The sequence below is a fragment of the Mustela putorius genome, unplaced genomic scaffold, assembly GCF_011764305.1.
Source record: "Mustela putorius furo isolate JIRA1106 unplaced genomic scaffold, ASM1176430v1.1 tig00003845_pilon_pilon_pilon, whole genome shotgun sequence".
In the NCBI taxonomy this organism is placed as follows: domain Eukaryota; kingdom Metazoa; phylum Chordata; class Mammalia; order Carnivora; family Mustelidae; genus Mustela; species Mustela putorius.
In genome coordinates this window covers 64,864,865-64,936,953 of record NW_025421998.1, presented here as the reverse complement: position 1 = coordinate 64,936,953, position 72,089 = coordinate 64,864,865, and the positions used below count along the sequence as shown (strand labels likewise).

The 72,089-nt window shown below is 44.1% G+C and overlaps 1 long non-coding RNA gene across 1 annotated transcript; it reads left to right on the top strand.

Moving 5' to 3' along the window:
• Positions 1-19,960: 19,960 nt before the first annotated feature.
• LOC123394821 lies at positions 19,961-57,850 on the top strand. The gene is made up of 4 exons (XR_006609548.1): positions 19,961-20,199; positions 23,206-23,423; positions 51,513-51,768; positions 57,668-57,850. It is a non-coding gene; the product is annotated as an uncharacterized LOC123394821 (long non-coding RNA).
• Positions 57,851-72,089: the final 14,239 nt, after the last annotated feature.

Genomic DNA, 72,089 nt, shown 5'->3' with positions numbered 1-72,089 from the left:
GGATTCCTACCAGACCTGAAACCCCACTCTTGGACCATTTTTTCACTACCTGAATGACTTGGAATCACAAAAACTGCTCCCATAGGGAAACCAAGAAAGCAAGTCCTGGTGGGAAAAGAGCATATTGTCCAATGGGCATTTGGAGCATTTGACCTTCTGACTTCTAATTATTTTTCCTGTTATTTATACAGCTGAGTCAGAGGTTCCAGGAGAGTGAGGCAATTCCAGGGGGATTTGGGGGAAGAGGGGGCGGTAGGGCGTGAGAGGAGGAGAGAAAGATCGGACAGAATGTTTTCTCTGGGAGTAATCAATTGATTCAGCCGTTTTGGCACAGAAATGTCAATTTACTGGACATCTTGTACAGACTTTCCAGTACCTTTATAAAAGAATGTCTTGTCCATAGCATTTTGGCATTTTTAAATTCTGGGGTTTAGCCAAAATTTGAAAGTTTAAAGGTAGAGGAAAATAGGGAGATCACAAAAGTTTGAGTCTATGATGGCAACCTCTGGAATTCAGTCCGCTCCCACTTTTTATTTATGTCATTGTCAGAAGTCAGATATGCTAGTGGAGGCAAAGTTTGTTCATATGGACTGAGAGCAGGACTGAAAGGTTGCATACTGGCCCCTTCTCCTTGAAAGTGTGTGGCGGACCTCCTTATGTTAAAGGAACTTCACTCACTTTCTTTATTTCACCCTAAGGTCACCCTATGGCTCTGAGGATTGATAGAGATACTTTGCACGGCAATTTCTGATCTCATTCCGTAAGTCAGTACGATACTAGTGGACATTGCTCATCTGTGTTTCAAAGTAGCAAAGTTTGTGTTTCAAGTGGTTGTTTCTGTCACCAGTTATGCACAAGAGCTCTTTACGTCCCCTTTGCCGGAGAAGTGATATTTATTAAACATCTGCTATGTTTCTGACCTGCATTTTGGCAATTTGTGTGAGTCATGTTATTGAAAAGGACACTGGACGGCAAATTCGGTCCCCCTCATTTTCCTCTCAAGGAAACAGAGGCTCAGAGGGACCAGGTAAGTTGCTCAAGGCCACATAGCAAATAGAAGAGGCAGGATTCCAATGGAGACTAGCTGCAGCCCTGCTCACAACTCATTCTGCTCATTCCTGATGCCCAGCTGTCCTCTACCTGCCCTTTCCAATACAGTCCCTGCCACTCGTTAATTTGGAGTGCTCTCCATCCTTTCCTGCCACCAGCCTGGTCCGGGGCTTTACCACCTTCAGCCAGGGCCTGGCAGGAAGCCCCTCCCTCATCTCCCAGCTTTTTCCTTTGCCCTCCCTCCATATAGTCCCCACTCAGCGGCCCGAGTGAGCATCTTTTAAATATTTTATTATGAAAAACACCACATGTACACAGAATGAATTTTACAGTGAACATCTGTATGCCCGTCCCTAGTTTCAGCCAGGGGCATGTTCCTACGTTGACTTGATCACAGATCTGTTCATCTACCTGTCCCTTTAGGCTTCCCTCAGTCCATCTTACCTTGGTATGCATTTCACAGGAAGTTGAGTAAGTAGTAGCATCAGTGCTCTTCCTTCTAAACATGTTACATGTGTATAGAATAGATTTTTTTTTTTTAAACAAGAAGCAGGTCCTCTCATTGTCCTGCTCACAACCCTCAGGGCTTTTATAACCTTTGCAATAAAAGCCCAAACTCTTGCCATAGTGTATAAACTCCCAAGGACCCAATTCCGCATTCCTTCTGGCTCACTTGGCTCTGGCAATAGTGACCACCTTTCTGCTTGTCAGTCATGGCAGGAAGTCCCCTGACTCAGAGCCTTTGCTCTTGTTGCCCTGCTATGCCTTCTCCTGACCCCGTCAACGGAAGGAATCTCCCCTGTGCCCCTCTCCATCCATTTGACCTTGCTTTATTTTACTGGACATCGTTCATCACTTCCCAACATGAATTCAGACATGGAGTTATTTCTGCTGTCTCCCTGACTAGATTGCAGGCTTGGTGAGGACGTAGATTTTGTCTTATTCACACTTGTATTGGCCAGGGCCTACAGCATTTCTGGGGCATAGTAGGTGCATAATAAAGGCTTGAGTAAGTTGCATGGATGATGGAAGGAAGAATAGAGGAAGGAACAAAAAGAAAGCAGGAGGAGGCAGAGAGGGATGGGATGAGGGAAAGGAAGAGAAGAGGAAAGGGGAAGGTGTAGCATGGAAGGAAGGGTTGGTTTCCTGCTGCAGATTTTCTTTTCAGGTGTTGCCCAGTTTCACATCACTGAAGGGATCAGGGTCTTCATCCTTGGGGCTCCTTGCTGAGGGTTGTCCCCAGAATCCAGACCTTAATGGACTGTGAAAAGCAGTGTTGAGGGGGTTGGGAGCAAGGCAGGTTGGCCTCGACCCATAGACCCATTTCCTGCTGCCCTGTGCCATATGCCTGTTACCTCAGAGCCTCATCTTTTGACTTTGCTTTTGAGGGATTTCTGGGGGCATCTGGGGAGGTCACAGGAGAGAGGATTCCAGCTCAGAATCTTGAATTTCTCCACTTTTGATTCACAAGGTGGGAAAATACTGCCTCTGGAAAACTCTGGACTGTCACAGATAATATTTCGATACTGTTTAATCCAGGGTTTCCCCAGACCCTTCTCCTCTGTGGGTTTTTTTTTTTTAATAGATTTTCTATAATTTTAATAAGCCTAAATCTCCTCTGCCCTTTGTTCTTGATATGGATAGGTCTTCCATACCTGCTTAACGTCTTGTCCAGTTTATTCTCTGAATCTATCAAGCATGTTCTTGGAGTGGCCAGTTGTTACTGCTCTTGGATTTTTATGGGGTAGGGGTGGGAGGGTAGGGAGAGATTTTAATATTGTATTAAAAGCCTCCAGTGGGAAAAAAACTAAATCAAAGCCTCCAGTGGGTCATCAGTGGAAGAACGAGCATCCCTGGACAGGTGGATCCGATTGTTTCCTGTTGCCTTTGGCTTAATTTACACAGGTGAGAATGGCACAACAGTGTTAGAGCAGAGGCCTCCAAAGATCTTAATCTGGCTTTGACCTTGGGAGTGCCTGAGGAGAGTTTGTCTCCTGTTCTGTTTCGTGTGCCCTCATGATGTCAGCTGCCCACGAGGCCACGGAGAGTGGGGTCATGTCTCAGCCACTGTGGCAGGGGCTCTTATAAGGACACAGATGTTCGTGCATAGCCCCTGTTTCCCTGGACTCCAAGAGCTGCTCCCTCAAGGTGCCCTATCTGAGCCATGTGCCCTGGAGTCCTTCCTGTGTTCTGTACTGGTAGGAAAGGATCGCCCTGCTCCCCTACTTGGAGCTACACTTAGTTACTCACCAAAGCTGCTTGTGGCCCCTTATCTCAATTGGGACCCTACCTAAAGAACCCATATCCACAGGGCTTACACACAGTTCTGTGGGTCCTCACTGTTACCTGCCCCAAGCCCTGTCATCATGGGCTGCCCCAACTTCGACCTGGGCCACTCCTACCTTTGTGTAGATAAATTCACATTAAGAAAGGCCATGGGTTGACTTGCAGCCTTGAAGTTGCTAGTGTGTCTGAACTTGGTTGTTGTGGTGCTGAGGCTCCTGATTCCTCATATTCTTGATTGCATCATTGGTGGGCTTGTTTTTTGTATTCAGGGAGAAATTCCTCAAGGCCTGGTCTCCAGACCGCCTGCTGCTTTTGTCTTCGTATAATTCCCTGTTTTCAGTCTTTCCGGCTAGAGTGGCTTCTGCTTCCTCAGAGACCTAACTGATATGGTGTGTCTGTGCCAGTTCGTTCCTGCAGTATCTTTGAGGTAGCCATTTGTATCTTGCCTCCAGATGAATCCCAGATAGGATATGGACATGGGCCATACGCGACAGAAGATGGCTTTGAATTCAGTTTCCAGAGGCTTAGTTTTTAACACTGCATTGCTTTACCGCACCTCAACAGAGAGGATGGGGAGGAAGAAACCAATGCCGGGTCAGGAAGAGAAAGAAGATTGTCCCTTCCCTCTCTTCTAGCACCAGGCTGCCCACCTCCCCAGACTCCGACATGACCAGACTTTCCAAAATGACTGTACATCCCAGCTGTCAAAGCTGTTCCCTTCTGGTACTGAGGGCAAACGGAGATCCTGACGTCCCACAAGGCACTAGAAAGTTGAGAGGCTTGAGGAAATTCTGCTTTACCTTCCATGGCTTCATTCACAAGTAACCTTTGCTTATCCTCTAGGCTTGGATAATTGGCTCATCCTCTGCAATCCCATAGTTCTCTAGGTGGCTTGTTCATGTTTTCAGTGAACTGTGTCCTGCGGTGTGGTTACTGCTGTGCATCTCATGCCTCCACTACCGGGCCATGGCTGCATCTTACCCTGTATCCCCCATTCACTTACCAGTGCACAGACCCTGTGGCCCTGACAATCCAAAGACAAACAGGATGCAGCTTTCAGAGTCAAGGAGCTGCTGGTCTGACGGGGACAGGTAGATACTGTGTAATACAACCTAAGTATAAAAATAGAAAGATCCAGAATGATTTGAGGCTGGGGTAAGGCACAGAGGAGGGCTTGTGGCTCAGAAATGGCTCTCCAGAGTAGGTCATTTCAAGCTGAGGTTTTGAAGTCTGGGTAGGAGTTTTTTAGACAAGGTAGGAGAGGGTGTTTCAGGTATAAGGGAAAGCATGGGCCTAGTGGAATTTGGGGTGGCCAGAACTCAGGATGGGTAGGAGAAGCAGGAGAGAGGAGGTAGGGGATAAGTTAAGATGGGATGGGCCAAGAAATGCTCAGGAGAGGCTTGGCACAGATTAGGTGCTACATAAATGATTTCTGCATGAGATTGCTCGTGTTTTGCAAGGTAGTTGGACGTTTTGTCCTGTAGACTGCCTGAGCTCTGCTTTCATGCGTAGCTCTCTTTCCCAGCCTATTTGAATCATCCATCATGGTGAGAGCATGTCCCTGAATGTCAGGGGAGGGCGTCATGGGGGAGAGCCGGGCGGGGGTGGCTGGCCGCCCACGAAGCCTCCAGCAGACAGCCAAGCTCCTCTTTAATTAGGGCTCCTCCATCACTCTTGCCCTGGTTCTTGCCCTGCATTCAATCCATGGGTCTTGTTTTCTTTCCTAACTTCAAAGCCCATGTTTTTATTAAAAAGTCTCTGAAATCATTTTCACCCTCAAATTCTGGTCTCTTCCCATTGTCCTTTGTCATCCTGGTGAGGAGGCTAAGCTATGCACCCCACTATGGGCTCAGAAGCGTGAGCGATGGGTCTCTCCCCCCATAACCCCATGGATAGGCAGCAGGGCCCCCTGGTTTTGGCCTTGGTGCTCACCACTGACTTACCATCAGCCCCTGTGGGGAGCCAGGATGGCTTTTATATTCTGCAAGGGCACAGTTTTTATTTTCTTCTGTGAGATATAGAAACCGCCCTTGCCCTTAGTCTCAGTGCCTTTGCATGCCAGAGGTGAGGTGGAAAGAGCAATGAGTTCGCATCTTACCACAAGTGCACACTGTGTGCGTGAACTTCAGCAAGTTATGGATCCTATTTAGTTATTTTGCCAAGTCTCAGTGTTCCTGTCTGGAGTGGGACTTACCTTGCAGGGTCATCGGGCAGATTTGATGTCGAATTCCATGTAATGGGAAGCATTTGATACACAGCAGCGTGCTGCCTCCCGCTGGCTGCGTGGTCTCGTGCAAGGTACTTGACCTCTTGTGTCTCAGTTCCCTTATCTAGAACATGGAAATAATAATCATTCATCTGCTTCATAGGGTTGTTGTGATTACATGAAGTAAAATATGTGAAGTGCTTGGAGCAGTGCCTGGCACATTGTAAGTACTGCGCGAGGCTTAGCACAGTTAATTCCTTTGCCGTTACAACAGCCCCACACTGAGTCCTGTTACTCTATACATTCTTCAGAGGTGGAAACGAAGCACAAAGAGGTTAAGTAACTAGTTAAAGATTCTTAACTTTCCATCAGTGTTGTCCAGTAGAATATCCTGGGATGATGGAAATGTTCCATGATATGTGCCATCCTGTATGTGTGGCTACTGCAGATTTGGGAGTGGGATAGGCAGAGTCTGCCCTCCGGACACCCCCACCGAAGATGTCTGTATCCTAATCACCAAAACCTGTGACTATGTTTCACTGCATGGCAACAGGGTTTAGTAGATTAAGTTAGGGATCTTGAGATGGGCAGATTATTCTGGGTTATCTGGACAGGCCCAAAGTAGTCCCAGGAGTCTTCACAAGAAGGCGGCACAGCAGTCAGAGCCAGAGAGAAAGAGAGCTGAAGGTACTACACTGCTAGCTTTGAGGACAGAGGAAGAGACCACGAGCCAAAGAATGTGAAGCTGCTTCCCTAAGCTGGAAAAAGAAAGGAGACAGATTCTTCCTTAGAGCCTCCAGAAGGAATGCTGTCCTGCTAATACCCTGAGTTTAGGCCTGTGTGGCTTCTGTCACAGAACTGTAATATAATAAATATGTATGGTTTTAAGCTGCTGAATCTGTGGTTATTTGTTATAGCAATAGGAAGTTAATATACTGACTAACTGGATTTTTTACTTTGTTTGACTTTTTTAGTTTAGTCTAAACTAAATGTAAATCGCAACATTTGACTAGTGGCTACCATGTTGGATAGTGCAGTTGTGGATAGTAAATGGTAACCAGTAGGTGTTCATGAAGTGTTGCTAATTGGAGAGGTCTGATAAAAAGTTCCATGGGGAAGGTTCCATTTTTGCTCCTTTCTGTCCATTCATCCATCTGGGTGTTAGATACCAGAATGATCATGAGTAGTGGGATTGCCAACACTTTCTTCAGTGATTCATTCTTGGTAAGGATTTGTCCATTTCATCTAGGTTATCTGGTTTGTTAGCATACAATTGTTCATATTTTGCTTTCTGTGACATCAGTAGTCATGTCCCCTCTGCCATTCTGATTTTAGTAACTTGAGTCTTCTCTCTTTTTTCTTAGTGTAGTTAATGCTTTGTCCATTTTATTGATATTTAAAAAAAACCTACAAATTGGTTTTGTTGATTTTCTCGATCTCTTTTCTATTCTCTATTTTATTTATCACTGCCCTAATCTTTACTATTTCTTTTCTTCTGCTACTTTTGGGTTAGTTCTTCTTCTCCTTTTTTTTTCTAGTTCTTTATGGAATGAAAGATTATGGATTTAAGATCTTTCTTCTTTCCTACTGTAAGCATTTGCAAGCAGAAATTTCCCTCCAGTTTTTACTGCATTCCATAAGTTTTAGCATGTGGTGTTTCATTTTAATTTGTCTCAGGTATTTTCCAATTTTCTTATGGTTTCTTCTTTGACCCATTTGTTGTTTAGGAGTGTATTTTTAATTTCCATACATCTTGAATTTTTCAGTTTTCCTTCTGCTATTGATTTCTTTCTTGAAATTTTCATTTTATTCAAGTATCATTTTTAAAATTTCCTTTGGTTCCTGGTGCTTTGTATTTTAACTCTTTGAGGACACTTAGAGATAATTTTTTTAAAAAGTCTTTGTCTAGAAGTCTGATGTCCGTGTTTCCTCAGGGATGGTTTCCGGAGATATATTTTGTTCCTTTGAAGAGACATATTTTTCTTTTTCTTTGTGTACTTTATTTAACTTACTTCTTGTTGGAAATTGGGTATTTGAAAAATAGTTACTGGGGCACCTGGCTGGCTCCGCTGGTAGAGCATGTGACTCTTGATTTCGGGGTTGTGAGTTTGAGCCTTATGTTGGGTGTAGAGATTACTTAAAAATAAAATCTTAAAAAATAAAATAATCACTTCTCCAGTCTTTGCAGATTGGCTCTGTGCTGGGGAATTCCTCTATTTACTGGCAGGACGTATTTTGAGTCTTAGGATAAACTGAAGGTGAAGGCTTAAGATCTTTATAAATCTTTTGTGAGCATGTATCTTATCTGGACCTGTATGTGGCTTTCTGAATTCCCCTCTATATACAGAGAATTGAGTATTTTTGAACATCTTAATTTCCCAAAGAGCTTCACCTCAGCCTCTCCGTAGGACTTTAAATGTTTTATTGTATTCCTCTGTTTGCAATCTCTTGCTCAGGTACCTGCAACTTTTATGAACTATGCCCACTGCCTTTTGCTATTTTTGCCAGCCCGAGATGCAAGTTATGCCACTTTTCCTCAGTAAGCTGCAGGTTAGGCAAATAGACATCAGTCCTTCAGGAAGCTCCCAAACAGGTTAAAATATTGCAAATAAGTTCTGCTCTGCTCCCTCTGGTTCAAGAGAAGGAAGTGGGAGCTGGATTGCTACAGATGAAGACTGTTCTATACTAGGGTGGAGGGGTGAGGAATCAGGGACAAGGATCAGTAAACATGTCACTTCCTACCGTTTTGAATGTGGATTTTCTTGACTGTTGATTTGTTTGATTGCTGTCAACCTTTGATAGTTTTCCAGAACTTGTATAAAGTTACTTTAGCTACTCACTAGTTATTTTTTAAAAAAATGTTTCTATGGGGGAATGAGAGCCTTTAGCTTCCTAGTATGCCATTTTTCTACTAATATTTAATTTTCTTGTTGATAACCTATGTTTATGAGTTTTATATAAAGAACAACTTTTTCTCTTATAAGAAAAGGTAAAGATTATTAAGAAAGAGACAAGATCTTTTTTTTTTTTTTGAAGATTTTATTTATTTATTTGACAGAGAAAGATCACAAGTAGATGGAGAGGCAGGCAGAGAGAGAGAGAAGCGGGGGGGAAGCAGGCTCCTTGCTGAGCAGAGAGCTCGATGTGGGACTCGATCCCAGGACCCTGAGACCATGACCTGAGCTGAAGGCAGTGGCTTTAACCCACTGAGCCACCCAGGCGCCCGATCTATTTTTTTAACAAAAATTTTATTTATTTATTTAAGAGAGAGAGCACAAGCAGTGGGGAGGGACAGAGGGAGAAGGAGAAGCCGATTCCCTGCTGAGCAGGGAACCTGATGTGGGACTTGATCCCAGGACCCCAGGATCATGACCTGAGCCGAAGGCAACTGACTGAACTGACTTAACTGACTGAACCACCCAGATGTCCCTAGAGACAAGATCTTATTATGAGAGATTTCATGATAACAAAAGAAATATAAACTACATAGTAAACAAAAAATACAAACTATGTAATAAACTTAATCATAGGTGCTTGGGAACGCAGGTGGAACCACCTTTCACATGGGAGTGAGACCACAAACTGAGCTCTTGGCTAAAATCTTGTATAGTTAACATAAACCAAGCATAACACCCAGCACCTTGAAAGGATGGCATCAGTGAAAGTGCCAGAATCTGAGGCTGATCCTCCATTTCTCTCCAGAATGTGCTCAGCCATACTGTTGAAATTCTCTCTCCTTCAAATGCATTTAGTTTTATTTATATCATTATTTAAATATACATTTGTTTAAACTTCTCTTTATATAAATAGAATTACAAAATGATATAAAGAGGTACAAAAGATGACTTAGCAAATAGCAAGACATACTATATTCTTTTTTTTTTAAAGATGTACTGAATTCTGAAACAAGAGATCACATATCATGAATATTTCATCTTTGTCCATGAATACGCTGCCAACATAAAATTCCCATGAAGTATATATACTGGATATTTTGCAGGGAATATGATAAAAATTAATTCAAAGTCTCACATGACAAAAGAGCTCAACCAGGAATACGAAAGATGATTCTGAAAAAGGTGAGCATGAGAGCAGAGGGTGGTGCCAGTCATTATGTCACAGTGTAAAGTTATAATAATTTAAACTTTGTGGCACTGATTCAGGAGTAAATACAATAATGGACTAGGATAACAGAGAAATAGTCTTTTATATTTACATTAAATATTTGATAAAATAGGCATTATAAATTAATTTGGAAAAAGGATCAACATTACATATAAATATGTGGGGTAACCTATTGGCTTTTGTAACTAAATACTATTTAGGTCATCATTTTTTATTATAAGCCAAAATAAATTCAAGATGAGTTTATTTTAAAATATTACAAAAAGTTAAAAATGTGAGTTAAATATTGATTAGACCTTTCGTGGAGGAAGGATTTTTAAGTTTAAGAAATTAATAGAAAAAGTTCACAGGTATAAAGTATGATTGATTTCACTCAAACAATTTTAACTGCCCTTAAAATTAAAAACAAAATAAAAAGACAAAAAACACACTGGAAAATAGGTTCAATCAATTTTATTGATAAAGACAGTGTATCATACAAGGGGCTCAATCTAGACTTTAAAAAATAAAGCATTAAAATCAACACACTTAGGTGATGTGAAATGGTTAATAATTCCCAGAATAAGAATAGGAATTATAACAAGTGAATAAACATGACATGTATTCAACCTTACAAATGATCTCAGAAATGCAAAATTAAACAAAAGTGAGAAATAATACTTCATCTCTTAAATAAGCTAAAATAAATGTTTTTTAATGGTGATGCCAAATGTTAGAGACACAGTAGAAATGGTATTTACACTGGTTACTGATGGCATTAGAAAGTGGTATATATTAATCAGGATGATTATGCATGCTGCTCTAACAAGTAACTTGGAAATCTCAGTGGCTTGGGATGCCTGGGTGGCTCAGTCAGTTAAGTGTCTGCCTGGGGTCCTGGGATTGAGTCCTGTGTCAGGCTCCTTGCTCAGCAGAGAGCCTGCTTCTTCCTCTGCCCCTTGCCTGCTTGTGCTCTCTCTCTCTCTCCAAAAAAGAGAAAAGAAAAGAAAAGAAAATCTCAGTGGCTTCACACAAAAGCTTGTTTCTCACTTTTGCAAAACCCAATGGCTGGTTGTTGTGGCTCTCTTCTCCATCTGGTGACTCAGGGGTCTATAGTACTAGCTCAATGTATGGCTTTCAGCATCACCTGACAGATGGAAAAGGAGGTGTAGAAAACATAGCCTCCCTTAAGTATCTTGGATGTGTGTCATTTCTGTTCAAAACCCATTGGCCAGAACTAGTCACATGACCCCAAACTAATCACAAGAGAGCTAGAAAACATAAGGAAGCTTGACAAGTGAATAAATGTACAGTGTTAAGTATTTAGTAAATTCTGCCCTTTTGGAAATCAATTTAAGGTAGAAGTCAAATGCAATAATGATTTCACTCCTGAATATGTATTTTCAGAAAATAGAAAAACAGTAAAATGTAAATACATAATAAGGATCATTGTTACATTGTTTATAATGATATCACTACAACGTAATTACTACCATTGCCCTCTTATACACAGTGCAGTGAATCTGAAGGGTAACCAGAAATGGAAACGTGTAGTGTGGTCACAGCTTCTTGCCAGCTAGGATATGCCAGAATTAAGTCATCCCTTACAAAACCTCCCCTCAAGACCTCATCACCCACTCTCTCATGGGCATTGCTAATTCCAAACTTGGCTCCTGATCGTGCTGTTCTTTTTACCTGGTGCCTGCCATCTTCCACTATGATTCTTGGTATTGAATCTGGCTTTGACCCCTCATACCACCCTGGTCTCATGCCTGGATCTGGGATTCAATTGAGACCCTGCCTGTCAGTCTGATGGCCACTGAAGGCCTTCGGACATGTTTTATTTGACTACACAGTGTCTTGGTAAATTTCGAGTCCATAGTCCACATTTAAAATTGGGAGATTTGGGGCACCTGGGTGGCTCGGTGGGTTAAGGCCTCTGCCTACGGCTCGGGTCGTGATCCCAGGGTCCTGGGATCAAGTCCCGCATCGGGCTCTCTGCTCAGCCGGGAGCCTGCTTTCTCCTCTCTCTCTGCCTGCCTCTCTGCCTACTTGTGATCGCTGTCTGTCAAATAAATAAATAAAATCTTTAAAAAATAAAAATAAAAAAAGTAAAATTGGGAGATATCACATATATACCCAAATTTCAGACTTATTTGAAAAAATGGCAATCCTGATAGACTGGAATCCTCTGTGTTTAGGCCAGTGGTTCCCTCCCCATGTTATTTCTCTTGCTTCACTCTTCCACCCACGGGCCCTGGAGATGATGACTCCTTGCTTAAAACAATCACATTGCTTGCCTGACCAGGACATTGGGTAGATTTGCTTCTCTGCCACTTCAGGGAAGAACTTCATTGCCTTCCAAAGCAACTTTATGATGATTAGTAGGAACCTGAATGATTTGTCAGCTTCTTTGGAGTACTCTGCAAGGGCCGGTGGGGGTCCCATCATTGTATCACTGAGGCCAGGAGAGCTAGCCCCTTCCTGGCAGTCGGCAGATCCTGACTTTCTTCTTTGGCTCTCTCTACTGCTGCACCCAGTCTTCTGTCTCTGGGTCACCTCTTCTATTTGTGCCCCAGGCAAATGGCAGCTGATTGGCTTTCTCTTGGCAGGCACAAGTGGGTGCTAATGAATGGAAGAATGTGCTGTCCTTACACCTGATAAAGAGGTAATTGACCCCCACCTCCCCTCTCTCCACCCTCAGCATGTCTTTTTATGTGCAATAATCTGCACAGGCAAGACAGAGACCCCAGTTTACATCCTAGTTTAGAAATTATGCTTAACTAAGAGCTACAAAATGCTTAGATGTGGTTCCAAAATGCAGAGTTTCCAACAGTGTCATGATTGGAATCATGTATCAAAACACCTAGGTCTCCATCTGTCAGGCTGTCCGTAAGTCCTTCCATCCATCCACCCCTCCAGTCAGCACTTATTTAATGCCTACTCCCTGTCAGGTCTTGTTATGGACAGTGTCTTCACCATGCCAAAATGTGGGCCGTCTATTACTGATGGAGAAAAAGGGCTCAAGGGATTAAAATAATTTGCTCACAGTTCTGTAACTCAGAGAGGAAAATCACACTCTGAAATTCAAGACCATTACAGTTAGCAGTTGTGCCCTGAAGAAGTTCACTGTCTGGTAGCGACTATTTCAGGTGTGATTATTATGAATGTGTTCTAAATTTCAAGTTGAATATTCCTGCCGTTGTTTCCGGTATCTGGATGCTTTTGCCAAAAGCGCTTGGGGGACCAAATTATTTGGAAAATTGTTTCAATACACATGGCCTGAGAATGTGGAATGTTCTCCTTAGAAAGGAGTGTTGAAGGCCTTTCAAAATGCCCATTTCATGGATGTACTCAGTTATGTTTGCTCTCTCTGGATTTTCCTTCTCCCACATGTCAAGCAAGTTGTCAGGCCCTTATCATTTCCTTGCCTGAGGGAATTTTTGCAGGACAGTCTAAACAAAAACTGCTCAAAGTCTATGATTTTTCCTGTAATTTGTAAATGCTTCTGGCAGATTAATCTGCATCTCCAGGAGGAGGGTGGTGGGGGGTGGTTCTCAGTTGACCCCCAGCTCGGGGTGTGATCTCTGGCCAGCGAGCTGCATAAGTGATGTGAGTCTGTCCCACCCCATGGCCATCACAGGGGAGGTGGACGGACTTCAAGGGGATGGCTTGTGGGGGCCCCTAAAGGTTTGTCTTAGTGCAAGAGTCTGGGCACAGCACATCGTGCTGGGGGCAGCCAGGGAAAAGGCAAGTCTCAGTGGTGGTCGTGGTGAATCCATTTTCTGCCTAGGCAGCAGAACAGGGCCTTCCTGTCTGAAGGCAGTTGGTTACAAAAAATGCGCAGAGTTTATGCCAGAGTTTTCTTTCCAAAATGCTTAGGATGAAGAATTTTTGCTACTTCTCCTTTGTCTCTTAAATCAAAGCCAGATCTCTCAGATTGGTTTTTAGGTCCTCCTTGCTTCCAAGCTGAACTTTATTTCCAGGACAATCTCTCTACTCTTGGGACATAGAGGGTCCTCCAGCCACTGTGGAACAAGGATCCCCGTGTACTCTCCTGCCTCCAAGCCTTTGCACGTGCTGCTGCCTCTGCCTGCAGAGCCCTTCTCTGTTCTCTGGGAAGCTCATCTCGCAAGGGCCTGGAGGAGACTTCTTAGGCCCTTCACACATACACACACACAGCAGAATTAATCATTTTCGCTTTTGTGCTTGAAGGCATTTAATCAAAGTTAACAATTTAGGACCTATTAACCACTTGGTTGTGAGCATCTTGAGGTCTGGTGCTGTGTCTGATTCATGTTTCATTCCCTAGGACCTAGCACAGAGCCTGGCACACGGGGGTGACCCAGGAATTATTGGCAGAATGTACATATCAGTGTGAATGGAAGCCCTGATGACTCAAGAAGCCTATGGGGTGGAGAGGGGACATCCCTGCTCCATGCCCAAAGCCTGCTATGAGTGGACAGCTCTGAGCAAGGCTCTCCTTCAACCAGGACAGAGGAATCCTGGGTCAGATCACACTCCCTGGCTGGAGGCACACTGGCAGAAGTACGTAAATCTTGGGTTTGATCACGATTCAAGTGTTCCTTGTGTTCTTTTATTTCATACACTTTGCTGCTTTGTGGTTCTCCTAAACTTGAGGTTTTTATAAGTAAAGAAATGGGCATTGAAAAAGCAGCAGGTGTTTGATTCAGGTTGTTTCACAACGTGGTGGGTTGGTATCACTGTTCCCATTTTACAGATGTTAACCCAGGCTTAGAGAGGGAAGGAACTCTCTGTTGTCCTTACGTGAGAAGAAGGTCGATGCAAGCTCAAGTTTGACTTACCCGTCAGGCTCTAGTGTCAATGTCCCATGCAAGTGGGGCGGCAGGAAGGGCCCTGTTAGGACAATCTGAGGGATGTGTATTTACAGAGATACGGATTATAAAGCTACGGGTAGGTTGAGGGGAAGGAGAAGTGCAGGATCCCGGGCTGGGAGCAGCATAGCTGTGAGCAGTAGGAGAGAGGGTGCACAGCCTGTAAGGAGAGGGACTGAGAGCCACAGGCCTCCCTGGCCTGACCCAGCCACCCTGAGGCAACCTCCGTGCTCCTCCTCCCAGGGACCAGGACTCCATGGATGTGTCTGCAGAGCTCTGCTTGCAGGGTGGAGAAGAGGGGAAATAGATCTGGAAGGACAGACAGAAGAGGAGTACACACCAGCAGCTTCTCCTCACAGGCAAGCAAGAACAACCTGTACTTGGGTGTGGAGACACCTAACTGGGTCCTCTGGTGCCCAGGAGACATTCTTAGAACATTCCAGTGACTGTGGGTCTTCAGCTGCAGGTTACACTCCCACCCTGGATAGCTGTCCACTCTGCTTAGGAAGCTGTATACCTCCGAGGCCTCTGCTGGCTCTGGTCCGTCCAGGACCCAGTGACGGAGACCAAGGGCCCTTCCTTCTGTGACCCTTGTTTCAAACGCACAGTCACTGCAGGAGACTATCTGAAGGCCCCGTGGGTTCCATCTCTTTGTAGCATCTGATTTCCCTTTGAGTGGGAAGAGAGCAGCGGGCGGCAGTCCAGGCAGTGCTGGTCCTCTCCCCCCCCCTGCGCCCAGCATCCCGTCCCACTGGGGGAGAGAAGGGCAGCGCTGTCGTTCCATCAATTTCTCTCACGCTGGCTTCCCGCACCTTTTCTCCTTCTTAATCTACCCGTGGCTCCTAAAAGGATTAATTAGAAAGATGTGAGCAGGGGCTGGAACGTCAGAAAACAATCGTCACTTTCCTATCTGACCTCTCTCACCAGCTGCAGAATTAACAAATTGAATGTCCCCAGCAGACAGGAGTGGCACATGATACGGAGTTCATTACGAGCCTCGCCAGGGCCTGTGTGCGAAGCCCCGTTTAAACAACTCTTGCTGATTAAATTCCTCCCAGGCACTCCCGCCAGACGCTGTTAGAAAATACTCCCATCCAATAGCTTTTTAATTTTTTTTTAAACATGTGCCAATTATTCGCCTGCTATCTGCAGGTGCTGGCAAGCGTCACGGCCGGCCTCACTGTCTACACTCTTATCCACTCGGCGCCTGCCTGGGGGCTCGTGTTGTCAGGAATAGGACCCTGGGCTCTGGTCTGGCCTGTCAAAAGCTCTCCAGCCACCCTCCAGGGCTGGCCCTCCCTGCCCCCAGCCCCACACGTCTCACCTTCTGGAGCTCACAACTCTCTCAAATGTTTCAAGGTGACAACACAGACCCCGGTGACCTGCTGGAAGTGGGGCCCAGAAGGGGAGGCACGAACTCATGCCTGGGCCAGCGCCAGCTGCCTCCCAGCCAGGGCCCGCTTCAGACCTGTGCCAAACAGGGACACATAATCGCCACCTCTGGGAGCAGGGGGAGGGCAGTGAGATCCCGTGTGCAAAAGGGTTTGGCTCTTGCTCACAGGCTCCTTTAAAATAGGTCTCCGAATGCACTTCTCTTCATGCTCCCACTTCAGCCCTCCTGATTACTGGGTTCATTCCTCGTTTGATGCTTAGTTAAAGCTAACGAAGTTCTTAGCTATTTAATAGATGCCAGCTAATCTCTACAAGTGAGGTGTTAAATAAAGCTATAGACTTTTTATCAATGTTCATGTTTTTTAACTGAAATAAAGGAGAATTTCACCACTAATAGAGTCTGCGCTGTGGCCCACAGTCACCACTCCCTCCCCTTCCCCCTTCAGTCCCAGGGATGGTGACCAGTCCCACAGCTAAGAGCTCCTGGGATGACACCTTCCCGGTGGTTTCCCTTAACCCCGATCTACACCTTTGGAACTCATTTTATTAGCCTCTTCTCTAGTGTTCTGATGTGAGTGGCTGTCTTATCTTACTGAAAACAGCAGCTCCAGCTCTAAAGGAATACTTCTGGTCCATCTTCTCTGGGGAGTCCTGTCTTGCCCTCTGATGGTGCCCCCAAATCAGTTGATGGGTAATCTCTCCCCAGCACCTTCACCTTGGGGGCTTATGATTCTCCTCTTCCCACTAAAGGAATGGAAACCCCTGCCCCCCACACACACCTTGAGTCCACAGACATAACTAAATAGTTCCGAGGAATTGCAAGTGAGACTGAGGAAATGAGCATGTTCATCTCAGAGAAGGGAGGACTTGAGAAAGGGGAGCAGCGAGGCTTCTGTGTTCAGCTGCCCAACAGGCACTTGTGCGGGGAGGAGGGTAGACTCATGCTTGGAGTCTGTGTGTGGAAGAGCCAGGATCATGACAGTGGAGCAGAGGAGAAACACGTTTCAAATCAGTGTAAGAAGTGAAGTTATTGCAACAATCTGAGCTGTCTGGAGAGGGAACTGACTGCACCAAGAGGTAGTGAGTTCCTGCCCACTGGTGGTGTTCAAGCAGAGGACAGAAGATTAGTTGGTGAGTATGTAGAGGTGGGTGGGAGAAAGGAGAGGGTTAGAGGGGCCTCTGGATTAGCATTGGTGACTGGTTCAGACCTAGTAAGAATGTTCTTCCAATCTGAGATCTGATGACTCTTCAGAAACAAGCAGAGTCCTTTCCAGCCACAGTAACTTAGACACTTTACCTCGAGAAGGACAGGGTGGTCCAAGAGGGAGCCCAGAAGAAAAGATAGCCTCATGTGAAGATTCTGGAGAAAAGAGAAAGGAAACAAAAAGATTTTAAAAAGCATAACAGATTGGGCCCATTCAGTGTAGGGGCATTCTCTTATATACTTTCATAGCCTAAAAATGATCACTGTGTTTAAATACTTATAATAGCTATGTGGTTCGGGAGAAAAGAAAACTCAGCGATATTGAGAATTCAGAAGTAAGGGATTCAGATATTAACAAGGTGTGTGAGGCACACTATGCCACCGTCCCCTCCGCCCCACCAAATGGCAGCGTAAAACTCACTAAAATGCAAACAAACAAATAAGCAGGTAATTATTGTTTAACAAAATATAAGACAGGTTATGTGTTAAACTCTGGGGATAATTGTTATTGATGGCTTCACCAATAGGAAAGAATTGAGAAATAATTTTGGTGCACACGTTCTCTAGTTAAAACAGCTCACATCCAAAGACAGAAGACAGAACAACCTCAGAGCTTTCTACTGATGCCCATGTCATCAAGGAACGGGGACAAGGATTAGGAAAACAGGCTCTTTCTCCTCCAGTACCTTCGGTGGTGGCAGCACTGCAGGAGTCCTCTGTCTCTCCCCAAGATGCCCCCCAGCGCCCTCCTGCCCCTCACACCACTGCCTTCAGATTATCTTTACCTGCATCCATTCAAAAGTTATGCTTGTCACAGAGCACAGGGGAACTGGAGGAAGCATGTTTCATCGTGGCTCACTTAGATGTCTGGACAGAAGCACGAGAAGAAGGGTAGAGTCAGGAAGAGGCCCAGACACAGTTCTGGATAAGGAAGGCATGTTCTCTCTCATGTTCTACATCTTATTTAGAGAATATGCTCATTGCACAAGGAAGATTTAACCAGCCTAGCGGCCTTACTCAAGACAAAGGCCTGCAGGTGAATTGACCTAGTGGCTGGTTCTTAGCTCTGTACCCTGGGAAGGCACCTCTAGCACCAGAATGTGCAGGGATGGGGGTTGTGGACACTCCAGGCTTGGACAGCAATCTCTCCTCTCAGGGATGAATGAATATAAAAGATCACTAAGGGGCCTATGCAAAGGTTTTGCAAAATATGGGAGACCATTACTCTTTTAGAAGAAGAGGAGAACCATGGAGCTGAACTCCTTGCCATGCAACAGGATCAGCCAAAAATAGTTGGCCAAAATAAGGATGCAGGGAAATTCAAAAAGTAATACCAGAATTCAAACCCAATTGAAGATGGTAAGTAAAAGAGAAGATCTGCAGAAAATGATACAAGGAATGTGGAAGGGCAACTTGAGAAACGTCCTTAACATGGAGGAAAATGAAGAAAAGATGAAAATAGTTATGGGTGGCAGATCTTGAGCCTTTAGAGTTACAGCAAGCTGAGAATTACACAAGCCGCAGAAAAGGAAACCAAAGCCAGATATTCAATTAGAGCTCACCTTGAAAGTGGGTCTTCTACTCTAAGACAAGAGGTATAAAGATCCCGAATTAAATACAAGCAAAGTAGATTTGACAGATTATTAAAATAATATATTAATATTAAGGACTGTTGATCCTGTAGCAGTCAATCCTTAAAGCGTATTAACATCTGCAGGGCCAACCCTGTTCTAGGGACTCATTTTGCAAATCTCACCTTATGTAGCACTTTCAACACACTTTATACCATTCGGTCCTCATGACTACCCTCCACTGTCCTACGAGCTGAGCTCCCACCAGAGAACAGCTCAGAGCACTTAGAACTGCTGTGCTTGCAAAATCATTAACAGAAGCTTCTCCCTGGCAGCAGAGGATGTCACTCTGCCCAGAAAAGGTGTGAGTCAGAGCTCTCCCCTGATCCAGAGAGTACCCTGAAGGGCAGCCACTTCCCCATAAACCTTGAGTCTGTCTAAGACATAGCCTCAAGATTTACAAGAACAATCTTGTGGGATTTCTCATCCTTCCAACTTTGACTTGGCCAGAAATGCCCTGAGACCAGCCTTTTCAGCTATATTTTAGCACTTTTGTCTCTGGCTTCAACAGCAGCATATAAGGGTAGAGGGATGTGAGACACTAATAGTATTTCCCCAGCATACCCTTAAAATAATCTGGGCTTCTTGGGAATGGTGAGTGTTAGTTGGTTGTTTAAGTTTCACATGAAGTTTGAAGTGACAATGAATCTCCTCAGCTTTCTCCTCTGACAGAGGCCATCAAGTCAACTTTTGGCTCTGACAAGAATGCTAAACCTGGGAATCAGGAAAAGAATCCGAAGACTGGGGCTTCTTCATGTATCCTTTGAAACCGTCTTTAAACACCTTTTTTTGGTGAGAGACACAGATGGCTCCAAGGTGAAACAGATAGTCTCTCTTCCTTTAAGGAACTCCCAGTCAGACAGATAAACTGGTAAATTATTACACTATAACATGGCAGCCATAATTAGCTGCCTACATGCATAAATGAACAGCCATTCTCCCCTTTTTTCTTGTGAATGGAACGCCAGTTGTATTCCCATTTAACCTGCTCTGCCATGGGGTGGATCAGTTAGGATGGGTCTGAGTCAATCAGAGCAATTCTGATCCCCTTTTCATAAGGGACCAGCCCTAGGAATGGATATGGCTGTTCTGGCCAGTGAGATTTCAGGAGAGGTCTTTCAGTAGAGGCCAGACTTTTCTGGCCAGTGAGATTTCAGGAGAGGTCTTCTGGACATCTGAAAAGTATATTTATCCCTGACAAAAGCCATTATAAGGTTAAAATCGTTTGTTTATTCATTCATTCTTCTTTCTTGGAATATTGTTGTGTAATTATGTGCTGCTTAAAATTGGAGAAGCCATGCTGTGACTTGGATAATAGCTCTGGACAACTGTGGATGACGAAGTAGAGACACTGGGACTTGGGTCTTTGATGACATTGAACCACCAAGGCAAACCTGGGGCCATCTGTCACCTGACTGTCATCTGTCACCTGCCTATTAAGGAAATAAACTTCCTTCAGTGTGAGCCACAGTGAGTTACATTTTTTGTTATTAGTAGACAAAAGCATTCCTAAATGTTAAAAACAAGAGAAGGGCTTTAACAAGGTATATACTACTAAATTCTTGGGGGTGGGAGGCCAACACACTGGAGGCTGCATAGAGCAGATGGCCTTGAGCTGGGTCTCAAAGGATGAGTGGGGCTCACCTGGTGGAGAAAGTGAGGAAGAGCCTTCCAGGAAGAGACATTAGCTTGAATCTTGGAACACAGATACAGAAAGGCATGCTATATTTGGACATGGTGAAGGGTTCTGTGTGAGTGGGATTTCGGTTTTGAGGGGGAAGCAATACGTTTATTTAGAGTCAAGGCTAAGTTTCCTCAAAATGCAGTGACTTAAAGGGTGTAAAAGCTTACTTGTGTCTCATGCAACAGTTGTGAGGGGAGTGGTCTGAGTGGTCAGGGGAGTAGTGCTCTGGTTGGTTGTTTCCAGACTCAGGTTCCCAGCTTGAGGGCTCTGTCACCCCCTGGGGTGTTGCCCTTGTCTGTGTGACCCAGGCAGTCTCCACATTCTGGCTTCAGGGAAGAGGATGGCAGACTAGAGAAATGATGACCCCAAATTTTCCAGTCTGCATAACCACAGAGATGGTACAGGCCACTCACAGAGATGGGCAAGAGAAAAGCAGGATATGAAGGGAAGATGTGTTTGAGGTTCCTGTGGGGTGTCTATTAGGCAGCCGAAGATATAAGTATGGAATGGGTAAAGACACTGAAGTTGGACGCTTAGGTTTGAGAATTGTTCAAATATGTAACTTTAAAAAAGGAATTGTCAAGATCACCAAGAAAGAGCAGAGGTGGTTAACCTGGCATTTCCAGACTTTATAGGACCCCTGAATGAGTGTGTATGTGTGTATGTGTATTAATTTCTCAAAACAACCTGTGACTCTTTAAAAAAAATGTCAAGTATTACATCTGTGGGAAGAGAATGTTCTGTCAGAAAGAACAGAAGAATTTGGAGAAACCATTATTCACAGGTGCTAGAGGGAAAATTCATTCCAGAAAGTGGATGTTTGGCAATTCCAGATGCTACAGAGATGTCCCATGGTGGATGACAATTGAGGAATGTCTTTTGGATTGGACAACTGGTGACCTTTAAAGAAAGCCATCTTTGTAGATGGGAGAGGGTGCAACTGAGATCTCAGAGTACGGAGTAGTGAGTGGAAGGTGAGGACTGCGAGACAAGGAGCATGGGCTCCCCTCACGAGAAACGTATTGATGAGAGGAAGTGATGGCCAGATATTTAAGGCGTGGCTCATTATATTTTACTTTGTTGAAGACAGGTAAGTCAGCAATGGAGGAGAGAAGGCACAGAAAGGTAGAACAAGAATGGAAGATTTCAGGAATGGTTCTTAGAGGAAGTGGGCACGGCCCAGACTGAAGGTACAGAGGATGGTGTGTGGGAGGTGCTTGGGAGGGGGCTCGCTTTGAGCAAGGAGAAGCAAAAAGGAGTGAGATGCCAGAGGCATATTGAAGTAAAGAGGTGGGAAGCCAAGGAAGCTTAAGAAAAATGGCCTATGTCATAACACCTGCTGAGAGTGGGGGATCAGGGGTGGGATCAGGGGGCCGAGCCAGTGTGTTTGGGACTTGCTGATGTGAGGATGAAATGAGGTCTAAAACATCATGTTTGGCAGAGCTACCCCGGGGTGGGCTGCGACCTGGGTTCCCTCTACCCGCACTGGGCTTCATGCAGGTGCTGTGTGCTCACTGGCGGGGACCAGGTGCCGCTGGCCATTTCCTGCCACCTCGCTGCTAAGGTGTCACTTTGGCTAAGGAGTTCAGGTGGCCCCCACTGCAGTTCCGTGCCTCTGCCTGTGATGTGATTAAATGAGACCTGTGCCTTTAAGGAGTGCCCCCTTCCTCGGCCCTTCCCCCTCCAATTACAGCACTAATTTCAGTAATGGAGCATTAATAGAGTAATGGGCTAGTGAGGCTGGCCTGAAGGAACTGTGGAGCTCAGCACAAATTGAGTAAATAAACCATATATTAGATTTCTAAACAATACTTTTAGTCTAGTCTCCAGGGAAAGAGAGTCGTCAAGACTTACTTAAGTCATCCCTGCAAAGTGTATGTAGAAGAGGCCTTCTTGCACAGCCCAGTGGTTTGTAGAAGCTGGAAATCTCACTCTCTCTTCCAGGGATCGGAGAGACACGATAGCTGCTCTTCCCACACCTTCCCTTTTCTCATGATTTCCCCATTTCTCTCCCTTTGACAGATATGCCAGAGGTGACAATCCCCCAGGATGCTCCCCTCCTGAGGGCCCCAGGAAATGGCGGGAACCCCACATCTGCCAGGGGAAGGCAGCCCAAGGCTGGTGGTGGGGAGGGATGGGAAGTAGAGGAAGGAGGGGGGCAGAGTGAAGAGGGACTTGGGGAAAAGAATGGACATTATTAGCAGAGGACCTTCTGGTGGGAGAACAGCCTTGTATTGCCGCTACTTGGCCGTGTATTAGTAGGCATCCCTTTCAGAAGATGAAAGCAGAGTAACAACACATTACAGTGAGGACCTGCATTTCTGTCGCTTTGATGGGTAATGGAAAGAACAAAGGTCCAGGTGTCAGAAGACCAAGGAGGTGGTCTCAGCTCTATGAACTACTAGCTGAAGGAATCTGGACAAAATAATATTACCTCTTTGTGCCTCAGTTTCCTTGTCTGTAAGATGGGGAGTGCAATATCTTGCTGCTTGTTTCCCAGGGAGTGATGAGGGACAGAGGAGATGGCATTTAGTTGAGCAGAGGCCCTGCCTACAGTAGCTGGACACTGTGTCCTCTGTATTTCTGCTGTCATCTGGCAAGGAGAGGGTGATTCTGGGAGGTCTGAGGGGTGGAAGAAAGTCCATAGAAATGAGTTTAGGGTCCTGAATGTTAACATTTTGGCCACTCGCTCCACATCCATGATGGTGACATTTTGAAGCTGTGGAATAGGATTATAGTATCTCAGCATTGTTGCTAAAATTGGTCCTGACTTTTCTGATCCTATTGTCTAGGCAGGTCCTGACTGTGTGTTGAGAGCATAGGGTTGAGTTCCTGAGAAGAGCTCTCTCTCCTTCACAAAGAGCCTGCCGACTTCAGAAGGGCTGATTCACAGAGTGACTTATGGTGGCTACGGAGAGTCCCTAGGGGAAGGCATTGATCACCAGTGGCTGTTCTGCTAAACTTTCCAAATGTTCTAGATGTTCCACCTGCAAGAGATCAACTACCGAAGGTAAGTTTCTCACGAAGATTTTGTCTGCATGGAGTGCAGATGAGAAGGCAGGAAACAATGGGAAGGAGGCCAGCGGGGTTTAGTAGCTTCTCAGTCTTACTGATTAAGGACTTCCACTCTGCATCGGAGCCCCCCAGTTTTCCCTGAAGCTCCTGGTCACCTGCACGCATAGACTCAAGTTACTAGGGGGTGTATATCAAACTATTTCCTCCTTGGTTACTGGTTTAATTGGGACTCCTAGGAGACTGGCCTCAGAGAATCTCAGACCACAGTCACACCCCTGGAAGAAGATGCTTTGCTACCCAGATGACTTTTGAAAGAAACACCCAAATTTCTATTTTATTTTCATCCTTTACAAAACAGGGTAACCTGAAGGTATTCACTCTAACTGTGTACCTACTGAGTACCAAGTCCTCCAAAATAGCAAATGCATGCAATAAATCACAGATGGTATTTATCATATGGTGACTTTGGAGTCTTACTATTTTATCCAAATTTGCTCCAGTAGAATTAGAAGGTCTGGTTCATCCAACCTCGACAATGATATGTTGGGTAAGTCATGGTTTGTAACATTGGCTTTGACAGTTTTCATCAACTCTTTTAGAACTTTTGGGACAGCATGCACAAGGCATTCTTTCAGAGATAGCTTATATTCAGATTCTTAGAAGTCCATGTTTTAGGGGAGAGGGAAACATATTTCTAGCCATGTCCTCTGGCTCAGTTTAAAATTCTAATCACACTGGGCTCAAAGGCTTAAAACATAGGTAGACATTTAATAACTGTTGACTTGGATGGAATTGAAAGCCTACTGACACATGCAGAGACAGAGACCTTCTAGGTAATGCTTACATTAATGGGCAAAAAAAGAGAAGACCACCTTTTTTGGGCCTGTGATCTATGGGTTGATTTGAGGTGTCTGCCTAGATACCTCAGAAGTGTTTAAAACCTCTGAACTTGGGGCGCCTGGGTGGCTCAGTGGGTTAAAGCCTCTGCTTTCGGCTCAGGTCGTGATCCCGGGGTCCTGGGATCGAGCCCCGCATCGGGCTCTCTGTTCAGCAGGGAGCCTGCTTTCCTTCCTCTCTCTCTGCCTGCCTCTCTGCCCACTTGTGATCTTTGTCTGTGAAATAAATTTTTTAAAAATTAAATAAAATAAAACCTCTGAACTCCACACTGTCTGAGGCTTCTCCTAACACTTAAATCTGTCCAGTTCTGTGGGAACGAAGCACCAAATGACCTAGAGAGATGTGTGTATTTCAGGAAAATTGTGCACAGTAGGCATCACGTAGAGAGAGAAAGGTGAGTGGTGATGCCATGAACAACAGGGCTTGTCTGAGACAGACCGCAAACAGACAGACCTCTGGGTATTTGATACCCAGAGGCATCTGTGATTCTGTGCAGACGGGCTCAGGATACCAGGTCTGAGTCCTCCTCAACTCTCCTTCTTGTGATTCTCTTCTTCTGGCTGATGGCTCCAGCTCTATCCTGCAGTCCCATACCTGGTCCTGCCCAGCTCTTCGGAGAGGCCTCTTGTTTGGATGGTTGTCTGGTGTGAGGCCTTCGTTTGATCTCTGGTCATTGACTCAGCTCTCTGTGTACTCCTGAATCTGCTTCTCGGGCCAATCTCAGTGTCCTACTTTCCACCCCATACATCCCTAGCCCTCTACATCAGCAACCCAGACTGCCATGTAACTGTGGACAGACTTTGAAAGATGAGTGAATGAATGAATGAATGAAAGGACGGAAGGAAGGAAGGGGGAGAGAAAAAGAAAAGAATGGTTGTATTTGATACCTAAAATCAGAAAGGTTTGTCATATTCCTAAATGATGGCTAAAAATCAGTCTGGGTTGAATCCTTAAAGAAAATATAGAATAGAGATTATATGTGATGGGATGAGCACTGGGTGTTATATGCAACCGATGAATTACTGAACTGCCAATGAATTACTGAACTCTACGTCGGCAACTAATGATGTACTATGCGTTGAGTAATTGAATTTAAATAAAAATTGGGAAAAAAAGAAGCAATGTATACTCAGATGGCCAATGTTCAAATCCTGGCTCAGCCATGTACCACCCCTTCTGTGAACTTCAGTTCCTCATCTTGAAATGAAAATATTAATATCTACCTTACCAGACTCTTCTGTTTAAAAAATGAGATATAGCAAACCTAGTGTTTGACACACAGATGAGACTCGGCAATTTTTCATTTTTCTCTCCCTTTGGTAGAACAGTATCAAGACATGGTCTCCATGATACTTGATTTTTAAGAAGTCATTGCAGAGAAAACAACAGTATCAAATTTTAAATTCCCATTAAACATGTCAACCACAGAAGACCTCATGGGTATGGACTCAAACAGTTTGGAATAATTAATTAGATCTACTTTAATTTTTTAAAGGTTCCCAGATTGCAATGACTTAACTGGCTTAATGTGTCCATGTTGGGCCTCCTCCTTGGTGGTAAAAGTTCCAGAGCTTTGTTCATGGGACCAAGTAATATCATAGCAAATGTGTTGCCATGGGGCTGTACCTGGTACCCCAATTGGTACTGCACTTTCTCTTTCTATTATGGAAAATTTCAAGCATAAACATTAGTCAGAAGAATAGTGTAGCAAACCATATATATCCATCACCTAGGCAATTTTGTTTTAGAAATATTCTTACTTGCTCTCCTACCAGCATATTTTAAAGCAAATCCCAGATTTCATATTATTATATGCACATTACAGTATTTAGTTCTACAGAGAACTATCTTTTAAACATAACCATAGTACGTTATCACCTCTAAAAATTATTGCAATAATTCCTTAATATCTTTCAATATCTACTTATTTCTCCCGTCCTTCCCTCCACCCCATACCCTACCATATGTAGTTTTTTCATATCATGATACAAATAAGGTCCTAAAAGAGGTGAAAGTCTAGCAAAGGAGCAGTGGAAGTGGGGAAGAGGTTACAATATGGTTGCTCCAGCAGGTGGGTCAGTGTTTTTAATTTAATTGATAGCTGCTGTCCCACTATCAGAATGGCATTTGTTGAGCCTGGCAAAGAGACAAACCATGCCTCTGTGTACTCCTTAGTCTCAGAAGCCAGCACTTTTTTCTTTAATGCCCCTTTGATGTGTTACAAGATCCTAATTAGGGTTGTTCAATAAATCAGTCCCTTGAGCATTGACACTTCAACACAGGCCTAATTTGCTAAGCATTGGTAGACATTAACCAGTTGTTGGAAATTTGCTGTGACATTCCTCAAAGACTCACAGAGGGACGGACTCTGGTTCCACCCGAGTCCCTGATTCCAGATTCTGTTCCCAAAGGTTGATCTCAGATAGTCCATGACTAATAATATTTCCCCAGTCCTTTACTGGATTAAGCTATTGTTTGCCTAAGGCTCCAGGATAGACAGAGATATGTAAGTGTTAAGTGGTGGCCTCATGGCTCCAAGTTTCCTGTGGTTACTGCCCAGCCTTCAGGATTGATTTGGAGCCTATCTCTGTAGAGAGTCAACTGTCCTGTGCAATCCTCATTCATAACTTCCTGCTACCTCTGGCAAGATGCCAGGACACTCATTCTTTGTCTCCTAGCCTGAAAGGGGGGAAAAAAAAAAAGAGGGGGTGGAGAATTACAGAGGAAGGAAGGGAATTAGGGATGCCTTATCTTCAGAGAGTTCATCCATTCTTTCTGGGCATAGGATAAGAATTGCAAGTCGGCCCTATTGGCGTCCTGCGTATCCAGCCTGGGATTGCACAGGAAGGATGTGACACATTTGGGGAAGAGACACTCCCACCTGATACGGTCTTTGGAACTAGCACCTGGGAAAGCCAAATGATAAGACCAACATATTTTTTTTTTTTAAATTTTAGTCTTTTCTAAATGTCAAGTCCTATGCTTATGACTTTAAAGGCCACATTTTATTTAAATGTCCCTGCAGCCCTATGGCTTTTCTTTGGGTAGAAACTGTTATTATTTACATTTTAAAGAGGATGAAATTGAGACCAGAAAGGTTAAGTCTCTTGCCCATGGGATGGGCAGCCAGCAAGGGATGCAGCCAGCAAGATGCTGATGTTGTGTGCCCCTGAATCACCATACTGTGTGGGGTGACGCAGGTTGGGGAAGCAGTTTCCCAACCTGTCCCTGGCAGCTGCAGCTGTGATGCTGCTCCGTCAAATCCCCAGCTATGATGGACGCAGGGTCGTGCACAAGACCCAGCGGACCAATTATGGGACTGGCTTCACAAAGTTCAGTGAAATAAAGTGACAGAATCAAGTTATTTTGACAGAGGGAAAAGCCTGGAACTGCCCTAATTGCTGTTTAAAAGTAGGTGATGGTAGATGATTTGCAAACTTCAGAACTCTTAACTCCTATTAGCCACAGAGGAGCAGCAGCCCATCTCGTGTCTGATCCTCAATCCCTGTGGATATGTTCCCTGTGGGTTCTTCATCGGGGCCTCATGTGTGCAGTGGTCACTTTGTTCTGTGATGTGAAGGGTCACTTTGACTTTGGTTCCTGCCATACACACCTCTTGGGGACTTGCATATATACCAGACCCTGTGCTGGCTTACAATACTGAGAGAACTAGGCAGCAGTTCCTGCCATAGACATGATCCCTGCTGAGGACACAATCAGTAAGGACTGTGCTTAGGAGCAAGGGCCTGGGTCAGACCGCCCAAGATAGGCCTCCAGCTCCATCAAATATCTTAACCTCATTGAGTCTTGGTTTTCTTGCCTATAAAATGGGGACAATAATGGGACTTTAAATGAGATACTTTATGTAAAAACTTGACCCAGTCCCCAGTGTGTAGTGAGCTCAAACAGGTATCAGCTGTTACTGTTTCCTGACATCTTGGGTTTACCCTCTTTTCATGACAGCTGGGGTTTCCTGAGCTAGCGGCCCAGGCTCTCCAATCTGTGTTTGGTGGCCCACTCCACAACAACATGATCTCAGTTTTGTCAAGCCAGTGTGGTGGCTCATGTCCGCAGGAGTCTCCAGCGAGGACAGATGGCCTGGGTGCTCTCTCTTGGGCCCTGTCCACTGCCTAGCCTTGTCAGGCACCACAGTGTCCCCACCCTGAGTAATGTATATGTGGTGTTCTCCAGGATTGGTGGCATATTTTTATATCAGCTAAAATATTTTTGATCTTTGATTTCCCCCTTTCAAAATAGAAAATCAGTTTTGTCTTTTAACTTGAGTGTTAGAGAACTGGTTGAAATGCCTACTTTACATACTAACTTGATAATGCCAGGCCTTAATGATATTTGGCTCTGTATGAAGAACACAGTCTGTAGTAAATTGGTTTCCCTTCTGCCTTCCTCACAAGCTTTGCTTACTCATGTCTCTGTGCCTCTGCTGGCCCCTTCCCTATCCTGGACTACTTTCCTCTGTACAGATTTTTTTTCATCCTGCAGCACATCTCAAGGTTTTATTCCCACTGTGAAGCTGGGTAGCGTTCAGCTCTAGCTTTACTTCTTTCCTCCCCAAACAAGAGAAGCACTCATTGTTTACCTGCAATTTGGCACTTTTTACACACTTTTTTATACTCAGACTGATCTATAAACATTCAGCAAGCCTCCTAATATGTTCCAAAGCCCATGCTAAGTATCTTTCATGTATTTTACCTCATTTAATCCTTTCAACAATCCTGAGAATAGGTAGTTACTATCACCACAAATATCTGCAGAAACTGAAGTTAGATTCCAGTAGCTTAAATAACTTGTCCATTAAGAAAATGAGAAGACATGCCACAGACTAGGAGAAAATATTTGCACATCATCTATCTGACATGGAATTTGTATCTAGAGTATGTAAACAACTCTTACAACTCAACAGTAAGAAGATAAATGACCCAATTAAAAATGGGTCCTATTTGAAGAGACATTTTGCCCAAGAAGATATGTGTTTGATTTTCAGCACATGAACATATGCTTAACATCATTAGCCATTAGAAAAATGCAAATCAAACCACAGTGAGATAGTATCCCCCAACTACTGGGAGAGTTAGATTTGAAAAGACAGATAATAACAGGTATTGATGGGGATGTGAAGAAATTGGAACTTTCATGCAGTGTTGGTGGGGGTGTAAAATGCTACCAATACTTTGGATGAGTTTGGTAGTTTCTTGAAAAGTCAAACAGATACTTAAGTCGCAAAAATCTACTCCCAGGCACCTCCCCGAGAGAAATGGAAACCTGTGTCTACACAAAGATTTATATGTGAATGTTCATGGAAGCATGATTCATAATAAGCCTATCAGCTTATTATGAATATCCATCAGTTGATGAATGGATGAACAAAACATGGAAATCCAGAAAACAGAATACAATTAGGCAATCAGAAGGCATAAATACACATTAATACATGCTACAACATGAATGGAGCTCAAAAACGTTATGCCAAGTAAAAGAAGTCATGTTCAAATGAGCAGATATTGTATGATTCCATGTATATAAAATTTCTAGAAAAAGCAAATCTATAGAAATAGAAAACAGGTCGGTGGTTGTCTGGGACTGGGGCGAGAATGAGGATTGATTTTAAGGGAACATCTGGGGAGTGATGGAAATATTCTAAGATTAGACTGAAATGAGGTTTGCACAGTTCTGTAAATTCACTGAAAATAATTGCATCGAGACCTTTATTTATAATGGGTAATGGTAAATAAATTATACCTCGGTAATGATGTTAAAAAAGGGAAATCCTTGTCCACGATTGCGCAAGTAGCGGAGTACGGATTTGTTGTGCCCTTCCTGTGGACTCTTCTAGCTGGCCTTTGTGTTTGTTCTTGCATGTGGCTTGTCTGCTTTGGAGAGGGACAGTCTTTGAGAACAGGAGCATGCCTTTACATCTTTGGGACTCCCTCATGGTGTTCTCAACAAATATGTGGAACTGAGTTGATAGCACATCATATTATAATAGGATTATTCTGGAGCCGAAGGAACAACGCAGGGCTGCTGTTTCTCCAAATGCTGCCCGGAGTGTTGAGACATGAGGGGTAGATAGTCCATCAAAGGCATGCCGCCTGGAGAACAATGTAGTGACAGGGCTGGCTGACAACGAGAGACAAAGAGCTGTGCTGTTGAACACTGCCCAGAGCAACCTGTCTCTTCCTGCTCAGCCCAGCAGACCGTTAAAAGGACCACAAAAGGCTGCTGGGGAGATGACAAGAGCTTAAGAATTTGCTGAATGTGTTACCCTTGATAGTAAGAGTAAACCCAAATGACCTTCGCGGGACACACAGTAGAGAATATTAGGCCTGACCTGAGTCTAGGCAGGGAGGTGGGGATACATGTTTGAAGATGGTGCAGTGGGCTCACACATATTTGATCCATTCAATAGAGTTAATGACTTTGTTGGAAATCAATGTTAAATTTTTTTTCACAATCAAAAGGTATTATCAGAAAAAATTGTTCAGACCTGAAAATCAGCAAAAGAGACTACTGTGTGTCTTTTCAGTGGCTTGCTGGGCCACTATCTAACGTCCCCTATAAGGTGTGCACTTTTCACTGGCTTTCTATTGATTAGGCTACTTTCCAACCACAGGGGTAGCCGTTAATACATGGAAAACTTGATAATAATGCAAATGATTCTTGTTCACAGCAAAGCAAATGAATTTCATCCAGGGGCTATAGAAAAGATAGTCCCAAACATTGCATTTTATTGCTCTTTCAGGGATTAACCAGTTTTGCATCTATTAGCAAATTTATGTGACATTCTTGACTGTCTATAAATAGCTCTGTTCTTCAAATTTTCCATTGAAATAGTCTTAACATCTTATGGATTTTCCCGTTAATGAATCAAAGAAGATCTTTGACACATATTCCTTTTATATTTGCACAGAAGTTGTGTTTTTAACTTTTTGAAGGTTATACTTTAACAGTGTGCATAGACACAGTTTGGATTCACAGCAAAAAATTGTGAGACTGGTATCTGACCAGATAATTGAAGGAGTTTCCCCTCACCCCTACCTAACCCCTCAACCACCTTTAATCCTAAAACTGCCCAGTTTCTTCTCTGTCAGGTCAGCAGCCACCATTCACTCCACCAGAAAGCTCTCTCTAACTTCTCTAACTGGGCCAGATGTCTTTGTATTCTGTAGTCACAAGACTCTCTGGACTCGTTTTCTCAGCAAACCATTATGAGATACTCTGAAAAGAAGCAGAAATCATAGTTGCATACTACTTAGAAAAATAACAGTAAGAATATTACCTCTCATGGATGCCTGCGTGGCTCAGTTGGTTGAGTGTCTGACTCATGATCTCAGGTCATGATCTCAGGGTTGTGAGATTGAACCCCGCATCAGGCTCCACATTGGGCATGGAACCTGCTCCCTCTGCCTCTGCTCCCCCCCATCCCTACTAACATGCATGTGTTCTCTCTCTATCTCTCTCTCAAAATAAAGAGTATTATCTTTCAAAGTCTAGGACAGTTATTTGCTATCTTCCTTGCGATAAGGATTTGATACCTTATGTACCCCACCACTATCAGTTGACTTTTCTGGGCCCTTAGAATGTGAATGAGAGTAACCTATGCAGAAGCTTTAAGAGCCCATGTGTGCCTCAGCCACTGCTCTCCTTCTGCCACGAGGAAAGTGTCTCAGATGGGAGGTTTCTTCAGCTTGCATCTCAGAATGAAGAAGTCCTTGACTAGAGCTGTAGCCAGCATGCAAATGACATGTAATGTGAAAGAGAATAAACCCTAAGATGTTTAAAGAGATTGGGAGATTATTTGTTCCTGCAGCATAACCTAGCAAAAACTGACTAATACAGACACACCGAAGTAGTTGATTTAAAAAACAACAACAACAAAAATAACCTAAGTATTTAGCTCAGTCCAGAAAGGGAGAGATATATAAGGGAAGCAGGAGGAAGGTAGCATAAGGTTTAAAGCAAAATTAATTAATTAGAAAAATAGAGAACTGATACTACATTCAAAATCCATTCTTTCAATAGGACCAGTTATGTTGTCAGGTTCCTCACAAGTATAATCAAAACAAAAACAGAGAAAAAAGAGAACCCCTAGATTCAAAAATCCAATATAAAATATCAATATCAAGCAGTGGGTTTGGGCAAAGATACAAAAGAGATTATGGAAACTTTTAAGAAAATACAATCTATATCTTTGTGTTGATACATTTCAAAATGCTGATTAAATTCATTTTTAAGAAATGAAAACACAAATGGTCAAGTTTGTATAAAACAAGTTGAGAGTCTACATAGAATGAAAAGCAAGGAAAAGACAGAAAACATTGTTGAGGACCTACCTTTAAAGTACTGGATTCAGGAAAATTTATTGACAAGCGCTTTTGTATTTTCTCTTTTTTTAAAAAGCATTTTATTTATTTAATGTTAGAGAGAAAGACAGCACTCAAGCAGGGAGAAGAGCAAAGTGAGAGGGTAAAAGAGAGGGAGAAGGAGAGGAGCACACTTCCCCCTGAGCTTGGCAGACCCCTAGGAGGCTCCACTTGATCCCAGGACCCTGTGATCATGACCTGAGCCCAAACCAAGAGTTGGATGCTTAACTGACCAAGCCACCTGGGCACTCCTCTTCATATTTTTAGGGAACACATAGTTCCTATGCTATTAAAATTATTAAAATGGAGAGAAATAAAAGCCTCACAATTTATTTTAGAAAACTTGTGTAACCCTGATGCCAAAGTTGACATATTAGAACCTCAAAAAGAGGGGCGCCTGGGTGGCTCAGTGGGTTAAGCCGCTGCCTTGGGCTCAGGTCATGATCTCAGGGTCCTGGGATCGAGTCCCGCATCGGGCTCTCTGCTCAGCAGAGAGCCTGCTTCCCTCTCTCTCTCTCTCTGGCTGCCTCTCCGTCTACTTGTGATTTCTGTCAAATTAATAAATAAAATCTTAAAAAAAAAAAAGAACCTCAAAAAGAGACAACTATAGACTAAATGTATAACTATATAAATGTCATAATCCTATATGAAATATTAGCAAATCAAACCTGGATTTAAAAAAATAAATACTATGTCTGGGGCACCTGGGTGGCTCAGTGGGTTAAAGCCTCTGCCTTCAGCTCAGTCATGATCCCAGGGTCCTGGGATCCAGCCCTGAATCGGGCTCTCTGCTCAGCAGGGAGCCTGCTTCTAGCAGGGAGCCTGCTTCTCTCTCTGCCTGCCTCTCTGCCTGATTGTGATCTCTGTCAAATAAGTAAATAGAATCTTAAAAAAATAAAAAAATAAATAAAAATATACTATGTCCAAGTGGGTTTATTTTAGAAAAATAAGAAGGATATAATCTTAGGATTTTTAATAATATAATTAATCATATTATCAGACTAAGAAAAAATATTAGTGCTCAAAGAGCAAAATATCAAATATATTGGTGTCAAAAACATTTGATAGAACCTAAAATCCATTCCTGATTTTTAAAAAATCCTCTTAAAGGGAAATAATTTTTTAACTTAAGTAAGCATCCTGAAATTAATATCTTGAAAATAATAGCATAAAAATAAGAAGTATTTCCCTTCAAGTCAGGAAACAAGATGAGGATGCCTACTGTAACCATTATTATTAAACATTTTTCTGGAATTTAAAGGAAGACAATAAGGTAAGAAAATTAAATGAGAGGCATAAATACTGGTAGAGAGGAAAAGATAATTTTTGCAGAAGATAATTACCTATCTAGAAAAATCAAATATGCTATAGAATAAAAAAAGGTCCACATGATTTAAAAACAGAAAAAGATATGGGGCACCTTTGTGGCTCAGTCAGTTAAGCAGCTCAGGTCATGATCCCAGAGTCCCGGGATCCATCCCCACATTAGACTCAGTGGGGAGTCGGCTTCTCCCTCTCCCTTTGCCCTTCCACCAGCTCAAGCTTGCATTCTCTCTCTCTCTCAAATAAATAAAATCTTGGAAAGACAGAAAAAAAATAGAAAAGTATGTACAAACACGCAAACACACACACACACACACACACACACACACACAGGGTCTTGGTGTATGTAATATCCTGACACAAAAAGGGAAAACATTGATTAATTTGATTTTATTTTTTAATTTATTTAATTTATTTTTTAAGAAGTTTTCATTTATTTACTTAACAGAGATAGACAGAGAACACAAGCAGGGTAAGCGGGAGAGGGAGAAGCAGACTCCCCGCTATGCAGGGAGCCGACTTGGGGCTTGATCCCAGGACACTGGGATTATGACCTGAGGCGAAATCTTAACAACTGAGCCACCCAGGCACCCTGATTAATTTGATTAATAATATTTCTACATAACAGAGAACACAATAAATAAAACTGACAGGGACATGATAAACAGAAAAATATTTGAAACCCATCCTAAATATTATTTCCTTCCATAAAGAGCTCTTTCAAATTGTTCGGCACTTTCCTTTATTCAACAAATATTGACTGAGCTCTTATTCTTTGCCAGGCACTATTGTGGGTGCTTGGAAACATAAATGAACAAGCAAACACAATTCCTTGCTATGATAGAGTTTACCTCCTCAGGTAATTTATTTTAAAAAATGCAAATGCTGATAAAAAATGAAAAACTAAACTTCCATTAGCAATTACAGAAATGTGAATAAAATGTTTTAATTTAGTTTTTCACTCTTTATATCAGTAGAGATGTTAAAAACACTGGTTATATTCAATGTTGTCAAGAGTATGGGAAATGTACTCATATGCTTCTGAGACAAGTATAAATTGGTAGAAATTTTCTGGAAGGGTATATGGCAATCTTAAGAAGGATGACTAACAGTTCCCCTTCTAGGAATTTATACCAAGCAAATAAACAGATAATTACAAAAACAACTTAACTACAAGGATATTTATTGCAGAGCTATTTATAAGAGCAGAAAAGTTGGAAATTATCTGATTTGGTATACACCTACCATGGACTGACCCATGAAAAGTTGTATTGAAGAAGAATATATAATAATACAGAAATATTGCTAAGTGAATATGCAGGTTATAATATATACTGAATAGTTCAATTTTAAATGGAAGAAGTTATATATACTGCCTTTAGAAAGTTGGAAAGATAGAAATTAAAATATTATTATTGCTATTATTATTAGTGGTACAATTTTAAGTGTTTTCAATTTTCTCGTGATTTAGGTGGTACGGATTTTTTCAGTTTAAAAAAGAGTATTGTTTTTCTTCAAAGCTAACATATGGAGTAAAGATACCCGTTATGCCTTAGAGGTTTCATATTGTGTGGGATCTGTTATTGCAGATACACTGCCCCCCCACTGGGTCATCCCTTAAACCCTGAGGAATTCTCTCAGGCCAGGAGAGACGGCTCTGATCAGGGATCAGAGTAAAGCAGGTGAGGTGAGTTGAACAAGTGTGGTGTTGGATTCCATATTTACTTACATTTTTGATGTCTTGTTTATTGTGGATTTTCTGCATTCCCTTTGGCTTTTAAAATATTTTAAATATTACATTTCTTGAACGCTGATTCTTTGGCACGCCCCCACCCCTAAATTTTGCCACTGGGGGTGAGTGAGGCCCTGCTACCTGAGAGCCCTCTGCATCCCCCATACTCCACAAACAGCATTCTTACCTGTCTTGCTTTGGCCTGCCATCCAGCAGCTGCTGCTCCCTCCTGGCCACCTAGGACCAAACACTGGTGCTCTGAGTGGAGTGAGGGATGGCGGTAGGCCTGGCCATTCAGGGGCACTTCCTTTAGTCTGGTGTCCCTGCAGAGCACTTTACTAGCATGACCTGAATCCTCACTATAGCCTCATAGGTTGAGGAGCAGAGATCCTATGTGTCCCTCACTCTCATTCCTTCCTCTCAGTAGCAGACTTTCCTAATTGCAGTAGGAAGCATGACCATCCAGAGTAAAGACCACATTTCCCAGGCTCTCTTGTAGCTAGGTATGGCCATGGGATTAAGCTCAGGACAAAAGAAAGTTAGGGACTGTGTCTAGAAAGGGGAAAGCCATTGCCTTCTTTTCTCTTGGCCTGCTGCTTCTGTGGGGAATATGAGTATGAGGACTGGGGCTACAGCAAACATTTTGGGCTAGAATGGAAGCCACCATTGAAGACTGTGGAGCAGCTAGGTGGAAGATGACCTGTTCCATGGTTCCATGGTCCTCCAGTTTAGCAGGTCTGAACTTCTGTGTTATGCGAGAGAGAGAGAGAGAGAGAGAGAGAGAGAGAAAGAAAGAGACTTCTATCTTGTTAAAACCACTGTGATCTTAGGTTTCTGGGTACTTGCAGATCAACCTAATCCTCATTTATTCTGATAGATATTGTTATTAAGTCCCCTTTGTAGATGAGGGAATTAGACTCAGAGAAGTTAAGCACCTTTTACAAGTTTGCACAGCCAAGTGACAGATCAGAATCTGAAACGAGAGTATCTGACTCTGCCCTAGCTATTGATCCAATGCTATTAAAGTCCCCTGCTCCAGGAAGGTTTCCCATTCTGATCAAAGGGCTTGGTATCCTAGATATCAGATGCTCATTCCTTTGCTCTCTCCAGCCAAAGTCCTAAACCCTCTGGGGCTTCAGCAGTTGAAAATGGCTTAGCAAGAGAATAGAAAGAAAGAACAGAACAGAAATTCTTTGCCAAGGTTGTCTTCTTTTGGTTCCCTCCCTCTGTCACCAACCCACCACGTGACACCAGCACTGTTTACATGCCTCAGGCTTTGGGGATCATCCATCATTGTTTCTTAGGACCAAAGTTACTGTGCCCTTCCCACAACGAGAGTGAGGGTGAGGGTGGGCCTGGGAGAGGGCTGCCATCTCTGCAAATGCTTCAAAAATCCCACCACCTTAAATTAGTTTCCCGGAAACCTAGTCCCAGCCTTAGAACACTACAGCCCTGTGGCATTTTGACACTGGCTGTCTCTGCATTGTTGAAGTAACTCATCACGTTGGCTTGCATTTATCCCCTCAGGTCAGGGCAATCTAGAGGAAGTTCATCGCCTGGACTTCTTCAGTAACTGATGTCTGATGCATCAGCTGAATGCACTTCAGGCTTATAAGCAGTGCCCCCCCCCAACCCCAGGCTACAGGCAGAAAAGCTTTCACCATCTCCCCTTCCCCCATGAGTGACCAGTGTCCCAGCCTTAATGCATCTGATGGCATCGAGCCTTGGTGGCCAGAGCGAGGACAGTCGCCAAGCAGGGATTGAAATCACATTTTTATTTACATTATTACTTTTCCACAGTTGGTTTCTTGCAGGCTTTTGATCTGTAAGATTATGCTACATAGTCCAGATTCAACCTTTGAATTGTTTTACCTTTTCATCCAAGATCATCAAAGAACTTGATAAACCTGTATAATTAATCAAAATATTGATTTGTGGTGCGGATATATTAGGTCTCAAAGTGAAACACTGCTACATGTGTGCAGTGTAGAAGATAATTCATACCTTCTCAAGTGTAGACTTTACTGGCAATTCTTTGCTGAAGAGTAATCATTGTTATTTTAGGAAAGACCCCGAGTTTATCCAGCTCTTGTTAGAGCTGGATGAGTCTGGATTCCTATGGTAGAATGCAAGTGTGAAACCCAAAACTTCTTGTAAGGTAAACTCATATGATCATTTACACATGTCCAGTCACAGCACTAATGAATGCAGGTAAGACACATATTTAGTCTTTATAATAGATGTGAAAATGGGATTATGGATCATTGCTCTACGTTATTGTGAGTCTTAGGTTGTTTTTATTGTCAGACTTTTTTGACAGCTTCTAAGGAGTAAATTTTAAGTGGGTTATAATCATTCTCAAAGTGCAAGCTGCCACTTCTGGTTCATGGCATTTCTCCTCCACACATCGATAAAAGAAATGGAGACATGAGGAATCAAAACAGAACTGGAGGGATTTTTTAGGACAGGAATTCTGATTCATTCCTTATGACTTTCACATATTACCAGACAACAAGGAAGTAATGATCCACTGGATTTTTCTTTTGATGAATAAAATGGACAGTTTTCTAGCACAATAGCTTAGTTTTGGAAGAGCAGCCCAAAATGTACTACTAACCAAAATATTTTCTAATTTCCCTTGTGCTTTCTTCTGTGACTCATTGGTTATTTAGGAGTGTGTTAAGTTCCACATATTTTTGAATTCCTCCAAATCTTCCTGTCTTTCCTCTATATTTTCATTCCATTAGATCAGGAAACCTACTCTGTTGGGGTTCAATCATTTAAAATTTATTGAGACTTATTTTATGGCCTAATGCATGGTGTTTCATGGAGAATTTACTTATTTATATTGAGAAGAGTATATAGTCTGTTGTTAATGGTTGGAGTGTTCATAGACGTCTGTTAAGCCCGTTTGGTCTGTCATGTTGTTCAAGTCTTCTGTTTGCTTGTTGATCTCCTGCGTAGTTGTTCTATTCTTAATTGAAAGTATGGTATCAAAGTCTTGAACTATTATTGTTGAATTTTCTATTTCTGCCTCAATTTTGACAGTTTTACTCCTGCATTTTGGGATTTTATTGTTAGGTGCCTAAATGTTTATAACTGTCATATCTTCTTCATGGATTTATCTTTTTATCATTGTGAGAAGTCCTTCTTTGTCTCTGAGAACAATTTTGAATTAAAGTCCATTTGTCTGATATTAGGATAGCCACTCCAGAGATCTTTCGGTTAGTGCTATACTTTTTCCCATCCTTTTCTCATCCTTTTATGATCAAACTATTTGTGCCTTGGAGTCTTGTAGACAGAATATAGTCACATCATATTTTTTGTCCATTTTACCAATCTCTGCCTTTTAATTGGTACTCTCAGAGTCCTGAAGAAGAGAAAGCTCCTCCAGCCGGGGAAGATCAGGGGAGAACTTATGTAAAAAGTAGGATTTTAGTGGGGGATTGAAGAATGAGGACAACTTTGTGGAAAAGATCAGACTTTAAAAGCTGTTTAGACACTTACTTTAATTACTTAAAAGGTAAACTTTGAAGGATGGGGGATGAGGGTGTGGGAAAGCAGAGGTCTAACCTAGAGTTAGAGTTTTTATGTAATAACCAATAGATTATTTCACTATAAAGATTTATGTTAAAGTACACAGGAGTAGTGGTACCTTTTGGAATTAGCTTCTCCAAATCAGCATTAGATTTAAATAATTTAGATGAACACAATTGTTATGGGCTAAACTGTGTCCTCTTCCCCTGCAAGTTCATATGCTAAAATCCTAACAACTGGAGCTTCAGCATATGACTGTATTTGGAGAAAAGACCATTAATTAGGTAATTAAGGTAAAGTGAGTTCACATGGATGGATGCTAGTCAAATATGGCAGCTGTCCTTATAGGAAGAAATCAGTGCACAGATGTACACTTGCACAGGGGAAACACTATGCAAGGACACAGCGAGAGGCAGGCCAGCTGCAAGCCCAGAAGAGAGTCCTCAGAAGAAGCCAAACTTACTGACTTCTTTTTTTTTTTTTAAGATTTTATTTATTTGACAGAGAGAGATCACAAGTAGGCAGAGAGGCAAGCAGAGAGAGAGAGAGGAGGAAGCAGTCTCCCTGCCGAGCAGAGAGCCCAATTTGGAACTCGATCCTAGGACCCTGAGATCATGACCCGAGCCGAAGGCAGAGGCTTAATCCACTGAGCCACCCAGGTGCCCCAAACTTACTGACTTCTAATCTTGGACTCAATCTTGGTCTTCTGGCCTCCAAAAAAGTGAGAAAGTAAATTTCTGTTGTCTCAGCCACCCAGTCTGAGGTATTTTGTTATAGCAGCTTAAGCAAACTCATACAAAGGTATTACAGAGGCATAAAACACTAGAACTTAGCCCTGTGTTAAAGCTGGGAAACAGGTTCAGCCAGGCTGGGAAAGAAGCATTTGATTATTCCAAATCAATGTTTTCTTAAACAGTAGGAAGCTCAGGATTCTCTTCCAAACAGTTCAAGTAAGTGTAGTAATATGTTCAACAGAAGAACCCTAGCCATATTCTGACAAACAACTGCTAGGATTGCAATCTGATTGAACTAGTTTGACTTTCTATCCCATTGTCTGGGCACACGCAGACACACTCAGAGATCACCCTGGACGTCTCAGATAATGTATTTGCTGTGAGTGTCAAGACTGTTTTTATAATTGAATGTCATCTTTTATACGGTCCATGTTCCTAGCTGCAAAGCAACTAGAATTCATTATCCATGTGTAAGCAGAGGAAGGATTTATTGAAGGATATGAAGAAACTCACAGAATTGAGGAGAGGGCTAGAGGAAGGCGAGGGAAGCTCAGCTTCCAGAAGCAATACCCAAACCCTGCAGAGAGAATGGCCTGATGAGGAGACGATTAACTCTGGTGCTCCTGAGCACAAAGCACCTGAGATTTGATTTGCTTCTCCTGCTCCAGCTTCTTCCACCTGTTTTGAAGCCATTTGTGCAACAAGATCTTCTGAAAAGAGGTCTTTCCCAAGGGTCCCTGACTGGTGAATGCTTGAGTCACATGCTGTGTTCTAGCTGCAAGGGAGGTGAGTAACTTCAGCTCTAACTTCTACACGGGGAGACACAGACTGGTCAGCTAATAAAGGGAGGTCTTTTAAAAGTTGATAGGCTGGCAAGAATATGACAGGTATCCACTGCAGGCCTGGAGTACTCCTTTCCTACTACTACATTATGTTTTCTTCAGTGTCTAGGCCTCTAAGACGACACAGTTCATGCTTGACAAATACCATGTGGTGATGAAAAAGGCCGAGAGTCAAGTATTTGCAGTTGGATTCTCACCAAAGTCTTATATAAGATTTCTTACGGTCAACACATGTAGAGCATTCATGGAAAATTTAATAGTGTTTGCTAATAAATGAATAAATGTTGTCATGTGAAGTACTCTTTTTTCTTAATGACAACACCAAAAACTCTTAGAATCCAAATTGTTGGTTGTACTTCTAGTTCCTCATTTTCACACCCCCTAATGGTGTCTACCTTTTTTTTTTTTTAATTTTTTATTTTTTATAAACATATATTTTTATCCCCAGGGGTACAGGTCTGTGAATCGCCAGGTTTACACACTTCACAGCACTCACCAAAGCACATACCCTCCCCAATGTCCATAACCCAACCCCCCTTCTCCCAACCCCCCTCCCCCCAGCAACCCTCAGTTTGTTTTGTGAGATTAAGAGTCACTTATGGTTTGTCTCCCTCCCAATGGTGTCTACCTTTTACTGTGGCAACTTTGTTTCCCAACAGGAACAACAGGACACATGATTCTGACAAAGGATCATGATCACTGTTTTTTGGGCACAAGAAGCAAGATGATAGATGATGCTCAGATATTAAAATGAAAAAAGAGAATATTTCAAGTCAGGGCTCTTCCAGAAAAGTATGATATGGCCGTGGTACAATGACTATAGCATCTGCTTCAAGGATAAGTTTTATAAACATTAGTTCATTCATTCATGCATTCAGTGTTCTATTTTAACAAATATTTCTTCTGCACCTACTATAGGCCAGACACTGAACTCGGCCCTTAGATTATGTTCCACAAAAGACTTTGCAGTTCAGAAGCATGAGAGATAGGTAAGCAAAACAATGCAATAAAAGTTAGAAGTTTTAGGGCAGAAATCTGTAAGTGCTTAACCACACACTGCATTACAATTGCACAGCAAAAAGTAAATACAACTCTTCCTTTCTTAAGCACAGAGTAACGACAAAGAAGTTGTATATTAGTATCTTGTCCCCAGTGCAAAGCAGTTCTCCATTGAGAGTGTCTTGAAATCTGATACATTTGCTCTCCTGTTAAAGATTTAATTTCACTTTGCAAGCCATAAAACATCAATATGCACATAGAGCCCGTGAGATAGAAGATTTCACATAAATATAAAGGGAAGTAACATGACTACATTAGCTTGTGTACGGAATGGACTTATCATGAGACTCTCTTAGCTTATTTCGCTTCTCATTCTCTCTCAAGCATCTAATCATTTGCAAGGAATTTCAATACAAAACCACTGATACCCGAAAATCTTCTGTGAAATCTTTAAGACCCCTCTTCACAATTCCTCCTGAGTTTCATTCCTTTGCCAAGGGAAGCAGGCATCACTTTCATATTTGATGGTGATTGATTGAGTGATTGATTTTCTATCTCCTGCCCAGCACTGTGCATTCTTTTCTATCATTGGTTCCCAGGACCCAAAAGATGAGCATACATCTCACACTGAATGCACAGATAATGGAATAAATGAATGCCTCCCCCCATCAACCAGCAAAGCATGAAGAACAGTTCTCTAGTTGGCCTACAAGTACAGAAATTAGGCAGCCTTGGTTAGAATCTGCCTCTGCTACTTGTCAGCTTCTGGAGTTTGAGCAACTCCCAGCATCTTTCGTGGCCTCAGTAGTTAGATCTGTAAGATGGGAATAACTAAACACATCTCACAAGCTTGTGGTGAGAATGAGGTGGGACAGTATGCGTAAAAGATATAGCACATACTCTGCAAACTGCCAGACCCATGGCTGATCCTAAGTGGTGGAACGACTCATCACAATTGGTCTTCCAGTGGATTATGGCATGATTTCCAGCAGCAGACACCCTCGCATTTAGGGACACTGAACTTCCTGGGTGGAACATACTTGGCTCATGGATGCTACTTCCTTTGCCTCATATTCCTTCATAATATAGAATCCACACCTCTGCCTGCCCCAAATCGGAGCACATCTTTGGCCTTTGAGGAGGTAGCCTTTTTTCTTACTGCTGTAGCTCGAAATTCTTCTTCCTCTGCCTCTCCCTGCCCTGGAAGGGTACATAATAAGAAAATGCCCCCACCTTAATTTGAAAACCCAGCCTCCTAATTCACCCTGAAACATAGAAACCTGATAACCCGGCTTCCTTAAATTAAGAGCCAATATCACTACCCCACAAAGTTAGGGGACTAGAGGAAGCGTGTGCTGGTCAGGTGGGTGGTTGAGGACTGGCAGAATGGGCCCCCACCTCCACCTCAAACACAAACGCACCAACGTGGTCTTAAAATAGCCAGGATTATTTTTTCTGTTTCTTCTCAGCTAGATGCTCCTTCTGAAATTGGACCAAGTGGAAAAACACAAAGCCCTTCAGATTTGTCCAATTTTGTAACATTGCATTGGGATGAAGTGTGTGATGGGGGTGGGGGTAGTTTCATAATATAGTAAGTGGAACCTTTTAGCTTCAGTAAGTGAGTCTGACTCAGGAATGTAGGCGATTGTATCTCAAAAAAAATCAATATTAAGATGCACAATTGCTCCCCTGGTATCGAAAGAATTAGTTGATCTACATGCTAAATGACAAGCCTCTTGATAACAGGGATTATGCGACCTGTCTTTCCAGCCAGGGTTGCTGGGGACTGTCCCTTAGGTCCCTAAGGCAGAGATAATCTAATTACAACAACAAAGACCAGGTCCATTTGAGAAGGAGGCAACTGAGGGGGTGGTGGGGGGTCGGAAGGTGATGGTGGGTGTGCAGGACCCTGTTGGGTCTTGTGTTAGCAGGGATGGGCTCATCTAGAACAAAAGCTTCTAGGTGGGGAATTGCTGGGGAGGGAGGCCCAGAGGGGAGGGAGCAGCTGCCGAAAGGGTGGACAGAGGTCACCTCTAAAACGTGACTTAATCTCCACTTTGGCTCCACAAACACTGCCACGCTGGCTCCCAGACTCTGGCCAGACTTGACAGAAGGAGCGAGCAAGGCTCCAGACGTTCAGACCCTCCGAGGCCCTCCAGCTAGTCACAGGAGAGAGAAGGGCCTGGGAAACACACATGGGTCTCTGTGACCCAAGTCCTCTCCCTCCTCTGTGAATCTCCCGCCACCCCAGGTCAATAGGTTCCAAGAACGAGGCCCTCATGGCACATCCACATGCCCATGGCAAGAGAGAAAAATAAGGCCATATGTGCACTTTTCAGGGAAACAAGCCTCTTTCACTTAGAGGACCGGCCTCGCTTCTGAGTTTATGTCCTGCTCGTGTCTTTGGCAGTAAATGATCTTTTTTTTTAAAGTTTTGACTTTCTAAATTAATGATCATAGTGGCTGGGTGGGTTTTTTTTTTGCTTTGGCTTTTGTTTGTTTTCAGTGCTCTTACCTGGTATGATACGAAGTTTCCAGGGGATCCAAAAATGTTTGTCTCTGAAATTTTGTCAAGCCTTGAAAAACAAAAATCTATGAGACTGTTTTGTTGAACAGGCTTCTTAACAGGGCTTGTTGGAATTTTATCCTCATCGTTTCTTTTGTTTTATGGAGAATAATGAACTCAAATAATCTTTGTTCCCAGTTTCTGTATCCTCCCCATCTTATTGCTCCCAAGGTGAAAAGGTACCCTCAGTACCCTGGAATTCTAAGGCGATGCGACATTCATTAGGTCAGTAGGTTTTTTGAAAACAGAAGGACCTTTTTATGTAATCAGGCCACTCAGAACTTCAGTGTGCCCCATAGCGTAGACTAAAGCTGACTTTGGAGGAAGGTGGGCTCACAGTCCTGCCTTCTAGGCCTTTTCTTCAAGTGCCCTGCCCCTACCACCTGTAGGGAGCCTGAGTCCCTCATTTGTCCCTGAGCCGTGGGTGATGGGTGTACGCAGACAGGTCCTCTGTTGGCTGGCCCATTTCTGGCCCAGTGCGAGAGGCCTTCCTTTTCTCTTCCTGGCTTTTCATGATATGGAGAGGCTCTACTGACCCATCACTTAAAAATAAGATTTTGAACCCAAAAAAGTTGAGTGTACATGAGGCAAACCTTTCCAAGCCCAGGGCAATGGAGATGCTAGGTGACTTAGTATGATTTGTTTGAGGGGACCTTCCTGCTTATCTAGGGAAACATCGGTTGTGTCCAGGAAAATAGCTCAAAGGTCTGTTGATACTGTCACTCAAAGTGGGAAATGAAGGAATGTTGCCGGGGCAGGCAGGGGTTGATGGAGAGGAAGGGGCTTCAATTATCTATGCACCAGTTCTGTTGACAAACACTAATGGTCTAACCTGAAAAAAAATTAGAAAAATACACGAGGAGCCCTCTATAATAGTAAAAGATCCTGATTTTTTATTCTTCCTATCCCCAAGCTCTCACACACATATTTCTAAGTTTTTTTTAAGAAATGGCCACTGTATAAATAATACCTCAATTTAGTACTGTTTTTATTCAAAATGATATGGTGGTAATTGTTGTGTTTTCTTTTTTGGTAAGAACAACTTGTGGGTTTGTGTTAAGGGGAAGAAATTACGAAGACTTTTGGATAAAAACCTGAAGCAAAAATCTTTAGGGATATTATCTATATCTGACTTCCTTGCTAAGTTCCGAGGACTGAATCCTAGAAGAAATGACAGTTAACATCTGCTTAGCTTGAGTAAAGACTGTGCTTGGAAGGCTTACCCATCTCTTCTCTTGACTTTTTGAAATGCCAAATAATTATTTCAAACTGATTTGCTTAGGCATGATTTGCTTAGGGTTTGGTTTTTAGAAAATGCTGCTTTTGTCTGAATACCCCTGTGATTGAGTTTTGAAGGAAGTCATGGCTGAATGAATGAGAAGGGAAGAAGCAAAGGAGAGGGGATCCCCAAGTCCCACTTTTTATTTAACTGTAATAAAATATACATGTACATTTAAGACAATATTGACCAGTCACCTTGATTATAATCTCCATTATTGAAAACTTACATCTTCACTACTCTTGGGGTACCTCGTTGAGGAGAAAAGACCAGCACAAAGGAACTGACCCTGAGCAACAGTGTGATTACATGCTAAGCTGGGTGGTCTGTCGCAGTGTGGTTGATACCTGTGTGGGTATCAACACACAGGTATTGTGGTATACTACCAGATGTGGGTATCATCTGGTAGTCAGGAAGGCTCTGCAGAGAAATGGGTATCATGATTGGATTTGATGAAAGGAGATAATCATGGACAAGGAAACACAAAAGAAGAAGGCAGAAGAAGGAAAGACAGATGTGGTTCAGTGGGAAGGTTCAGCCAGATTCTGACCCCAGCAGAGGACCTTGTTTGGGAGAGAGGAAGAATGAGGTTAGATGAGTAAAATGGGGCCCGATTAGGGTGGGTCTTCACATTCAAGCCAGTGCCTTCTGGTATTTGTCCCCTCTTTTGTCCCAAGAAAGACATCACTTATCACTCATGGTGCTCCAGGTCCTCCTCTGTATAGGTCTCTGGGCAGCCACTGACAGTTGGTCAGCTTCGGTCCTCAAGGTAAAATCTATTTTCTGTTCCCATCCCAGGCCTCTGTCTTTAGACTTGATGTTGGAAATGGGGAGTTACTGAGTGAAGAATGAAGGAATGAAGAATACAAGGGTCCCCAAACCCTCGTTACCTTTGGCTTCAGCCTTTCTTTCTTTCTTTCTTTTGGTTTTTTTTTTTTTAAAGATTTTATTTATTTATTTGACAGACAGAGATCACAAGCAGGCAGAGAGTCAGGCAGAGAGAGAGGGGGAAGCAGGCTCCCCGCTGAGCAGAAAGCCCAATGAAGGACCCTGGGATCATGACCTGAGCTGAAGGCAGAGGCTTTAACCCACTGAGCCACCCAGGCGCCCCAGGCTTCAGCCTTTCTTAACCCAATTATGTTTTCAGCTGGAGCTAGGCATGAGAGGGGGAACACTGGGCTAGAAATCCAGTTCAGCCACTAACTTCCCCAGACTGTACCTCACTTTCCTCATCTGTAAAATGACAGCACTGGAACGGGTCAGGAAATAAGGTCTGTCCCAGCACTGACTTTTTAGACTCCTATAGATGCCAACAGGAAGGCAGCCCACTGAACCTTGCTTGGGCCTCCTCTGGGGGAGGGAGCTAGATAACAGTAAAGACCAGGCCAGCCATGGGGGGAAGAGGGAGCTGAGATTCTGACTAACCCACGCACTAAATGAATAGCTTCTGGATAACTGAGAGTCAATGTCATTAGACATTATTTGTGTTAGATGATCCAAATGGTATAGAACGTGGCTTAGGCGCCTTGAGGTCTCTCAGTAGGAAGCCGATGAAAGGCCACATCTGGAAACAGATTTCTCTAAGGATCAAGGCTGGTGGAAAAAGTTTGTATATCATTGTTTGCTTCCCTCTGGAGCACCATGGCTGGTCCTCAGCTTCATGTGGCCAGTTTGGCAGATGTCCCTATCCAAAGGGACTTCCCAACAAAGAAACCTTTCTTGCTAATGATTGGCCTCTGCTTCCCTGGTTGCCAGCTTCCCTGGCCTCTGAGGGATGCATTTGGTAGACAGGAGACACAGCAGGACATGGTCACAGGTCCTGCCCCTGCAAGAGGGCAGGAAACATGGCGTCCTTTGGGCACAGAATGGCATGCCCTGTAGCCATGGGGCAGGCTTGAGATCATTACCCCATTTGCCATCTCAGTATCAAGAGATCAGTTCTTGAGAGTCAGCTTGCCAGAGGCTCAGGTTATGCTTCCAGAATGCAGATAAGGCTGAGAGGCTTGGAGCCATAGTATTTGAATGTCTAGCTAGGCATCGTGCAGCCTGGATTGGCTTAATTTATGAATCTGTTAGTATTCAGGCAGGAACATGGCAAGATTCTGTGCTTACTTCTTCAAGTGTGCCTTTTCGTAAGATCCAACATGCCCATTCAGGGGCTAAGTATGTGAGGCCCCATCTGAAGAATTCAACATGGCAGGAATGATGTCTGTCTTTCAACTGGCTGGTTTTTAAAAAGACTTTTTGACTTGATACTTAATAAAATGAACATCTTTTGACTACACTCACTATTAAAATTCATCGTGGAAGCACATGGCTAGAGACAATAATGAGGAAAAACATGTATTCCTTGCTGACATTTTTGCATTTTAGGTCTAGGATGCCCAGGGGTCCCTGGCCAGAAATGAGGAGTGTGATTTAAAAGGAGCTGGCTTTGTTTCTCTCCCTCTCTTGAGCTAGGTTTTGTGGCAGCCATTCATCCAACCGTTAATCCATTTGTCTTTCCTTCTGTCCATCTCTCTGTCTGTCTACCCATTCATCCATTCATGTACCCATCCATCCATTTACTCATTCAGTTGTTTAACAAATATTGCCTGGACCTCCTCTCTGCTTAGCACCAAGTTTACCATGGTGAACACGAAAGACCCAACCTCCAGCTCCACATCCACAAGCGCTGAGCTGGATGGGGCCTTTGTCTCGGGGGAAGCCATGTTGGTGGACACTCTTGAAGGGGCTGGGCTACAGGCTCAGCTGGTTCTCTGTAGGCAGGATGGAGTCTGCCTGCATGCACACTGCTTGCTGCACAGAGTCTCTGACCTTTTAAAAACAAAGGGAAATTTTCTCGTGGCCATGGAGCTTTTGAGTCTATCTTCAGGATTTGTGTATCTAAGTTGGGGCAGAGAAGAATGAATACAGCTGTATTGTATTGACTGTGCTGTCTTCCAGTGGGGTGTGGAGAGGCATTGGTTTGGAGCTGTCCAGCTAGACATTCACTCTGGCCACCCCAAGCCCAAGCTTCTCCTCTTTCCCTCATTTGCAGATGGTAATATTTACTACTCCATGTCGTTGTTGTGAGGATTGTGGGAGATAAAGTGCACCAGCTACTTAGCACAGGGCCTGCCATCCTATAAGCCCCCAACAAACAGCAGCTTTCATTCTTATTTAACCTAAAAGTGAGTGGGGACAGAGCTCTTTTGTTTCCATGAGGGTTGCTGGTGGTGGTCAGTAACTAAGATTTGGACTTATGCATTTTACATTTCTTAGCAAAATTGGGTTCCCTTACCATGCTTTCACATAATAACAAGCCACCAAGGGAGGGTAATGATTATCTTTCACATAATAACTTATAGACGGACACAATTATTCTCTAACAGATATTAGCACTCTGTGTGTGTGTGTGTGTGTGTGTGTGTGTGTATTTCTGGGTATAAATAAGACTCAGTTCCCCTTAAAATTTTACCCAAAATACCCCCAAATTATATCTGAGTAGTCGAAAGTAGTATCAGTTCTGAGCACAAGGAGGGGGAAAATGTAAGGAAGGAATAGAAGAGTTTTCTCCTTGTAGACCATGAACTGCACAGCTCTGAAGAGAACAGGGAGGGTGTGCTTGGAAGCAGAGGAGAACCAGTGGCTGTGTCTGCCATGCAGAGAAGACGCAGGTGTGACCTGCTTGGGGCAGAGCGGTTTATGCTGCTCCTGGGCCTAGTTGTCATCTGCCGGGGCTAGCATCTCCCCCAAGAGGCAGACACTCCACCCCACGGGCCAGAAGTCAGCACGCGGAGGTCCCTCTTCACCTGCACAAACTTCAGGGACAATATGAGATGGTCTTCATTTTGTGAGAAGTCACAAAGCCCCCCAGAGGTAGAGGGGCTGGAAAGTGAGCCTGTGTGTGGCTTCCCATGGGTCCCCAACTGGGCAGTGTCTTGAGCCAGCCTTCTCCGACCACCTCAGCCTTGGCCTCCTTGACTGCTTCTTCCTCCTTTTTTCCTTGTTTTCCTACTAGTCCTCAAAACACTTGAGAGTAGTTACAGTTTTACTCTTCCCACAGTGTGACTTTATTACTTTTCCATTGTTACTGTAACAAATTGCCACAAAGTTAGTGGGTTAAAACAACACACATGTATTATATAGTTTCCACGGGTCAAGAGTCGGAACATGGCTTAGTTGGGCCTTCTGCTCGGGGTCTCGCAACTCAGCAGTCAAGTGTTGACCGAGATGTGTTCTCATCTGAAAGCTTGACTAGGAAAGAATCCACTTCTAGGCTCATTCAGGATGTTGGGAAGAATTTATTTTTTTGCAACTATGGGACTGAGAGGCCTGGCTTCTTGTTGGCTCTCAGAGTAAGGCCATTCTCAACTCCTAGAGGCTGCCTGCAATCCCTTCACATGGCCACTGACTTCATCAAACCAGCAAGGAGAATCTCCAGTCAGTAGACTCCATTAGCAAGACAGTCTTTTATAATATAACATAGTCATGGGATTGACACTCATCACCTCTGCCATATTCTCTTGGTTAGAAGCAAGTCGCAGGTCCTGTCCACACCCAAAGGGAAGGGATAGTATAGATGTGGACACTAGGGGTTGAAGGTCATGGAAACCACCTTAAAGTGTGTCCATCACTGTGGACCCCATCTTTTTTTTTTTTTTTTTTTTTCATTTTTCAGAAGGTGTTTTAATGGCAAGAGCAGTTGTCAGCTCTTAGCTGCTGCCTCAAACCTAGTCCTTTCTAGATGGACTCCTTACCTATTCCTGGCCTCTCTCCCTCAGGACCTGGTCCTCAGCCTCACTTTTCATATCTTGTCCTCCACAGACAGCCTCAGCCATCCTTCCAGCACTGTCTCCATTCTGGTCACCTGCACACAAGACCTCTGACATAAACTTCAGGTCTCCCTTTCTCCCTCAGTCCTGAAGTTACCTCCAAGTCCTATCACTATCAGCCCCTAATTGTCTCTCCAGTAAGTTGTCTCTCCTTTTTTTCTGAGGCCAGCATAGTTTAACTGTTCCTTATCTATCATTAGAACTAGTATGGTAACCCCAGCCAACTTCTCCTCCTCTGTTACCCCCTCAAATGCATTCTCATGTCCCCACCATTGTCTCCCTCCCACACTCTGCCTTCTAGCAAATCCAAAACATTAATTACTTTTTTTCTATACCAGGCTTTGCTCCCTTTCCTCTATTCCTCCATAATGCTCTTCTTGACCCAAGCCCTGCCATTTTACCTGTGTAGAAAACTACTCATCTTTCAAAATCTAGCCAGGATCCAGCAAGTTTTTCCTGACTGCAGACAGAATAATTTACTCCCCTAACTCTGTCTTTCGATTTAATTCTGCTTATTTTTTTCTTGTGTTTTTCTTTTGATTTTGTTTTATATTCATACACCCAAATGTGCCACGCCTTGCATTTTTGACGTGTTGACTTCTCTCTGCTATGATGCTTCATAGGGTCAGGAACAGCAATCTGATACATAGTAATCAATAGGTATTATTATTACTATAAGTATTGTTGAGCAGAACTAGTACTTTCAATTTATTCAGCCAGGCAAATTGGGAAATTTGTCAAATACCACATACTATAGTGACTTTAAAATTCGGTTTTAGACTTTTAACCTTCAGCATTTTGGAACTCAGTTATCTATTTAATGCAGTGTTTTTTCTACCTAATCTTTCCTTAGCTAGTTTTCAGTGATCAATTATGATTTTTAATTATTATGCTATATTATCAATTCAAGTGATATAATTAATTATTATAGTATATATTATTAGTTATTATTTACAACTATTACTCATTCTTTTCCATAGAGCTCAACAGGAATGAAGAAACCAGCTACATGTTTTTCAGTCAGGAGCTTAAATTGTTTTTCTTTTCAAGCACTATCTCAAGCCTGTGACCACAGAAAGCATTCCACAATAAAAAATCACTTTTCAAGCAACCATTCAGAAATTTCCAAGTTCACCTCATCGGCTCTCCTATGATGTCATTACCTCCTGCTTCCTTGCAACTGCAGGGCATTGTGGCCCGAAAGCACCACCTAAGCAGGAACTGCCTGGCTCCAAGGTAAGGACCAGCATCCCTGAAGGTGGAGAAGAGGGTACCTGGGAGAGTGGGGAAGTCACCCTCTGAGCGTGGCAGCCTGGCTCAGGGTGGGTTCTAGAGCTTGGCTCTTCCCCTCAAATCCTAGCTCCATTATTTATACTCACGTGACTGGGAGCCAGGTGCTCAGCTACCGGTGCCTCCCTTTCCTCCTCTGAAAGATGGGGCTGATCCTACCCATCGTCATATGGTCACTGTGAGAGTGTAACGTGATGCACGATGCACATAAAACACAGGATGGAATCCTTCACATCCTGACATTATAAGCATAACAAATGTTTGTTACTATTACTACCTAAGAATTTAATTTCCACTTTTTTTTTTTTAAAGGACATCTAATGAGGTTTTCATGCTTGCTGGAATTGGCTTTCCTCAGTTTCAAGACATGAATTTTTAGAAAGGGATCAAGATGAGAAAAAGATTCAGCTGGTCTAATATGGCTTTTTCTAGAGAAAAAAGTTGCTAATTCTGCTTTATTTTTCTTTCATCTGCACCGTTTTTCTTTTCTTTTTTTTTAAATTTTTTAAAAAGATTTTATTTATTTATTTGACAGAAAGAAAGATCACAAGTAGGCAGAGAGGCAGGCAGAGAGAGAGGGGAGGAAGCAGGCTCCCTGCGGAGCAGAGAGCCCGAAGTGGGGCTCTATGCCAGGACCCCGAGACCATGACCTGAGCCGAAGGCAGAGGCTTTAACCCACTGAGCCACCCAGGCACCCCTCATTTTTCTTTTCTAAAAGAATGGGCAGTATCTCCTGCTTCTGCTGTTTCTTTAAAAAAAAAAAAAAAGCAAAACCCTCACTCTCCCAGAATCCTAAATGTTTTTCTAAATTAAAAGATCCTTTCTACCCTCTTATGCTGGAGTATTTCTTGATTTTGATCAGTCTCTTCAAGCATAGACTAAATCCTTCCATCTGCTGTAGAAGTTTAATGCTTGTTTTGACCTTATTCTTCCCTGGACAGCATTAGGGAGGTCTGAATTGGTTGATTTGGGTCTCTCCTTCGGTAAGGGATCTTGTGGGGACAGCTGTGGGAAAAGGTCAGTGTTATGGACGTGTGTTCGCGTCTGAGCTGAGGTGTGGGGATGAGGACACTCGGACAGTATATTGTGTGGCAGGAGGAAGCTGGGAGGAAGATGAAAGGACACACCAAGAAAGAATCCCTTAGGGATACAGCCAGGAAGCCGCGCTGACAGGTGGTTGATTGAGTGCGTTGGGCCATGTCGGACCCTCTCCACTCACCTCCTGCTCCCAGGAGGAAGCAGCTGGGGGAAGGGGCCTAATTCTCATGGAGGACCTGATCCACCAACTGTGTGCCTGGTGCAGGATAGGGCACATTCGTGGATTTCATCTCCCTCCTCAACCCTGACAAGTTCATGGGATTATTCTTACTTCGCAGATGAGGAAGTTGTGATTCTTCAAAAATGGAATGACTATTAAGGGCCAGGAATGGGTTCAAACACAGGTCAGACAGCAGAGGCTTTTTCCAGTATGATGGAGTTCTTGTAGCTGAAATAAAATGTTTAAAGCTCATGTACCATTCGATGCAGGAGACACTCAAACCTGGGAACATGTATACACAGTGATCCTCTTTCTGGAAGCCTTGGGACTGTCACTCTCACCGCCCACCAAGATTACTTCCTGAGTACTAGGTAGTTGTTAAAGGAATTTTAAAAGATCTGTTAGACAACTTTTCCAAGGAAATGCCGATCAACTAAAATGATTCAGGGTAAGGGTAAGCAGATGGCAAAAGAGACCACCAAAGAGCCGAGAAGCCTGGGGAAATCTGGAAGGATTCTGACAAGTATGAGGAGGGGAAGGGGGACAGATTCAGGTTTAGGAAGCCACAGGCAGTACCAACACCTGTCACGGAGGTATAATTGTTTATGCTTCCGATCTTTTCATTTAAAGTCAGACACTCTTAAGACGTTGAATGGAAAACAACTGCTCTGTGAAAAAGGGAGAGAACATTCTTCGGTAGGTTTTCTTTATTCTTCACTTTCAACTAGTGGAAGGAAGAAATGGGGGGATAGCCTAGCTTCACCTCTCATGGCGTGTTCTGCTTGATCATGAAGCGGGGGGCCTAGTAGATGATGTGAAAGAGGGCATGTGGAAACGGGCCCCCTGCATGAGCTGTGCATGGATCCCACAGTGGCTTCTGGGGTGAAGGGAGCTCCAAGGATCCCTCAGTTGTCAGCAGAGAACAGAGAGTCTAGAAGCTCAGAATTTCCAGAAAATTTTCTCACTCATTTTAAACAACCTATTGCATTGGCCTTAGCAACAGGCTAAGTTAGATGACCTCTATTTTATGTGGCAGCTTTGAATCATGCAAATATTTCTATTTATATTGGAGTCTATTTTTAGAATGACCAAAATGACCAAACACACTGTGTGTCCATCATGCCCAAGAAGCTAAAAGCTTGCAGAAGTGTTGATATTTCTGCTCTCAAACTCACAACTGAGTTACTTAGCTGCTTTATTCAGGGCTCTTAGCAAAATGAAAGGGTGTTAAAAAGAATCCATCAGTGAGTCCCAGGACAAAGTTTTATCAGCAAACACAATTTTGAAGTACTGACTGTCCACAAATCAGATGACAATCATAAGTTCAACTTCGATGGGATTGTTAAAGGATGTGTCAACAGAGACATAATCTATGCTATAATCAACTCGAGTCAACTAATGAACTACAACATTCATGCCTTCATTCAACAGGTATTTGTTGCAATATTTTAAAATATTTAAAAATTTGAAAGTCCTAGTAATACCTCCTCCCAAATTACAGAAGCATGGACACCAAGCATAGATTGTTGCATTCAATTTTAAATAGGCTTTCAGTGTAATTTATTGGAAAACCGGGATAATTTCATGGCCAATGTTTTGTCACCATATTACCAGCACCTAACACATATTGGGAATTCAATAAATGTGTTAAATTAAATTGAGTCTTTTTCAACTTAAGCAGGATTCATTGTGTGTTTAAATGTATGTGCACAAAAGGCCTGCAAATACAGCCAGGAATTAATCACTTCTAAACTTTGTGTCAATGCTTTAAAAGGCTGCATTTAATTTCCAATTAGGACTATGAGAGAGGGGAAGCAATTTGACTAATGAGACAGGGAATCACAGCTTTCTTTGGTTGACCAATGGATGTGACTTTGATTGAATTGCCTCTGCTGAATTAGTCAGTGACCTGCACAGACCAGAGTCTTACTCTCCTGGAGAACTGGCTGGTGTGGAAAGAATTAATAGGGAGAACATAAAATATCTGACCTCAGACACATTTTTTAAAATATGATGGTGTTGATAGTCCTTTTTGTTAAGTTTTGGCCCTGGATCTTCTCTTTAGGCTTTTTTATGTTTTGAGGGCAGAAATGGCCAAGTGATGATGACTCTTCATCAAAAACTGAGATTTTGCTGGCACTACACATATAGATTGCATTGTGAGCACTTCCATCGGATTCCAAATAACGTACATTAAGAGGTTTGTTGTCAAGTTTCCAGAGGGAGGTTGGAGATGGCAGGAAGCTCGTCTGTTTTAATTTGATTGATTAGTGACCTACATTCTAAATGGCATACCTCTAAAAACATAGGAAATTACACCTTCTTGGGTTATATATTACCAAGAAAACAACGATATTAGAAAGATATGAAGTTATAAATTAATTAACCATACTAATTGAGTTGTTACTGTGTTCAGCCCATCACTGAGCATTTTATACATCAGACCCTCACTACCACTTTCTGGGGCAGGCATTGCTCTGCTTATCTGTTGCTGTCCAACAAGTTATCCCATAGTCAGTGCCTTAAAAGAACCTCCCACCCCTTACTTTTTTGTCCTTTTGCTTAAGGCCCCTTCAAAATGAGTTTCCATTGATCCACAACTGTAGATATCTTGGGTGTGGATATGAACACGCCATGGAGGGGAAGGAGCTAAAACAGACAATTAGTTATGGTGTTGAAAGCTAGCAGAGAAATGAGTTCTGGAGTCAGGGAGGAGGGGTCTGGGAAGATTCCCCTGCAAATGCAAAACCAAGTGCTGAAGAAAGAGGAATGTTTGGCTGTCAAGAGAGAACGGGGCTCCGGATAGAGAAAGAGAATGTGCAAAGGGACAGAGAAGTAAGGAGCAGAGATTTGGGACTACCTTCTGAGAGGGGGTGAAGACAGAGCGAGTTCTCAGAATGGACAAGAGTTGAGGCATGGGGGTGCCGTTGGCCTCAGTATCTGTGTCTGTAAAGTCACAATAGCACTTGCCTTTTTTGGTTTGTTTTAAAATGAGGATGAGAGATAACATCTTTGAAGCCCCTGGCATCTAATAAATACAGGAAAAAACAACAACAACAACAACCACAAACCGACAGTTTTGCTAGCCTGTAAAAGGGGCAGAAGAATACAGCAAGAATTGTGGAGTCAATTAGAGGAAGCCCTCTCCCTGGACTTACTCCTCTAAGTCTGGATCCCGTATTTGCAGACCCTGTTCCGTTAATAATTTCTGAAAGTAATAATGGGAATCCATTACGGATGTCCACTATGGGAATCCAAGTGGAAATCATGCATTGGCTTAGGATATTCATGCAGGCTTACTCAGCTATTTCAGATGGGAGATTTCCTGCTCTTTTAAAAGGGGACAGAAACAGTGCTAGGGACAACGTGAGAGGCATCACACATGATTTGTATTATGGGAAGATCACTTCTGCTTCTGCTTTTTTGCTCCTTCGGTGAACAGCAAGGCTGCTGTATGTAGAAGTGTGGTGGGCAGGGGAAGGCAGGGCCACAAGGGATGTGGGGCTGGGTGGTTGCCACAGCTTCAGAGGAAGGGAAAACCATGGTGGTAGAATTCTGGGTTGGTTTAGAGTTAAGAATAGACACTAGGAAAAGACATAATGTATCTCTCTCTCTCTCTTTTTTTTTTTCAGTCTGTTTCTTTCAGTTAAATCAGTATGAGCTTTCCTTGATTCTGTAGAAACATCCTGAAATGAATCCCATCGGTCTCTCTTGCTTGTTGGTGTTGGAGAGCATTTTCTGTCCTCTTGGGGGTCTGTGGGTGTTCTGCTGGGAACGCTGGGAGAGACTCCCACTGTGCTAGCCCGCTGCCGTTTCACTCCCCAGACTCTTGAAACCCCCTTCGCTCCTCTTGAATCTCTTCGCGGAGTGATTTCCAGAGTAGATGTGCTCTGGAATCAAACTGGGAGGAGGACCACACAGCTCAGAGCTCAAGCCAGAGCTGGCAGAGTCGGCTCCTGATTGTGACCCTATCCACTCTACCCTCAGGAAGCCAAAACCTTTGACCCAAGGAGGGAACCACCTATGGGCTGCGGCCATTCCTAGGCGATCCTTTTTTTGTGCATGGTATTCGAGACCCCCAGATGCTTCTGGCCTGCTCCTGTGAGGACTAGTCATAGACAAGAGGGGAGCATGGGCCGTGATGGATAGGATAGGTGGCTAAGGGTCAATGGGGCTTCCCATTCCAAATGTATCTTTGTATTCCCTGAGACTAAAAGGATAAAAGCCCTTCAGGTAAACACTAAAATACTTACTATTCAATTCATGTTCTTTTGACTTCCTTCATGCATAGAAAAAGATACTTCCTTTCTCTTTCCTCTTTTCCCTACCCTCATTGTATTCCTTCCCTGCCCCCCTCCTCTCCTTCTCCCTCTCTCATTCTCTTGTGTTTTGTTACCTGATTTCTCCCCTCTTAAAGAAAAAAGATAACTTTGGAGAAGAGCTAAAGAATGTCCCCCCCCCACCTTGTGACTGCCCCCCCCCCACTCTCTTGGCTCCTTGACCTGGACTCCATTCATCTGGGCACCATTTGCAGCTGAGAGAAAACGTGAAGTAATCCTCAGGTACTTAACCTTGATCCACCTGTAGGAACAGCCCCACTTGTGAAGAGGCCTGAAGAGATCTGGCCAACAGATAGGGAGCCCGCCAGGCTTCAAGTCTGTACAAGCACACCGTGCCCCAAGTGACTTCTCCCAGGGAACCAAGAGGGCTGGCGAATGGAAGCAAAACCCAGTCCTCTTCTGCCTCCTTTTGAAAACAGTCCAAATCTCAACAGGTAAGTGAAACTGGGTAGTTTCAGTTCCTTGTTACACACCTTTGGCAGTGGTTCCTGCACACTGGCTTGCTGCTTTCACACAGGATCGTGGCAACCCTCCCAATTTTGTTTTGAAATGGACTCTGCTATTCCGTGTCTGTGGCTGCTCAGCTACAAATGAGTGGGGTTTGAGAGGGTAAACCATGGGATTCACCCCTGAGGTCTCTTCCTGGGGCCCAGTTCAGAGCCTGCCGTCCCCTCCTTCTGGCCTGGTTCTCGAGTTTGTAAAAGCAGTCCTGTCACCTGCCACCATGTGTTCACAGACAGGGCACTGGAACCACTCTAGGCCCCCGCTGGAGTCTCTGGGTCCAGCACCCAATACCATGGAACCAGAGAACTAGTGATGAGCCCAGCTCAAGGGAGAGTCAAGGTGGCCCAGAGACCTGGCTGGGCCATGTCATCTGCACAGCGCACCTTGCCCAGGGGCTACCTGGAGGGAGGCTGAGAGGCACCCACAGAGCCTTGGCTGAGAGGCACCCACAGAGCCTTCTGCCTAAGGTGGGACCTGCTTGGAGGTGACCTTCCTCTAACCAGGGTGCAGGGGATAGCTATAGACGAGAAACTGCTAACTTCCAGATTATATGGAAGTCTTGAATTTTTCAAGTCCAGAGCTAGTTCTTTTTGGCAGAAGGTGTGGCCAGAGGGCAAAAGCAGATCCTGGACTTTAAGGGAAGCTGGGCAGTCCTAGAGAAAATCAAGCCGAGAGTGTAATGGGGACACAAAGTAGTGGTTCTCAAAGAGGTATACTAGGGGCAAACAGCACTTGCTTACGCCTTTTGGAAGGGCTTGGAAGGCAATGGTGAAATAGGAGAAATAGCTCTCCCTTGACAGCACAGGTGAAACAGGGGAAGTGTTCTTGTATAAAAAGATCTGGGTGGGGATGCCTGGGTGGCTCAGTTGGTTGGGCAGCTGCCTTCGGCTCAGGTCATGATCCCAGCGTCCTGGGATCAAGTCCCACATCGGGCTCCTTGCTCTGCAGGGAGTCTGCTTCTCCCTCTAACTTTGCCTTCCACTCTGTCTGCCTGTGCTCGCTCTCACTCGCTCTCTCTCTGACAAATAAATAAATAAAATCTTTAAAAAAAAAAAAAAAAAGTTTAAAAAAAAAAAAAAGATCTGGGTGAGCCCCTGGGTTGCTGCCTGTTCGAATGCTGGAGTCAATTCTGCTGTGGCACTTGGGTTTGAAGGCATGAACCTGTTCCAATGCAACTAAAATACCAGGGCACAATTTGAGCATCACGTTTTGTCTACAAGCAACACTAGGCAAAGCAGAAAACTGCCCCCCAGCTGAAATGTGCTGTGTAGGGACACACAGTCACACACGTGCCCGCATCTCAGACCCGGCTGCCCTCTGTGTGTTACGAAACACACACCTTCTGCCACTTCACACCAACCTTCACAAGCTGCAACCCTTTTGAGAGCAGATGGCAAGTCCCCTTCAGAGAAATGCATCGTGTTTATTACGGTATTTCTATATTGAGGCCCCGGTGATGAGTGCAGCCCCGGGCTCTACGCTGAGCTCTGATGCGATCACAGATAAGGCAGGACCCTGCGAGGGCAGCTCGCAAGGTCATGGAGGTAGCTCCAAGTTTAGGAATCGAAGAATACTATAGCTACACATACCTCTGATGTGAAAACTCACCCAGGAAGACTTGAGCTTGCCTTAGTAAAACGGTTAGCAGCAGGTTCTGGATTTGTGACTCTTTTTTTTTTTTTTTAAAGATTTTATTTATTTATTTGTCAGAGAGATAGAGAGAGTACAGGCAAGCAGAGTGGTAGGCAGAGGCAGAGGGAGAAGCAGGCTCCCTGCGGAGCAAGGAGTGCAATGTGGGACTCGAATCCAGGATGGTGAGATCATGACGTGAGCTGAAGGCAGCCGCTTAACCGACTGAGCCACCCAGGCGCCCCTGGATTTGTGACTCTTTACTGAGCACCAGGCCAGGCATCCCAGGAGGCACTTGACACACGTCATTGCTGATCTTCCCAAAAACCCCTGAAAGACAGACCTCAGCACGCCCATTTACAGGTCAGCAGACTGAGGTTCCCAGGCACAAAGTGATGAAACCAGCCCAGACCATGTGGTAACTAAGCCGAGGAGGTGGGAGTCAGACTCCTCCCCTACCCCCATGCCCACGTATCTCCCCCTGAGAAGACTTGGTTTGGGCCAGCTGTTTTTTGTCTTCACGGGGTTGCTACCAGCTTAGGAATACACCCTTTCTACTATAGAGCCGCTCCCAGCTTCCGATGCCTCAGGCTGGTGCCCTTGGGGCCCTTTCCTCCTCTCCCTAACCTCCGGATGTTTCCTCCAGTCTGCCCAAACTCAGTTTCCTCTTCTGTAAGACCCACATGCTGGCCTACCTATGGGAGGAAAATGTAAAGCTCAAATGAGAACCCGGTGTTGCCTGCACATTGTGACCTCTTCCAGGTGAGTTAAAGAGAATAAACAAAACCAGCTTCCCGAGCATGGCACCACACGCCAGCAAATGGGGAAGGGCCCATCCTTCTCCGCGCACAGGTGCGCGCACACCAAGCTGAGTGCCTCCCTGGTGAGTTGAACTTTCTTTCTCTCAGAGGCATCCTCAATGCTTATTTAAGTCTGACCTTGCCCGCATGAATGTTGGGGAAAGGAAGATGTGTATAAAATCAGTGCTCTGAAGAGACAGTCGTGTAAGGAGGCAGAGGGTAACAGAGGTGTTGGTTCATTCTGGGTGGCCCAGGAGGGAAGACCTTTCTGAAGACAGGCCACCTGGGCTGAGACGCCATGATGTGAAGGCAGCAGCTGTGTGCCATGTTGTTTTCTGGGGGAGAGTGTTGGGCAGGGGGAAGAGCAAGTTCTGGGTATTGTGAAAGTTCAACAAGATGGAGCATACAAAACTCGACATGCAGCAAGCTCTTGCTAACAGGAAATTTTCTAAACTAGACATCTAGCCCAACACAGAACAATGATATATTTTTGAAAAAAAAAATTTATGTGTGGGGTCCATTGAAGTGGAATAGATCCATTTCTCTTATTATGTCCTCTTCAGATGGCATGTCTATATATCTATGTGGTTGGCTCAGTGTCATGATTTCATTCCTGCCTCTGGGCTGCTGCTGAGTTTACCTAGTTCTTTTAGAAAACATACCTGCTATTTTTCAGGTATGTTCCGAACATCTTTGAAACATTTGGGGCCACCTTTAGTCTTGGCTTTCCACCCTTGGCTAAGAGAGTAATGTTGTCAACCAAAGTTCCCTACTCAAAGATGATGCATATATTTAATTTTCATCCCAGCCTATCCACTGGTTCTCTGCAGCCATTCTATTGTGAGTCACAAATTGAATTTATATGGATCACAGAAAGCTTTTTAGAGAGAGCAGTGGGCAGACTTGTGGGCAGGGAAGGGAGGGTTGGCCTGTGATGAGTCTGACTTTGAATCTACCCTCTTCACTCAGTCTCTCCCTTCTCTTCACCCCCCATTCCATGAGTGTAAGAGATGAAAAGGAAGGGCATTCTCTCTGGAGTGGGGATTCCAAGAAGCAGGATGAATAGCCAAGGACGTAAAGTCAAAGAATCAAAAGGACATAACTTTTTGCTTTGGGTTGTCATAAGCAACAGATAATGAAAAAGGACCAGAAACCTCTACACCTCTCTCTTCTCTCCCCACCAACGCACATGTGTGAGGAAATCACGTTGGTTTACTCCCTCACCAAGTCAGACCAAGTGTTTCATTGTGACTGCTGGGGGTGCTGCTGAGAACCGTGGAAAGGCCTCTGGGCAGAAGAGTGAGGCCTTGAGCTGAGAACCCCCCAGGGAGGATAGTACATTGCCTCCCCCAACCCCCAGAGTACTGGAGAGTAGAACTCCCTTGGGAGATGTTAACAGCCATGACCCAGCCTAGCAAGGTGGAAGTTTTATTTCATTAGATTGCTCCCCAAAGGGAAATTCTGGTGCTTGGGGCAAGACAACATTTGTCATTTTGACACCTTTCCATTGCTTGTCAAATCTTAACAGCCCTCTTGGGTTTTCACATGTCCTCCCACTTCTAGGTAGCCTTGCCTCTGGTGGGAGTCTCCTGGCTAGAAGTTGTTAGGGAGTATTGTCCATGCAGCTCAGGTCTAGTTTCTGGAAAATGTTTGTTATTGTATTAGGGACCATAATGAGAGGAACACAGACAGTATCATCTGTAGGAGTTTAAATCTCAGCTGCTCACCCTTCATCTGTTTGGGCCTCAGTTTACCAGTTCCATACTGGAGTATAAGATGGAGAACATCATACCGGGACCTTAGCATTGTCCTGAATATCGAAGCCCAAGTCGGAGTTGTGCACATGGATCACTGTCAGTCTTCTTGATATTCCAATTTCTCTGCAGGTCCAGGTTCTCTGCTTGTCTGTTTCAACAGATGGAAACACTTGTTGAAAGAAGGCAGCAAGCCCAAGGTGCTACGCAGGGAAACAGCCCCTTCCGTCTCAGGAGGCATCGAGCCTTGCTCCAAAGGAGTGTGTGGCAAGGGCCCCAAGCATATGGTTTGTGGCTTCCCAGTGGATCCTGGGAAGGCTTGCCAGATTTAGCCATAAGACACAAAACAAAACAAAAAGGACAATATTTGGGACATATTCGAAATCGAAATTTAACTGCGCATCTCGTGTATGATTTAGTGGCTTGAATCCCGGAGGCGCTGATGCAGCTCACATTTGGTCTTCTGTGGTCTGTACATTAGTGTTTGTCTTCTTCATCCTAAACAAGAGCAATAAAAATCCATTCTGGAAGAAACCCATACCACAGCATGTCTTGGTGCCAGGTCTGGCCTTGTTCCGCCCCAGCTTCGGGCTCACAGCCACAGTACCCAACCTCTCTGAATCCCAGTCTCCTGATTTAAACTCCCGGCCTGCCTAGTGAGCAGAATTGTAAGGGCAGCAAAGACGTAAGGCCTGATCCTTTATATCATGTGGGCTGAGGCTTTCGATGGGCATGAGCACACACAGTTTTCTTCCATTTGTGGAGAGCTAGGACATGTGAGGCACAAGTGGAAAATTTGCAAAGTCAAGACAGTTCACAAGGATGAATTCTAACCCAAATAGCAAGGCTGTCACAGGAAGGTTAATTAGACTGGTCCAACGTAAAGCTTCCTTTTATGACACTATGGTGGTTGTCATCGCATTTAGGACAGCATCTAGCACACGATAGGATCCTCACAACTTAATTTTTTTTTAATATTTTATTTATTTATTTGTCAGAGAGAGAGAGAGAGAGAGAGAGCGAGCACAGGCAGAGTGGCAGGCAGAGTCAGAGGGAGAGGCAGGCTCCCTGCGGAGCAAGGAGCCCGATGTGGGACTCGATCCCAGGATGCTGGGATCATGACCTGAGCCGAAGGAAGCCACTTAACCAACTGAGCCACCCAGGCATCCCCAACTTAATTGTTAAATGGATGAATGAATACACGAGTAAGGGATGTCACTCCCTTCCCTATTTCCTTCTCAGTGCTTGTGAAGTCATTTAGCATTATTTCTGTCTTGCCAGGAGTTTTCTGGTGTAGGAACCGAGCTCAAAGATGGCTCACTCTACCAGCTCACTCTGGTTTGTCGTGCTTCCCACCTGGCGTGTCCCCGGGTGGTTCTCTTGGTGGCCCCTGGGTCACAAGTCCTCAGACTGCAAGTCAGATGGGGCTGATGAGCCAAAGCAAGCTTTGGCATCCCGCCCGCCCACGCCTTTTCTCCCTCTGTTGATGCCCCCCCCCCATATCTTTCCCCTGGCTTGCGACGTGGCTCCAGTAAGAGGACATGAGAGCACTTAGAAAATTGTAAAACTTTTAAGGGAAGCCCATTCTTAGTTCTCATTTTTAGCTTACCCACAGACTAAATGAGCCTTCCAGAGCGAGTGTGGTGGGGAGGGGCAGTGGTCCCCTCTTCCTTTTCTCCTCCAGCTAATAAAGGGACTGAATTTCCCTTTACTCTCCTCTTGCCCCCTGAGAAGTTATTTAATCTCATCTCCCGCCTCACATTTCCTGACTTCCTTGAGCATGTTTTTCTGATTTCTTTGTCATCCTCCCTGGGAACAAGTCCTTTTTACAGTTTCTCAGCTACTTCGGTGGGTGTCTTCATTCCCGGAAAGCCCGGGGTTTACTCACTGGACTGCTTCCACCTCTTACCTCTTTTTTTTTGGTGAGTGATAACAATGCAAGAGCTTTGGGGAATTTTTTCCCTGCAAGAACACCTGGCTGTCTCTGGGCCCCTGTTTGACCCTTGATCTCCTTTCTGTGCAGGCTTTTCAATGAATCCCTTAAGCCTGATGAAATCCCCTTTCTTAAAATCCATTTTCTTAATTTGACCACTTTTCCTTCTTTCCTGATAGCTCTATCCCTGACCATCCGAGCATGCTGGTCCCAAGGCTCACTTCTGCTTTTACGTCCTATCTTCCAAACCCCTACCCCCTGCATGAAAAGCCTCAAATTAGAAGAAACACAAGGCTTTCCTTTCCACAAGCCCGAGAATGGCTTCATCCCGGCTACTTTTTAAGGAACTAACCACAGAAAGTCCACTTGCTTTCGGTTGCCATAAACCTCTCATGTGTGGGGACAGACTTTCGGGTTCAAGGAAATCCACAATATTTGCCAGATGATTTAACTTTGTTCCTAAAAGTCACAAGTTGCCCAAGAGATGATATCCCCGCATTTTACATTTTTGGTTTTCCATAGGAAGGACATGCTTATTTAAACAGATTGCTGTCTTCCTTAAAGAAAAGCAGACATAACAGCAACCTCAAAGGCTCTACTTTGTTGCAAAATTGCAGTTTTGTAATTCAACAGTTTCCGTCTTTGACAACAGAGTCGGCTGCCTGCCTGTGGACCACCCCCCCCAACTCCCCGCCAGTCTCCCTGTCACCTTCTCACACACACTCAATACCATATGTTCACATGAGTCACCCATAAAATGGTGCTGACACTGGGCAGCCGAAGCTCGTACACCAATCTGCTCTTTATGCGTCCGACATTTGGCTTTCTCAGGATGCATCCCTTTGCTTAACCCCCTGGCCCCCAGGATGCCAGGAGCCAGGCGGCTCTCCAGATGGAAGTCTTATTCTGAAAGCTGTGCACATTTCACATGCAGCAATGCCTGGAAAGTTTACAGAGGACTTGTCCTCACTGGAAGAAATCGATTTGGGAGGCGCAGAGCAATCCGTACTTTGAGAAGCAAATCCCACCTGCATTTATATAATGCTCCATCACTCCAGAAGCAGGGCGGCTGATTGCCAGGTTGGCGCATGAAGGACAAGTGAGTTAAGCTGAGGCCATTGCCCAGTATTTTTCATCAATACCAACACCATCTCAGCCGTTTTAGTTCATTGAGTCTTTCCCATTTGGGTAAGAGTGTCACAGTGGAATTCGAGGGGATAGTAAATCTATGTTAAATTTTTCTACAAATCTTTGAAAGTGAACTATGTTCTCTGTTTCTTCTGCAGTTTTCTCCTGCTCAATTAGGAAAATCATGATTGCACTGCATAAGTCTTTTCACTATTCTCCGTCCCCCGTCTCCTGTCACATCCTTCTCTTCAGTAAGGTGCTCTTGCTTCCCACGTTAGGTATTTGGGATCACTTTGTTACATTCCAGACCCAAGAGCACTATCCAGTAGCTTGTCCACCAGGAGATTGGGTATAACTTTACCGCACAAGGATGCCTGCTGCTCTCCATGGTGGTCTCTGATGCCCTCTGCTCCCGACGGTTCCACGGGCTTCTTTGTTTCCACTTCACCTTATTCCTTCTACCTACATGGAGGTAGTCATCTCTCCTTATTTTCCGAGTTAGGAAACAGGACGCAGGAGGGTTAGGTATTTTATTTAAACTCATCCAGGAAGTTCATGGCACACACTGTTATGGGCGCTAGTGTTCTGTTTGGTGTGACACTTTGTGAACTTTGGTGGCTGTGCTCTTTCTTTTGCCAGGCATACCATAAGCAAGCACGCTGCACTGCATGTAGAAGCAGCACCTGTGCCCTGAATGGGGGACAGGCAGACCTGGCGTCTAGCCTGAGTGTGCCACCACCAAACTGTATGGCTTTGGGCAAAGTCTTTTTCTGTTTTTTTAAAGGTTTTTAAAAATTTGTTTATTTGAGAGAGAGAGAAAGAGCACAAGCTGTGGGGAGAGTGAAAAGCAGACTCCTTGCTGAGCAAGGAGCCCAACATGGGGCTCGATCCCAGGACGCTAGAATCATGACCTGAGCTGAAATTAAGAGTTGACTGTTTAACCAACCGAGCCACCCAGTCATCCCCAGGGAAAGTCTTTTAAGCTCTCTGGCCCAAATGTCTCCTCCCCCTCCTCCTCCTCCATTTCCTCTTCCTCTTCCTCCTCCTCTTCCTTCTTCCTCTTCCTCCTTCCTCTTCCTCCTTTGTCCTCCTCCTCCTCTTCTTCAAGATTTGATTACTTATTTGAGAGAGAGAGAGGGAAAGAGCGAGAGAGTATAGGCATGCGGCGGGGAGGGAGGGGCAGAGGAGGAGGGAGGGAGAGTATCAGAGCAACTCAGGGTCTCGATTTCATGACCCATGAGATCATGACATGAGCCCAAATCAAGGGTCAGATGCTTAGCTGACTTAGCCACCCAGGTGCCCCTCAAGGACCCTCTTGTATTAAGGAAGAGTCTTGAAGACAAATGGCCTCCAATGTTGTTTTCAGCTTGTGCCATTTACTGTCTTATGATTGACGTCTGACAGTAAGAGGTTAAGTGGGTTCTGAGAAAGATGGCTGAACATCCACTTTGCTGGGGACAATGCATATTTGCATGTGACATCCCGGAACCATTATTAATAGTACCTCCTTTCATTCTCAGAAGTGTCCCAGTTTAAAAATAGTTCAAATAAAATACAGTAGAGAGACCTTCACTTTTAGTGTAGTATCAGGAGAACTACCAAAGCTGTCATTTGGGCTGCTGGCCCTTCCTCTGCAGTACGTTTCAAGGCCCACCCTTCCAAACAGTTAGAAAGGAATGTGGTGTGGGCACCAGGTGTCTCAGTTAGTTCAGCGTCCAACCCTTGATTTTGGCTCAGGTCACTATTTTAAGGTCTAGAGTTTGGATCTGTGCTGGGCTCCATGCTGGGTGTGGAGCCTACTTTAAAAAAAAGGAAAAGGAATGTGGTATGTCAAATCTGTAATTGAAAGAGAAATCTATGTCATCTACTCAATAGTGTTTATTGAGTATCTCTTAAATTCTAAGGTATAGTGAAATATACATTGGTAGAGATGCACGTTTTGTAGTCCCTGCTACTGGCAAGCAGGGCCTTCATGGGTTGACTCTTGATTTTTTCCACTCAGAGTGAGAATAACTTGATCTCTTTAGAAATGGAAATTGGTGCCATGAAGTGGGCAATTTGCTTTGTTAAAAAACCTACTAGACAGGAGTTTTCTTTAATCTTCAAGGACAGGAAATTTTGGTCCATCTTTGGACAGACTCTGTCCTCTATGGGCCATATTGTTTTAATTTTCCCCAAATGACTACATGGTAGTGTGTGGGTGAGGTGGTAATCTCATCGAGCGTTAATTGAAGACTGAAATATATGGAAACTTCATCCACTCCAGTCCTAGACAGTGGTGGTTAAGTCTTTCTTTTGACCGTGGAACACGGTCAAATGACTGCAAGCAAGTGGCCTGTGGCAACAATGTCACCTTCCATTCCCCACAGGAATGGTAACCTCAGGAAACATTTGCGGAGTTGGGCTGCTCACCCAGTACAGACATTCTCTCTTTCTAAACTCTGACAAGATGTCACGCTGTCTCCACAACACCTTCCCAGTGGTGAGAAGCTCACCCCTCACAAGGCGGCCCAGTCCAATTTTGAATGCCTCTAGTTGTTGGGCCAGTTAATGCAAGGGCCTAGACCCCAAAGCCTAGGAAAATCACCTTATAATAATGGAAGCCCTTGCACAACCAGCCTGCCTTTTCCAGGTTGGCATGAGGAGTTCAGGACCCACTCAGGTCCTTCCTTTACCCATAGGGAAAGGAAGTGTGGGGGCTTTGTGTGCTGTGAAGATACAGCAATCCATGTTCTCAAAAAAAGAAAAAATGCTCTGGGCATAAATCCAAAAGTAGAGCAGAAAGGTTTCTGAATAAACTGGTATTTGAGGCTTCAGCGTAAAAGAGTGGGTATCCAGCCAGGACTCCTGAAGGAAAATGCCTAGCAGTAATCTCTTTATTTTCCTTCTGTTTTCTTCTGGATGGGTGCGTTCTCTCCCTGTGCCCCCAAGTGCTCCCAGTGTTGAATGACCACCCCACCTCCCCGGAAGGATGGCCTATTCAAATGTTTCTTGGGATTAGACTCCACTTTGGGCCACAAGCCAATGCTGCTTCTGCTCTGGAAACATTGTCCCACTGTCCCTCATTGTAACTCGTGCTTCTAGGCTGTTTGGAAAGTTCTTGAGTAGACATTTAACTGTGACTAATATGCTGATTCACAAGTTGTAAGCAAGACCTTACCAAGGAGAGAGGTTGGCAGGAGTCTCTGAGGAGCTGCGTAGCGATACACTATGCTACAGGCTGCCCCAAAGCCATTAATAAGCCCAGGCGACAGACACATGGTTAAAAAGCGAAAAGAGAACCTTCAGGAAATCAGCCACTAGCATCAGAGAGGAAGCAAGAGGAAGTGCGATGTGGAAGAACTGGGCAGCGTTCAGTGGCTCAGCCCTCTTTTAAACTTCTCTTGCGTAGCCTCTGTGTCTGGACAAGTGGGGTCCAGTGAAACTGTCTACTGAATATCTGGGGGCATCTTTGCTTGGCTCTGATGGCTAATGAGACAGAGAAGCCCCGAATTCTCAACCTGATCATAGCTCGTTCAACTGGGTTCAGAATGTTTAGGACTTTCAAATACTAACTTGAAGCAAGCTTCGTTCAACTCAAAAGTTGGCATCCACCATGGAAAAGCAGGATAGATCATTTTAGAGTCTGCCCAATGAGATTGCACAAGGTCCTTCCCTCCTTATGTTCTAATGTTTAACATCACTGGCTTTTGGGAAATTTTTCCTTGTGTGAAACCCACATTATTCCAATGGCAGTTTCAGTCTGATTCATTTTATTAGAGAAGAGAGGTGGGGTGGTTGGCAAAAATCAGCAGACTGGGATAGTCTTGAATTCCTAGAATTTGTAGCTGTGTGGTTTGGGACAAAATAATTAACCTCTAGAGGCTTGGTTTCCACATCTTTACACTGTGGATGTGCCAGTGACCATCACTAAAGGGCCGTTATGAGAATTACATAAGGTTAAGTCCAAGGGATTTGCTAGTGCAGTGGCTGCCATAGACTAGCCACTCAAAAAAGAGCAGTTAACTTGGAATCTCTTCTTGAGTGTTCAACATGAATATCTATTAGATGAGCTATGAGGTGCATTGGATGACATGGGCTGGAGGTGATTTTCTTGGGACATGAGACCGAGACAAAGTATGGGACACTCAGATACCCTGCTCTCAGTGTCCAGTGGATTGACCTCCATTGGCCTGCTCATTCCCTACAGCTCACAGAGACCCACAACTACGTGGGCCCCGGGTCCCTGTCTTCTTTGGTTCCTCCGTCTTTGCCTCAGTGTGGTTGCCCAAAGTCAGTCAGAAGAGAAGGCACCTGTGAGCCTCTGACCAGCCTGTGTTTTTCTCACTTCCATTTCCTTTAGGCTGATTCTGAGCTGGAAAAAGACATTTGGGGTCAATAATAGGGTACCGTCTATGAAAACAGGACACATAATTTGGGTCCAGAACAAACATCCTTTATGAACCATTCTAGAATTTGTACATTTCATCCCAAGATGGGGCAAACCATTTCTCCCCCTGCCTATATTTAGGCCACCTCTCCTCTGGCATGTAGGATGTGGTTGCACATTATTTTCTCTGAGACTTCCTACAGCACTTAAATGAATTAGATGATTTCATAATCCTACAGGGTTTTCATTAAAAATGGATTTTTAAAAAAGAAGTTCTGGGAATTTGCAACCTGGTGTTGCTTTAATGGCACATAAGAAGTTGAATTTGAATTTGAAAGTGACCTTCCTGAAACTTTCATTGAGTGAAGGCAAAAGCCTAAAAATAAAATAACCATGGGAAACTTGGTGCTTGTGAGGTGTTGTCAGTAAAAGAACAAAAGGAGGGAAGCAAGTGGTCATGGAGCATCTAACACAGAATCGGATGTTCACTGTAAAGAGAGGCGTTCTCAACGCTAAACATTCCTTCCACAGACATCACAGTTTCATTAATTATGATTTTATTTTTCACAGCCATATCTTTCCTCCTGAAGGAACAGGGGCCTGTAACAATACAATTTATTTTTGCACAGGACATTATATCCTGTCTCGTCATGATATCGTGTATCTTCAAGGACATGATGTCACACTTCAGAATCAATTTTTCTTGATGGGCATTTCAACAGCTCTTCCGTGGGGGGGTAGCATCTGAAGAACAGTGCATGGTAGAAGGATTAGAAAGGAACCCTACCCCATGAGGGTGAGAAAGCGGTTTCTCCTCGGGCTCAGTCACATTGAGAACATTCTTAAAAGTCTTATTCCTGCTCAGATTCCCAGCTCATCCATCTGTGAAATGGTATAAAAAATTTTTGAAAAAAAAAAAAAAAGACTTCTAAAAATTCTCCAGCTCAGGGATCAGCAAACATTTTCTGTAAAAGTCCAGATAATGAATCCTTTCAGTTTTCAGGCTCAAGTCTGCCCCAAAGTAGCCAAAGCCCCTATGTCAATGAATGGGTGACGTGTGCCCATCAAACTTTATTTATGGACACTGAAATCTGAATGTCATGTGTCACAAAATATTATTCCTCTTTTGATCTTTTCCAGTCATTCGAAATGCAAATGTAATTTCTTAGCCATACAGAAATAGGCTGTGGGCCAGATTTGGCCTGTGGTCTGTAGTTTGTTGACCCTTGCTCTAAGAAATGAACACTCTGCATATCCCAGACTGCATGAACTACTTTTTTCAGCATAATTCTTGTGCAGTATGAATCACTCAGACTATGGTTCCTCTCTTATAACGTTGTTAATAACCCAATGAGCAATCATAAAGTTATGGTAGGATTTTCTCTCTCTCTAGAGTCCAGGCACCCTCCTCAAGGAACGGAGAAGTTGAATGGGCATTCATGCACATGACTTGGAAGACCCTCCACCCTTCTACGTGTGTAGAAACCATATGCATACACGGTAGGAAGGAAGGTTCTGGTAAGAGAGAGGGCTCTTAAAAATGATCAGAAGCAGTTGAGTTATGCTCCCTCTGTTTAATAATCACAAAGCCAGACTTACAGCTCTTATCAAACCATTTCGGTGGGGTCTGCATCCTTTCACCCATTTCAACAAACTGTCCCAGTGAGGGGAAAGATTAGACCGTGTATGTTTACTCTCTGTGCAGCTATGGCTGTGTTCTCTGCAAGAGAATGAGATAGGGAAATAGTTGTTGACTTAGTCCGGTCTCTGATGGGTTCCGGTGACGGGAAAAATTGGCAGCGTGCGCTCAGGTGAATGAAAGTGAAATCCTGCACCGTGGTATCCTTCCTTCTGGAGAGCGAATTCTTGAAAGGACGGTGTGAGGGGCAGCCCTGTGCTGCCGCTTCAGTTGTAGTTTTGGGCGGTGGGGGGTCGAGGCCTGCAAAGCAGGGAGGGAAGGGAGGCCAGTGTGGAAGACATCCCATGACACTCTAGCCGAGAGTGGCCCTCACAACCTTCCTCTCCACCCATAAGGGGAGACAGAGCTCAGGGAGTGGGGCGTGATTGCTCAAAGCCTCCCAGGGATGGAGGCCGACCAAAGGCCAAAATGAGGCGGATAAGCCCAGGTCCCTACCAGCATTCTGCACTTGGGAGGATCAGACTGGCGCAGCCTCTCTGGGCCACTGATGGAGGTGACTCCTGCCCCTTCTACTTGCCCACCAGTGCCCAGGTTCTAGTGAGCTCTCCCCAGACACCCTCCTGGGGCGAGCACAGGGGTATAACTGCTGGGACCAGTTTTGCACTCCCTGAGGCCCCCCGCTGGCCAGGGTGTGGCACCCACCAGAAGTCAAAGGGCGTGGGAGTTTATTTCATACTCACGCAACTTTCTACAGAGTGAGATTTTAGCAAAAATCTTGGGCTGAACACTCCAGTGGAGACCCAACCTTGATGAGAACAGGAAGCTGGGGAAATACGAGCAAATTTTTTTTGCAGCCTTAGGAGGCTTGTGTTACTGCTGTAGGGGCTGTGATGAAAGAGAGCCTGATCCCGAG